The 72,089-nt window shown below is 31.6% G+C and overlaps 2 protein-coding genes across 2 annotated transcripts; both read left to right on the top strand.

Annotated features, from left to right (window-relative positions):
- The first annotated feature begins 261 nt into the window (after positions 1 to 261).
- LOC143224316 (matrix metalloproteinase-21-like) lies at positions 262 to 22,280 on the top strand. Its single transcript, XM_076452713.1, has 2 exons — positions 262 to 1,626; positions 22,001 to 22,280. Exons 1-2 carry the CDS (start codon positions 1,355 to 1,357, stop codon positions 22,020 to 22,022), a joined length of 294 nt encoding a protein of 97 aa, XP_076308828.1. The 5' UTR covers positions 262 to 1,354; the 3' UTR covers positions 22,023 to 22,280.
- Positions 22,281 to 40,023: 17,743 nt separating this feature from the next.
- On the top strand, positions 40,024 to 71,442 carry LOC143224039 (uncharacterized). Its single transcript, XM_076452502.1, has 9 exons — positions 40,024 to 40,128; positions 44,425 to 44,597; positions 46,191 to 46,328; positions 47,114 to 47,287; positions 50,530 to 50,597; positions 63,472 to 63,478; positions 63,869 to 63,976; positions 68,549 to 68,707; positions 70,892 to 71,442. The coding sequence occupies exons 2-9, from the start codon at positions 44,445 to 44,447 to the stop codon at positions 71,141 to 71,143; spliced, it is 1,059 nt and encodes a 352-aa protein (XP_076308617.1). The 5' UTR covers positions 40,024 to 40,128; positions 44,425 to 44,444; the 3' UTR covers positions 71,144 to 71,442.
- Positions 71,443 to 72,089: the final 647 nt, after the last annotated feature.

Raw genomic sequence — 72,089 nt, 5'->3', positions numbered from 1 at the left:
AATGTAACGATTACACCATATTTCTATTGTCAACAGTTACAGCGCTTGAACGTTGCAGTGAAAAAACCAGAGGCCTGTTTCGATCAATTGTAAAGGGGTGTTGTGTTACACCAGGCCTCATACAGCAAGGATCACATCTGTAAAGATTGAAGAGCTAGAAACTTTCACATCCTCCTTATTCTCCAGACCTTGTCCCATCTGTTCCAAAGTTTGCTGAACTATCTTGATGGAAAAGAGCTTGGAACACATGAAGATGTTAAAACTACCCTCTCTACATTCTTTTCCTCCAAATCCCAAGAATTTTATAGAAGTGGCATTCAGAAGCTTGTGAATCGTTGGCAGGAAGTAATTAATAATAATGTAACATACATTATTGATTAAATAACATTAAAAGTGTTTGAAATCCTTTCTCTTTTTCTGAACCTAAAATCGGACATTACTTAAGGGATGACCTGATATATTATCCAGCATTCCAGAATCGTCATTCCACTACATATTCTTGCCATTTTTGCCGTGGGAATGTTATAATGTTACAGTTAATCCCTCTGTTCGTTAGTGAAAGAGTTGGCGGTGGGTGATGATGACTAGCTGCCTTAGGGACAGCAGATACCCTTCGTGTAGCAATGTACTAAATTCAGACTAAACCGAACTTTAATTATTTCCTAAATAAACACCTATGTATCTCCTGTACATGACCTTCAGTTTAACTCTGAAACTACGGACTTCCTTTTTATACCGTTTACTACCGGCGGAGTCACGTATTTCACCTTATTGAGCAAATTTTTCAGTTAGTTATTTTAGGTTAAATATTTCGTTGTTTACATATTAATTAAACAGGCCTTTGAAATAGTGTTAAAAACATTGATTTTCCGTGTCGTATGTGCATTATATCTACGTGCAACGTATTCATGACGTCATATCTGCACCCTGAGAATGAGGAAAAATAAAGTTCTCCGTGTCGGGATACGGAGGCGAAACGGTAACATCGTGACCACTATCCAAATCTACATGAACAGAGGATAAAACTTTCGCGAAGTTGGGGGTTGTACATCGCGTAATAAAAAGGTTTTATCAGTATCATATAAGCAAGAATTTCATTATAGCATGATATGAAATATCAAACTTTTGTAAATTCTAACTTATAACACCGTACATTTTAAGAACGTATCATAACACAGGAGACATTGGACATTAAGAGGACCTAATCATCAGCTAGATAAGACGACAGGTCGTATACGTACCAAATTGAAGGTTTCTAATTTAAATTTCTATCTCCTATTGAATGGAAACGCATCGTTTTGATGAATAGGAAGGACAAGTTAATGATAAATATCATGTTCAAACTATCATTCTTATGTTGTTCTTAAAGGTTTACGCCTATGACGTGAACCGAGGACATGAAGGCTGCTGTTTACCAGGATATCCAAAAGATATCACCAAGGAATTTCCGCCAGAAACCCCCGAATCCAAACTTCCAGACAACTTGGATGCTGTGTATTATTCCTACGCTCACCGGTCTATGTTCTTCTTCAAAGGCAAACTGTTCTGGGAGAACAAGTCTTTCAGTCCGTTGGACAAGCATCGCAGAAACAAGATAGTTGGGCCTTGGTCCATCTCTTCGAAATGGTACGATATTTGTGAAGTAGACTAGTAACAATATCTGGAGTCAAAACTAGTTGTTTGGATGGTTACTAATGGTAGTCCAATGTAAAAATATAGGCATCTGTGGTTCACCCTAAGTATCATACCGTATTAACACACATGGCTATTTCAGTATTATTAGAGATGTTTTGCAGTCTTCCAAGAATAATCGTATTAGATTACGTAGAGATACCTGTATGAAACTGTCGTTTTAATTTTGATTTTGTATCAGACATAAGCACTGCCTAGTGCATCTTGGATATCGTGAAATAGTTAAAGATTTATTTTTATTGCTAATGATACCTGTATTTAAAATAAGAAAAAAATAGGACTATATATGGTGCCATCTAGTGTTAGAACTTTTAATGCTAATTGTTAAATGCAAAATTTTGAGGTTGTTTACGTGGTGCCCTCTAACGACGACCTTATGGTTTGATATAAGTTTGTTGAATGTAAGTATATTTTAGAAATTTAAAATGTTTTTCCTGGTTGTTTACATATGTATTTGAATCACAACGATAACAATGAAAAAACATAAACAACTATTTATCAATTTGCGTTACATTTTGATGTATGTGAACTGTTACCTAAACTCCGTGATGACGATAAAACCCACTTGTAGAAAAAAATATACATAAGACGGCTGGTATAGATAGAGAAAACTCTATTTAGAGGAGCGAACAACGTTTCGACCTTCTTCGGTCATCGTCAGGTTCACAGAGAAAGAAAGAAGTAACTGACTGTCAGCTGACCACATGTTTAAAGGCGGTTGTGTAACTGTGTAGGAATGCAGAGGGCGTGCTTATATGTTTGATTATATATTAATATATGTATAAAAGTGTTTCTTCAAACATGTTGTCAGCTATCGGTCAGTTACCTCCTTCTTTCTTTGTGAACCTGACGATGACCAAGGAGGTCAAACGTTGTTCGCTACCTAGTTTCTCTACCTACACCATATCTATATATATATATATATATATATGTTACCTAGACTATTATGATTTGTAGAGGATTTTAGATGCACTTTTCAGAAATTCGGAACTTTCGTCCAGAATCATTAAAGTAGTGACGAATGAGAGTAATACTACATTTTAAGAAATGTATACCTAACTTGTTTACTGTGTACACGCTTTCAATCTACTAGTTTATAAGTTCATCAGTGATGAAGTAATGCGACTCAGATTTTCGGATGCAAGCCCTTTCTGACTGTTATAATTCGTTTCAGACTCTGTACTATTCATCTACACCTTCAAAATTCAAATGTTTTTTAAATTATTATTCTGTTAAATATAAAGAAAGATATTTATAAACTTTCTCTTGACATGAATCTGTAAGTTTTCTCTTGAACTTGAAAATTGTGGTTTATTACCATTATTTTATTATGTTGCTAAAAGTTAAAAATCAAAAGTAAGTTTCAGAGAAATCTTAAAATAGATTCGCAGAAAATATTTTAATTTTAAAAACGTAATCTAGATAATTTTAGTTTTCGGTTTCAAAAACCCTTGTAATTTCTTCATAATGCTGTAAAAGGACGTTGAAATGTTTAGGTAGTTTTTAAAATTTAATTAAAACCTTGAATTTATTATCTCAAAACGCTTAATTGTAGATAATCTTTAAGCCTAACGCTACTTGAATATCGTGTCGCCCGTGTATCGAACTGCAGTCTATTTGCAAAGTACAGTTGCCATATTGATCAGTTTGTTTTGTGTCAAAGTACCTACTGTGCTAAATTATATAAAAATTAAGTAAAAATATTGAGAAAAATATTTAATGTTTAACTGAATTAAATGAAACATCAATCAGGAGTCTTGAGAATGGGTCTGATTTAGTTCTTCGTTTTACTAAAATATAAAATTACGTATATATTTTAATTTCCAATAGATTTGCTTACTGATTGCTATAATATTTCTAGAAAGTAAAAGTTATTTTGAGTGTTATGTGGGTAATGACTTAAGTTTTGATAGATTAGTTATAATTGTGAAATAATAACCTACAGTTTGTTGCATTACACACCTATAATTGTATGGTTTATTACATTACGTATTTATTAACTTCATTATTTTGGAAATAACTAATGATAGTTAAGTTGTTCAAGTAAAAAATAATCTGGTTACCTTTAATCACTGTTAATGTAGGAAATATGTTTCAAACTACTAAATAATAATAAACGTGCATATATAGTTACGGTATATTATAAAATCGCACCATCTATCGTTGTTAACACAAATCTATATTTTTCTGTTTTTTCCTTGTAGTGCGTGTTTTAGTTTCGTAGTTTAAGAGAGAGAGAAAAAAACCCGTTAACTACAGTTACCCAGTTTTTAGTTGTTGTTTTTTTTTCTAGTAAGTATGAATAACAATCTTAATTCGAAAGTGAAGGCCTATCGCAGTAAACCCCCGACGATATAGCAACACAGTGACAATATAAACACCATTATATGGCTGTGTGTTTACTAGTTTATTTAAAATCTTGTAATTTCTCATGGTACTTTCTCTTAATTCGAACAAACCGATTATGGTGTTTTATTGCCTTCGAATTATCATTCTTTCATTAATTTATTTGGTGAAAAAGAAAACCAGAATCTTCCATTAAAGAAAACAAACAAACAATAAAGCAATTGTTATAGGTACCAGGCGTAAAAGAAATGACGTATACAATACGGGCGCAATTTTTAAATTTAAGACATACCTTCATTCGTGTAGTGCCAAAAACATTTAACAATCCAATCTGTTTCAACAGTGTAAAACTAAATTGTTGGTTTACACAGATCATTGTAGTGTTGGTACGAAGGAGGTTAGAGGTTAATCTGCTTTAGAGCTAAATATACGAGTTTCGCGTTTTAATTAAATCTCGATGGGAAGAAAAATAACTGAATTGGCCTGAGGTTAGGTAACAAAATCCGTTCTGTACTTATAACCCTAAGTCATGGTGACCAGTGCCTTACATAGATTTAGTTGTGCTTGGGAGATTCGACTTTATTCAAAATTTAATATTAGCTTTTGTGTTTTCATACGATTAGTTTCGTTTGTTACGCGTGCAGGTAACTTGTCTCTAAAAGCTGTCGCCCTCTGGTGATTCACTGGTGAGCTGAAAGAGGTATACTGTTAGATTTCTGGGTTCGATTCTCGTTAGGATTATAACGTATTATAAAACGTATATAATTCAATATTTTAACAAGTAGTAATTTAACACTCCTACGAAAAGTGGGGCCTAATAGGCCCCAGAGCAACTTGAAAAGTTATTAATATTAGGCTAATAATTTTGTATTTAAATGAAATGAAATCAATTTTGTATTTAAATGAAATGGCAATTTCATTTAAATACAAATTTATAGCCTAATATTAATAACCTTTCAAGTTGCTCTGAACTATTAGGCCCCTTTCGTAGGAATGTTAATAATGCAGTCTGTTTTAACAAATAATTATTTTTTGCAATCTGTTATGAACGTTGTAAAATCTTTGTTGTAATCTAAAAACAAACAAACGGCTTTTCCCTGTTGAAGGCAGTAATAGACGTGGAACATTTTGGTGATGAATATACGCACATAAAAGTTAGTACAATGTCAAATATTTACTATAATCGTTTACATGCCTATGTATTAGAATAAGTAATGTGGATATGTCTACCTGTACAGTTTCTTTTTATAATAATTTTTAAAGTAATCCCGCTGGTATAAATGACCAAATTAGCAGATTTCTCTGTGGACTTTTAGTCAAATGTAAGCGACGTTAAAAAACAATGTTTAATGAACAAATTCGGTCCATTAACAACAAGTGAAAATACGAACGTGTTTCGCGCACAGTTAAAGCTAACACGATGTTTAATTATTGGAAATGAACTTGTAAACACATCTGTTACTGTGCGTTCTCGAACAGTCCTCAATTCCATCCATCCAAGTCATGCGCTCTAAACGTGTTTAACTATCAGTTTAGTATAATGTGAAATTACACTACAAGAAATTGTACAACCACGTCTGTACATTCAAAGTGTTTAATGGTGTCATGTTTTGGTTGCGTTTTAGTTTTTAATACGTACATTTATTTTTCTTGACGCTGCTGTTTGCCAGAAAACAGTAAGGTTTAAATGTTAAATGTGTACGTCATTTGTCTACGTTTTATAGTGACGTAACATAAAATGTTGAATATCTGGCACGTGATTCACGTTCCTTATAAAAGAACATATTTACCGTGTAGACGCTTGTTAAGATTGTTCTGTCTTTATTTGTATATGTTCAGCAAACTGAAACAACTTGTTACATCCACCCGTGCTTTGCGTTGTTGTTCAACGAACCTGCGTACTTTTAGTCCGTTAGAATGTAATGATTTACCATTTCACTGTTAATATGTCCAATAAACACAACTAAGGTTAGGCTGTTTTATGAAAGAAAACAGAAAAAACAACTCGAGCCATGCGCGCCTGCAGGATATATTACAGTGTGTGGGGGTACATGACATCAAAGATATAAGTAGGAAAACTCAAATGTTTTCTTTTTTATCCTTTAAACTTTGCTCAGATAATCGAGGGGGATAGCTGACCCCCTTGCTGACCCCCATGACTCCAGCTATGTTTTTATATTTCTCTCCAGAAAATAGGATTTAAATAACAATGCAAAACAAAATCAGTGATGTTGAGAAAACCCACTTGTAGAGAAAAATATATATATGTAACAACGGCTCCTCTACGTAAAATATTTTCTCAACCCAAACGAGCCGTTTTTACATATATATATTTTTTTAATGCAAAACAAAGTTACAAGTGGTTAGTATTTATGTGAATAAATAAGTTATGTTGATTCATTTATTCTTTACCTATCATTGAAGTGAAATGCTTCTATATTAAGGTAGGCCTAGCTCCCAGTTCCACCTGTTATTGTAAATAATAATAAATGTATATCTCTTACCAAACTTCGTTCAAGATACATAGGATCATTTTCACCATTTTAATTTTGCGTGTGTGTGTATACTGCCAAGCAATGACGTCTTTATTCTTCTGTTAATAATACAAAGTAATGAGCGACACTATTATTAATAATACAAAGTAATGAGAGACACTCTTATTAATAATACAAAGTAATGAGAGACACTCTTATTAATAATACAAAGTAATGAGAGACTCTCTTATTAATAATACAAAGTAATGAGAGACACTATTATTAATAATACAAAGTAATGAGCGACACTATTATTAATAATACAAAGTAATGAGAGACACTATTATTAATAATACAAAGTAATGAGAGACACTCTTATTAATAATACAAAGTAATGAGAGACACTCTTATTAATAATACAAAGTAATGAGAGACACTCTTATTAATAATACAAAGTAATGAGAGACACTCTTATTAATAATACAAAGTAATGAGAGACACTCTTATTAATAATACAAAGTAATGAGAGACACTCTTATTAATAATACAAAGTAATGAGAGACACTCTTATTAATAATACAAAGTAATGAGAGACACTCTTATTAATAATACAAAGTAATGAGAGACACTCTTATTAATAATACAAAGTAATGAGAGACACTATTATTAATAATACAAAGTAATGAGAGACACTATTATTAATAATACAAAGTAATGAGAGACACTCTTATTAATAATACAAAGTAATGAGAGACACTATTATTAATAATACAAAGTAATGAGAGACACTCTTATTAATAATACAAAGTAATGAGAGACACTCTTATTAATAATACAAAGTAATGAGAGACACTCTTATTAATAATACAAAGTAATGAGAGACACTCTTATTAATAATACAAAGTAATGAGAGACACTATTATTAATAATACAAAGTAATGAGAGACACTCTTATTAATAATACAAAGTAATGAGAGACACTATTATTAATGACTACGTTAGTTTTAAGACGTTTCTGTAATTTATTTTTTCATTCGTTTCTCATATAACTTGTTAACAATTATTAAAAGTCCGTAGACAACACAGTTTCAAACTGTGGCTAGTGTACATTAATGATACGAGTTTATATATTACACGTGTGTTCGTGTCCTATACATGTCCAGATAAGAACTCGGTAATGTGTATTATACAGATCTTTAGACGTAAGTTTTGTACAAGTATACAACTAGTATAATGTTTCTCTTAGTGTTTTTATACTACGTGCGTCAATGAAACTGCCCAATGACAAGGGAAACTGAAATGAAGTTGGTTATATTATGCTATCAGTATATCAATAGTTGAAACAATAACATTAAAAGCCCATACAACGTTAATAGTTCGTGAGACTGTATATTGTTATTATTTCATTATGACATATAAACAAGGCAATCATTGTTTAATTTCTGTGAAGAGTACGAGTGTATAAGACATCGTAACAAACAAACTTATTCCATCAAATTTATTTTTATCTAAATGGATACTCAACGTTTCGCTTTACAGCTTTCTCAGGAACGTTTCATTAAAACACAAACCGTAACCGACAGCACGTAGTTGTTTCTTTTAATATATTTGTATTGTTAGATACAATTTGTGTTTTAGTGGAACGTTCCTGAAAAAACTGTAAACTGAAATGTGGATTGTTCAAGTGAAGCAAAACGTGTTTGAGTTTATAAGGTCTGTTTCTTGTATTAAAAGGCATCAAATCAATTTCATTAGTCCAAAACTTGATATTGCATTATTTCTCGTATTTTATTAGTATGGAAAGCTAAATATAATGAAATTCGTTTCTCTGTTTTCAAATTCGGTTACCATGGAGTAAAACAGTTCGACCACGACTGAAAAACTTGTGTGTTATATAAAAATTGTGATAGACAAATACTTAAGTAATTATTTAGTAACATCTGTCACAAGAGCCAGCCCGTTATAAAAAAAACAACAACAAAAAAACACAACGAGTACTTGGTACAATCATATTGTTAACTTCAAAAGGGCTATCAGAATCATATATAATAAATCATTAGTTTTACGTACCGTGAAACTAACACAGTAAAGCCTAAAGGTGTACTATTATTAAAGTACACGCATGATGCATTCTTTACAAGATGATGGTTCTAGCGATTCTCGAATTAAAAATAACGTTTCTACAATGAATAGTAAATCTAAGAAGGATGGTATAATATGGTACCACCATAGTATAATCCATAGAGCTTTTATCATGTCATACTTCTATTAATATTTATTTGTTGTTTTAACGCCGAGCTTCATGCATCGAGGACTATCGAAATAACCCTATGTCACCTTGGTTCGGTACTTAAATATATTGAGCTGGATTGTGTGGCAGGTGTTAAATAAATATCGGTTTTTTCTGTGGCTCGTGCTTGTTGTACACTATATTAAAATAATGTGTATTAAATGAACGTTACGATACACTAGTTCACTAATAAGAGATTTGGATAACTATAACACGACTGTTGTATAAACACAAGTTCTGTGGGTTCATTTAATTAAACACTTTGTGTCGTGAAGTCACTTTTTATGATGGACATTTGTTTGAACTATTCACAAGTAGCACATGGTGTAAACTAATCATTCTTACTGTGAGCTAATTCTAAGATATTGTTTTTATTCAGTGCTTGACTTTTGTCTTTTATGTGTTTATAAAATGAGTTATATCATTATTATGTGTATATTTTACACAATTTAACATAAAAGTTGCCCGCATCAACTAACACGTTTATGTTATGTTTTGTTAGTCGAAAATTACTCTATTAAACCAGTAAAAACCAGTTGACTTGTGTTCTAGTGAAGCATAAATTATTCAATTATTAACAAGGTTTTTTTACAGCAAAGTTGAAGAGGTAAATTGAAGCGAACAGCCATCATTAGAGCGAATAGAAACAAAACGAAAGTTTTGTTTTTTGTTTTATAACTTCATGTTTGAAAAGTGCTTTACTCAACAAATATAAATGTTATTCTGTTAAAAAAATATTTTCATATAGACTTCTAAATGTAACTATATTTAATGACAGTTACGTGAAAGGTTTTCTAATTAACATTTTCAAAACTTCACCTCACATTACTTGCACACGTGGTCGTGTTTGTAATTTTTTGGGCAGTAGAACAAAATATTGTTTCAAAGAATGTAGTTGGGCATAATCCTTGTGAGGATTAGATAAGCTAACGAGTTAATACGACATTTACATAACACGAAATTATACCTAGCTAAACAACCTTGTGAGGTTGATCCAGCTATCAATTAATACTCGTCAGAGACTTCACATACAAACCATGATTTAATAGAGGAATATTTATAATATTTGAAAGTTAACTCTGTATCTAAACGTGTAACATGTGACAAAAGACCCGATAAATTGTGTTGGACAGTGAGTATAGTCAAACAAGTGATGTGGTCTTGCTTGCGTATGTTTTTTTTTAAGAATTTTGCTAGCAATTGTTATTATCATTATTTTTGTACTTATTCTTCTATAGAAATAAACGTTTTTTTCCAGAAAGATTCTTTGAAGTGATTCAAACTTACGAGATAATAAACATTAGAATTATCGAAGCTGACATTCCCATAAACGACAATCCCGACAAAACTTGGATTATTAAGGTGTGTTATCTTTAGAATTTCTTCACGACCCAACTATAAACCTTACAATGTACTTCACAGACTCGCACTTTATAAACTGTTAAAATATTTTCCACTGTCTTATTAAAGTACGTTAAATGCAAATTAACTGTACACCATGGAGTTCACATTAGACGTTGTGGATGAATAAAATATGTAACTCGCCATGTTGAGATGTTTATAGACAAAGGACAAGAACTGACTATGGTCAGATATTAGTGAATAAATGACAAGAAATGACTGTTGTAAGATATGAGTAGATAAGAACTGACTGATCATCTTGCAAAAGAAAAAGGACAATCACTGTAGTAGGTTGGTAGTAAACTAATGACAGTAATTAAATGTGGCAAGACAGTAGCAGTAGACTAAACGCAATAACTGAGTGTGGTAAGACAGTAGCAGTAGACTAAACACAATAACTGAGTGTGGTAAGACAGTAGCAGTAGACTAAACACAATAACTGAGTGTGGTAAGACAGTAGCAGTAGACTAAACACTATAACTGAGTGTGGTAAGACAGTAGCAGCAGACTAAACACAATAAGTGAGTGTGGAAAGACAGTAGCAGCAGACTAAACACAATAAGTGAGTGTGGAAAGACAGTAGCAGCAGACTAAACACAATAAGTGAGTGTGGAAAGACAGTAGCAGCAGACTAAACAAAATAAGTGAGTGTGGAAAGACAGTAGCAGCAGACTAAACAAAATAAGTGAGTGTGGAAAGACAGTAGCAGCAGACTAAACAAAATAAGTGAGTGTGGAAAGACAGTAGCAGCAGACTAAACAAAATAAGTGAGTGTGGAAAGACAGTAGCAGCAGACTAAACAAAATAAGTGAGTGTGGAAAGACAGTAGCAGCAGACTAAACACAATAAGTGAGTGTAGAAAGACAGTAGCAGCAGACTAAACACAATAACTGAGTGTGGTAAGACAGTAGCAGCAGACTAAACACAATAACTGAGTGTGGTAAGACAGTAGCAGCAGACTAAACACAATAACTGAGTGTGGTAAGACAGTAGCAGCAGACTAAACACAATAAGTGAGTGTGGAAAGACAGTAACAGCAGACTAAACAAAATAAGTGAGTGTGGAAAGACAGTAACAGCAGACTAAACAAAATAAGTGAGTGTGGAAAGACAGTAGCAGCAGACTAAACAAAATAAGTGAGTGTGGAAAGACAGTAGCAGCAGACTAAACAAAATAAGTGAGTGTGGAAAGACAGTAGCAGCAGACTAAACACAATAACTGAGTGTGGTAAGACAGTAGCAGCAGACTAAACACAATAACTGAGTGTGGTAAGACAGTAGCAGCAGACTAAACACAATAACTGAGTGTGGAAAGACAGTAGCAGCAGACTAAACACAATAACTGAGTGTGGAAAGACAGTAGCAGCAGACTAAACACAATAACTGAGTGTGGAAAGACAGTAGCAGCAGACTAAACACAATAACTGAGTGTGGAAAGACAGTAGCAGCAGACTAAACACAATAACTGAGTGTGGAAAGACAGTAGCAGCAGACTAAACACAATAACTGAGTGTGGAAAGACAGTAGCAGCAGACTAAACACAATAAGTGAGTGTGGTAAGACAGTAGCAGTAGGCTAAACACAATAACTGAGTGTGGTAAGACAGTAGCAGTAGGCTAAACACAATAACTGAGTGTGGTAAGACAGTAGCAGTAGGCTAAACACAATAACTGAGTGTGGTAAGACAGTAGCAGTAGGCTAAACACAATAACTGAGTGTGGTAAGACAGTAGCAGTAGGCTAAACACAATAACTGAGTGTGGTAAGACAGTAGCAGTAGACTAAACACAATAACTGAGTGTGGTAAGACAGTAACAGTAGACTAAACACAATAACTGAGTAAAACATAACACAATAGGCTAGTAATAACAAAAAAATAAATCAACAATGAATGAACTTTACTACATTAACAATAAATAAAATTCCTTATAAACTGGCAATAATCAGAAACACCTTCTCAACTTGAAATTCCTTTGTATTTTAAATTTGATTTACATCAAGAACAAATTGCACAGCAACTGGTGGAGAAACAGGTAAATTTTCTACGATTTATTCATTTAATACAAATGTTATATATGTATCGTACATCTGAAAACAGCCCTGCACATCTAACACAGATAAGCCAAACCCTTGATTCTGTAAACCTAATAAAGATAAATCAAACCTGTGATTCCCTACACCTGACAAGTAAAATAAACCTTTGATTCTATAGTCCTAATACAAACAAAGCAATCCAGTTATCCTGTAGGTCTAACACAGATAAATTAGACCATCAATGTGCAAGCTGATCAAACAATTACCATTCCTCTGATTTGGAAAACTACCTTAAAAATTAAAATAATTTTAACTTCTCCTTAAGAATTGAGAAACAGGATTTAACTTACTTGCAGGTGAAAATGTCATTGGTTTTCCACTGAGCTATCAAAGAGCACAAGTCGTTCCTGTCAGTTTTCTATCATAAAGCTAGGTGTATAATAAGTTACATTGTTACAAGCAGGATGAGTACCAATAGTTATGTACGAATTTTAAAACAAAGAAGCTATTTGATCAGTTCACCAGTGTGATGAATAGTGATAAACGTACCTAGTTTTCAGAAGATTTTGAAGTGATAATTTGTGGTATTAAATGCAACCATTCACTGACAAAGATCAAAACTTATCTCTAGGGGAAACTTTCAAAACTAACCAAACTTACTGCTGAAAACTGGTCGGAACGTATCTCTAGAAGAAACGTTTTTTTTTTTCAAAATTGATCAAGACTTACCTCTAGAAACTGATGAAATCCTATCTGTAAAGGAAACATTCCACTAGAAACTTGTTATAATTCTCCTTATTTGTACTTATCCATATGTATCGTAGTCTGAAAACAGCCCTGTGAGTCTGTACATCTAACACAGATAAGCCAAACCCTTGATTCTGTAAACCTAATAAAGATAAATCAATTGATACATATATACGTGCCTATATGTATAGGTTATATGAATGTGATTTAGAGTTGTAAACTTGTTTTTTTCCTTTAGTTAGCAAATTTTATTTTTTATTGTTGTATATATAACACATACCAGTTCTAGCTGTAAATGAAATGTGTAATATGGTTGTATTTTTTTAAATTTTGTTTCTTGGAAATGTTGAATACACAGCCCAATCACTTTACATCTGGTTTATAATTCCCACCAACATGTGATAAATCAAACATATTTGAGGCTAATGTTCTGCAGACTTTCATTACACAATGAAAGTTCTTTTAAGTCTTGTGCTTTAGGTCGTGGTTTATAAAAAAGAAATATGTCATACACCCATTCAACTTACTCAATGTGAATAGGGCAGAACATAAGGTGTTTTCATTGGTCCACTTGATACCCTCTTAACGGCAAACAACAGTTTATTTTGTCTTTACAAAAGACCTATTATTGGTTTATATATCTCTACAATTACTTGTATTGAAATTGTATATCAACCTTCAATAACTACAAATTCTAGTTCCAGTGTGTTTAACTTTTGATGATCAGTCAGTTGTTTCATAAATATCTAATAAATTGTGAATAACAGACTATTAGAAATGTACCATTTTAAAAACATCGATACGATTAAAGATCGTTCATAAATTTGCTTTGAAAATCCTGAAATTTACAGAACCAAACTTTAAGAAAAACAGGTTTCTTTAAGGTGACCTTTTGGCCAGATGTCCTAAGGAGCCTAGAAACCTAAGGTGTAACATTCAAGCTTTTATTTGTACTTCATCAGAAAAACAAACACATAACAACCACAAGAATTTATCTACATGATAATCTAAACACATAACAGCCACTAGAATTTATCTACTTGATAATCTAAACATATAACAACCACTAGAATATATCTACTTGATAATCTAAACACATAACAGCCACTAGAATTTATCAACTTGATAATCTAAACACATAACAACCACTAGAATTTATCTACTTGATAATCTAAACACATAACAACCACTAGAATATATCTACTTGATAATCTAAACACATAACAACCACTAGAATTTATCTACTTGATAATCTAAACACATAACAACCACTGGAATATATCTACTTGATAATCTAAACACATAACAACAATTAGAATTTATCTACTTAATAATCTAAACACATAACAACCACTAGAATTTATCTACTTGATAATCTAAACACATAACAGCCGCTAGAATTTATCTACTAAATAATCTAAACACATAACAGCCACTAGAATTTATCTACTTTATCTTCTGAAGAAGAAAGAAACAGCAGAATTTATGCAATAGATACTTTGAGTAATAAATCATTTAATGAAATAAATATATATACAATGTCTCTTGCTTTACTCACAATGTCTTACTTTACACAAAATATCTCTTGCTATACTCACAGTGTCTCTTACTTTACTCACAATGTCGCTTGCTTTACTCACAATGTCTCTTGCTATACTCACAATGTCTCTTGCTTTACTCACAATGTCTCTTGCTATACTCACAATGTCTCTTGCTATACTCACAATGTCTCTTACATCACTCACAATGTCTCTTACATCACTCACAATGTCTTACTTTACTCACAATGTCTCTTGCTTTACTCACAATGTCTCTTGCTATACTCACAATGTCTCTTGCTATACTCACAATGTCTCTTGCTATACTCACAATGTCTCTTGCTATACTCACAATGTCTCTTACTTTACTCACAATGTCTCTTACTATACTCACAATGTCTTACTTTACTCACAATGTCTCTTGCTATACTCACAATGTCTCTTGCTATACTCACAATGTCTCTTGCTTTTCTCACAATGTCTCTTGCTATACTCACAATGTCTCTTGCTATACTCACAATGTCTCTTGCTTTACTCACAATGTCTCTTACTTTACTCACAATGTCTCTTACTTTACTCATAATGTCTCTTGCTATACTCACAATGTCTTACTTTACTCACAATGTCTCTTACTTTACTCACAATGTCTCTTGCTATACTCACAATGTCTTACTTTACTCACAATGTCTCTTGCTTTTTTCACAATGTCTCTTACTTTACTCACAATGTCTCTTACTATACTTACAATGTCTCTTACTTTACTCACAATGTCTCTTACTTTACTAATTTAATACTTCTAATATTTCATCGTAAGGACATAGCATGTATAAACAAGTTCAGAACATTAAAACTTTGTCTTGTTTCTAATATGATGTGTTTCACTCAAACTAGTCGGCTGTAACCTATGATAGAAAATTACCTTATCTCACGTTAAAAATGTCGATTTTGTGTTTTTTTTCTCAGTGAGCCTGGAAAAGAAATCGTCGAGTATTTCCTCTTACTGTTCTAACTTTCACTGATAAATCATGTATAAACATCCTGCCAATATATAACGGATACCGTAAATTTTTAATTGAGAAGTGAAACAAAATATTCGTAAAAAAAAGTAACATTCAACAAATCACCCACAGCCGTCAAACACGTCATATGTCTTATTTAGACCAGGACATTAGGTCCTTATATAAACAATTTAATCACTAGTAAGAAAGTGTTGTCCGTGAAATAAGATAGCTCTGATATTCAAACCATCTTTGAGGCTCTGTCAATATTTTTAAATCACCCACAAATGCAAAAATAGGGAAAGACAGTCTTTCTTACAAAAACGCTTGTGAGGCCACAAATATCCTCAAAAGTAAGTGCCCTCTTTCGGTTCGTGGAAATGTCTTTTCATAACATAACGTAATCCAGCTCCTCCAACTCCAGCAATCCGGAGCTACAGACAGAAAACTGAACATCAGGATTGTGGTGTCACAGTTCTAAACAGTAAGTAGTGTCAGACCAGACCTGGAACTTCTGATAAAAGAAAGTTTATTCACATAAATGACTTTAAAATGTATCACGATCATCTCTCTACTGGAAAGGTTTGATTTTTTTTTTTAAATCGAGTTTATAAGACATCATTTATTTTATATTGGCTGTACTTTAACCATAAAACTGCGACTTTAATTTTATTTTACGTACATTTGTCCTATCCTAGTTTTTGCTTTTGATACAGCAGTAACATACACTGTGCAATCGTTGACTTCGCTTCGTTCGTTTAGAACAAACTTCTAACAAGCTTTGAGTTAAATAATTCACGCTACAGAAGTCGAATGTTCCTAAGAAAGGTGTTGAGCACATAAAACAACTAGTATGATTCTGTGGAGCTTTAACTCGTTTTATTTATTTGTAAAATCTTCAAATAAGATTAAATTAGTCAATTAAAACGTTAGCCTAAGCCTGATGATGATACATACGTCACGTTATGTATTGAAGGCCTTAAAAGAACGCTGTTGATACTATGTAACACTAGTTAAAAGTGATTGGCTTCACTCGGGTTATTAGTTGGTATTTCACTCGTCAACTTTGTGTATGTATATGTGTGTTTTAAACCTATTTTAGATATGAAATACAGCCAACAATCCGTCCAAAAATATTTTGTTTTCCCAGAAACCTACAGAAGTTATCAGTTTTGTTGTAAAATAAAAATATCTGTGCTATAACTTAATAATTATTTATATTCATCTGAGAATCTCACATGGCATGTTATATCACAGATTTCTAACACAGCTTTTCCCAAGCATTTTATCCTTCCAGTGTCTCACGATATACAATGAGGAAAGCATAGACATTGTAGGTTGAGACAACAACCTTGAATGATTGTTCCTTCACCTTGTTGATGCTGTTGGTAAAACGGAGTCGAAGCTGGAGCAACTTTGATAAATTAATTTTTGGTAAAAGAACCAAACCAGTTTTTGCTAGTTTGACACCAAACGACCAGTTTATTCATCTATTACATTATTTGCACGACTGATTTATCACTCTTATCTCTAAGATCTATAAACAATCATTACTACACGTTTAAAATGGATAATATGTTAATACAGAAATTTCCTTTAACTATAATCAACAATCTATGAAGTAATAGTTGTTAAGTGTTAAATTAATGTTGAATACTTTTATTAAACTATTGAAGTTGTTGTGTTAAAAGTATTAATCACATGATCAACATGACTAAATTTCGTTACGTGTTTACCGATTAACGCTTCGTTTCAGTATGGTCTTAAACTCTTGACCAGCTAGTATTTAGGCTAATTTCATAGTGTTCACATTTTCCCTATTAAATGCTAAAAAAGTTTTTTATTTTTATTTTCCCTTTTCTTATTTTCATCTTTCGAAGCTCTACTCAAATAAGTGGTCAAGTCTAACAACGTAAAATGTATATTTTTTTCTTTATGTTCATTGGCCTTAAGATTTTGGCCACCAGTGTATGTATATCTGCCCATTACAAACACACACACAAATATATATTCAAAAAGAGGAAATTTCACAATATTTTGATCTATAATACTATTATCACTCAATATTCTTGAATCTAATATGTTTAAATAGCCGTAATTCACCATTTTGTTTGTTTGTTTATTGAATTTCACACAAAGCTACACGAGAGCTATCTGCGCTAGCCGTCCTTAATTTAGCAGTGTACGACAAGAGAGAAGGCAGCTAACTAGTCATTAACACCCAGCCCCAACTCTTGGACTACTCTTTTACCGAATAGTGGGATTGACCGTCACATTGTAACGACCCCCACAGCTGAAAGAGCAAACATGTTTGGTGCGACGGGGACTCGAACCCGCAGCCCTCATATTACGAGTCGAGTAGCTTAACCACCTGACCATGACCAGCTTCACCATTTTGTTCGGCCCACGTTTTGTCTAACGTAATCGGTGACTTCATTTTGTTTGATGGAACTATATAACAATATATAGTTAGTTATTTGAAGACACGGAGCGTGTTACTTTTCATGTATTTTGCACCAATAACTTTATATAAAACTCTTTTCTAGAGTACTGATGCTCTGCCCACCACGTGTATTGAAACAATGTTTCTAGCAGTATAACGTACCACTATATCACCAAGACGCTCAATCAATTTAAAATGATTACAGAGAATCTTGATGGTTTAAAACACACAGAATGACGATGAGATTTTTCAAGAACCATCATCAAAATGGATTTTTTTTTTAAATTTTGATAAGAAAATTAAGGAATTGTTTAGAAAATAGAAGTGGTTTTGAAATATACAGACAGTATGATATGGAGAAACCGAGATAATTTATTTTAAATATACAGACAGTATGAAAGAGAAATCGAGAGAACTTATTGTAAATATAAAAGATCGGAATGGTGTAAATAGAAGGAAAATATTACATCATTTATCTAAAGGTTTTTTTCTGAAAGGTACGTATTACGAGTGTTAAATTTTCCTTTTTCCCCCTATTCTTATAATTATGGAAGTTATTGCTATATAAAATGTTAATGGTTGTTCTACAGATATAAATAATTGAATTATATTATGCGTAATAATAGAGAATTACTGTATTCAAAGAAACCAATGTTCATGTAGAAGAGCATTCTTTATTAAGGAATAATTGGGATTATAACATATTTCATTCCTATACTACACAACAGTACAGATATGACGTACTGGTTTAGCAGCCTATAGACCAGAAGGAGGGCCATCACCACCCACTGCCAACTCTTCGGCTACTCTTTTACCGACGAATAATGGAATAGATTGTAACATTATAAAGCCTCCACAGCCGAAAGTGCAATCATGTGACACGTATTCGAACCCGTGACCTTCAGATAACTAGTCGAGTGCCTTAACCACCAGTCATGCCGGACCAGAACTTGAGGGACAAACGTTGCTCCTTAAGATCAAACACCAAGTTATAGTTATCATCAAACACTTATTCTATCATCTTATGTTGACGATATAAATATTTATATTAGACAGGAGTCAAAATTTCGTGTTATTCAAAATACGATAAAGGAATTTGAAGCTTATTCGGAATCAAAATTTAACAAAGAAAAATCCTTTGGTTCATGGTTTGGTGCTTGGAAAACATGAACAGAAAATTAACTAGGACAAACATGGTCGAATCAAGGAATAAAAGTATTTGGAATGTTTTCAGGAAATTCTTTGGTGTGGAAAAAGAAATGTGGTAAACTTATCACAGTGTGGAAACTTTTTAAAACTTTTTATATTTAAAAGAAAAAATATTAATTATTAATCAAATTATTATTAGTATTATATGGCAGATACTTCAGATATTAGAACCACCTAAGAATTTGATAACTAATTTTCGAAACATTGAATTGAAATAGTAAATCACATGAGATGATTGGAATAAAGACATCCTTTCCTTCAGCATGACCAGTCATGATTTTAGCCTAAATGACATTTGACATCAAATTCTGGGTAGTCCATTTGTTCCAATATTGATAGATTGTTAGATGGGTTTTTTCAGCAGTATTTGGCAGGTAATCTTCACATATCGTTCATTAAGTAAGTGGGAATTAAACAAAAAAGTGTTACTTGTCTATAGACATTCAGAAAACAGAATTCTGGGGCTTAATGGCTACAAGACAAAACTATAGGACAAAAAAATTGTTCAGAATTATTTCGAGCCAAATCTAAAAAATAGTACTCAGGTCCACACCCTTATGATTCCCTTACTATGCGTACAAAGATTCAGATCTCTGGATGCTTTCCTTTTGAGACAATGGCAGTAAAACTCACAGACAGACAGCTCTTTTTATTATAGATAATGTTTCACTTTATTGATTTGTTTTTCGAAAAATTATTAGAAAACAACTCATAAAACGCGTTAAACGTGCATTATTTATAATATTTTATATCGACTTGAAATAAAACGTCTTATGTTTCATGTTGTCCCGCCTGTTGATTACTGGTTTAAAATATTTTTATAAAGTACCTGATGAAACACAATATATAGACGTACCACCAATCAAAGATATAATCAACTACTTTAACAAACCTTCAAACAAGATATAAAATCGAGCCAACCAAATACATCATCAACTGCTTTAACAAACCTTCAAATTAAATATAAAAGTCAGCCAACCAAAGACATCATCAACTACTTTAATAAATCTCAAACAAGAGGTAAAAGTCAACCAACCAAAAATATCATCAACTACATTAACAAACATCAAAGAAGAGATAAAAGTCGACAAAGCAAAGACATCATCAACTACTTTAATAGATCTCAAACAAGAGGTAAAAGTCAACCAAGCAAAGATATCATCAACCACTTTTACAAACCTTCAAACAAAAAATAAAAGTCAACCAAACAAAGATATCATCAAATATTTCAACAAACCTTTAAACAAGATATAATAGTCAACCAGTCACATTTAATATCAATTATTTTATCAAGCCTTATAGCTGTTGGTGGAGAATATGTATTATTTCAAGGATTGGTACGTTGGTAAATAGGTTAGGTACATCTAAGCCTATCTCACTCCTCTGAGATTTTTGTGGCTCATTTTGTAATCTCTACAAATTTGACAGCGTTCGTAAAATGTGAGGATGTTTTCTTCTTACATTTAAACGACATCTAAGAGGTAGAAAGGTGAAACTTTGCATTTAACTATGAGATGGAAAGGTGTTAGTTATATACTTCATGAACCTTAATAAAGGTATTGTTTATATACTTCATGAACCTTAATAAAGGTGTTGTTTATATACTTCATGAACCTTAATAAAGGTGTTGTTTACGTATCTGATTAGCCTTAATAAAGAAGTTGTTTACATACTTGAACCTTAAGAAAGACATTGTTTATATATCTGATTAGCCTTAACAAAAGTGTAATTTATATACTTTTTGAACCTCTATAAAAGTGATGTTTAAACATCTCACGAACTTTATTTAATAATGTTGTTCAGCTAAACAATGAACCTTAATAATGGTCATGCTATGAAAGTTGCCATTGGTAATACTTGTCTATACTATAGCCAGACAAAACAATGATAGAGAAAACAGTAGGTGGTTACCCGTACTGTACTCGTCATTGGTAATACTTGTCTATACTATAGCCAGACAAAACAATGATAGAGAAAACAGTAGGTGGTTACCCGTACTGTACTCGTCATTGGTAATACTTGTCTATACTATAGCCAGACAAAACAATGATAGAGAAAACAGTAGGTGGTTACCCGTACTGTACTCGTCATTGGTAATACTTGTCTATACTATAGCCAGACAAAACAATGATAGAGAAAACAGTAGGTGGTTACCCGTACTGTACTCGTCATTGAGGTGGCAGATGAACTTGGGTCATTACTTTAAAAAACAACAACTAATATTTGAAATATAAGAAAATGTTACCTAATTGTACAGTAAGGATCAAACAAGACTAGTATACCCTATATTAATGTTCTTTACTCCAAATACTGCTCTGTTAATTTGAGCCCCTGATGATGAACCAGTCAAGAGACCAGGTCTTAGGAATTCATATAGGTGATGTAGGAATTCATATAGGTGAAGTACATGCAAGCGCTCGTATAATACTTAGTTCTACTTTTAGACTTCATCCATTACCTTCTTATACCGGATTACAAATTAATGAGGGGGCTATATACTTAATTACAGGGCGTTGTAAAGTTAATCAGAGGGGCTATAGATTTAATTAGAGGGCGTTAAAAATTAATTACAGTGGTAAGTACATGCATAATTTACATATTAAATGAAAAGATATTGTTCTGTAAGAAACTAGAACCTACTTTAACCCGACCTTATGTGAAACCTAGTCTAAATGACCGGGTCAGAAACCCCAGTTCTCAAATGTAGATATCCCGAACTTGAAATTACTGTTTATAAATAACACAACATCCTTCACTTCTGTAAACGTTTAACCGAACTATGGGGATTTACTACGATAGCTCTAACGATCTCACAATTAAACTTATTCAGGCTTCAACTTTGGACCATCTGATACAAAGTCCGGAGGCTAATCACTATGTCAAACCACTCTCAACTTTGGACCACCTGATACAAAGTCCGGAAGCTAATCACTATGTCAAACCACTCTCAACTTTGGACCATCTGACACAAAGTCCGGAGGCTAATCACTATGTCAAACCACTCTCAACTTTGGACCATCTGATACAAAGTCCGGAGGCTAATCACTATGTCAAACCACTCTCAACTTTGGACCATCTGATACAAAGTCCGGAGGCTAATCACTATGTCAAACCACTCTTCAATATTTATGAATCCCATAAGTAAGACATAATGTGTTTTATTAACTTAACATTATTTTAACAAACGTTAGTGTTTAGAATCATTATATCTGTTTATTATCATGATTAATTATTTAATTAATATATTCTTATTATCACGATTATTTTACACTGTTAGCTCAATATAGTGATTTGAGACTAATCTAAGTTTCATAAGCTCATTGAACCTCGTGGTTCCCCGGAAGTACAGCGCTAAAATCCGAGTTCGATTCCTACGTGAACACAATAGATAGCCCAACGTAGCATTCCTAAAAACAACATACAAATCGAATCTTGTGAGATATGATGATAATTAAAACAAACGATACCATTAAGAGTGAAAGTATCTAACTGACAGTACAATGTACTGTAGAACAATAGACTATAGACCAATATACTGTAGAACAATAGACTATAGACCAATATACTGTAGAACAATGGGCTGTAGAACAATAGACTATAGACCAATATACTGAAGAACAATGTACTGTAGAGCAATAGACTATAAACCAATATACTGTAGAACAATGTACTGTAGAACAATAGACTATAGACCAACATACTGTAGAACAATGGGCTGCAGAACAATAAGCTATAGACCAATATACTGTAGAACAATGGGCTGTAGAACAATAGACTATAGACCAATATACTGTAGAACAATAGACAGACTATAGACCAATATACTGTAGAACAATGTACTGTAGAACAATAGACTATAGACCAATATACTGAAGAACAATGTACTGTAGAGCAATAGACTATAGAACAATAGACTATAGACCAATATACTGTAGAACAATGGGCTTTAGAACAACTAACCGTAGAACAATAGACTGTAGGAAAATGAGCCGTAGAGCAATGGACTGTTTAACAAGGGAGTATATAATAATCATCTGTCGAACAATGGACTGTAGAATAATGGGCTGTAGAACAATGGACTGTATAACAAGGGACTATGTAATAATTATCTGTCGAACAATGGACTGTAGAATAATGGGCTGTATAACAAGGGACTATATAATAATTATCTGTCGAACAATGGACTGTATAACAAAGGACTATATAATAATTATCTGTAGAACAATGGACTGTATAACAAGGGACTATATAATAATTATCCGTCGAACAATGGACTGTATAACAAGGGACTATATAATAATTATCTGTCGAACAATGGACTGTAGAACAATGGACGGTAGAACAAGAAACTTTAAAAGAATGTGTTGTAATATTTATAAATAAGAACACAAGAATAGTACCTTTGAATAAGTGTATTTATGACTTAATCACACTTTAGTTATAACCTTTGTAGCCTTGCACTGATTGAAAATTGATACTAATTTAACTGAGCATAAAGCTACTCATCTCAACACGAGATGGCGTTGGTTACTGGTGGAAATATTCAAGTTTTCTGTTTCTTGCTGCCGCAGCGTAACGCCTTTGTTTTGTTGATAACATACTATAAACCGAAAAGGAAACTTAAAGTTCTTCTGAAAAAAGATGATTAAATTTCAAGCCAGCATTAAGATAAATTGTATCTAATTCTAGGGTTTCATGGATACGAAGTAACTAAATTTATTTTACTAGTTTTATCATTTTTAATTATAGTGTTTTGGTATCCTTAAATTCTGGGTGTATGTTCATATACAGCTTTGATGTCTTCTTTCTTTGTGAGCCTGCCATGGCCAAGTTGTTAGGGTGCTCGACTCATAATCTGAGGGTCGCGGGTTCGGAATCTGCAACACCAAACATGTTCACTCTTTCAGCTATGGAAGCATTACAATGTGACGGTATATCACACTATTTGTGGGGAAAAAGAGTAGCTCAAGAGTTGGCGGTGGATGGCAACAACTAGCTGCCTTCCGTCTCGTCTTGCACTGCTGATGGTTAGCACAAATAGCTCTTGTGTAGTTTTGTGCAAAATTTAAAAAAAACGAAACAAATGTTCTCTCTTTGTGATATTCTAAACTACTTTGGGCGCATATATTCACCTGCGTACATATTTTTATGAGATATTTCATAATAATGAAACTAGATTTTTACTCCTTTTAACTATTATAATTAACTTCACGATCGTCTGGTATTACTATATAACTATGGCGTCATTACTTGTCAATAACAAGTTCTAATCGATCGTGTTAAGTTCATGTATTTCTTTCGTTCTATGTTATTCGGTTTATTTTTTTTAGATTGCTTTACGTTATCCACTGGTGGATACAAGAGAAAATTCGCTTGAATATCACAAAGAAGTCAGCTATATCATATTCTCTATAATTGTGTTTGTTCTTTAGTTGCCAAGGGAACAAGCCTATTAGAGGTTTATTTCGTATTTTACTTGAGGAATAAACTGTTTAACGTTTTCATTCTATTGTTATTACGAAATATAATAAAATAGAATTTTTATTTGTATCAGAATTGAAGTAAACGTGCTTTAAATGTCTTTGGTTCTGGTTCATAGAGTAGTAAATAATGGTGCATTAATAGTTCTCAACTATATTCTCTTCAAACAACAACTTGAAAATTTATATTTTAAGTATTTAAATCAATAAACGCTTTGAAACTCACATTAACAGCTCAAGTTTACTTTCTTCAACTTCGGGAAGTAGGTTATACATTTCAAAATACAAAATTCTTTGTACTCTAGTTCTGCGCTCTTTTTAAAATGAAAATTTGGATGAAAGGAGTTCGTTTTCGTCGGCTAGACAACTGTTTGGCAATATCTGAATCTGAAACAAAGGATTCTCTCTTAGACAACGGTTTGGCAATATCTGAACCTGAAACAAAGGTTTGTCTCTTAGACAACGGTGTGGCAATATCTGAACCTGAAACAAAGGTTTGCCTCTCAGACAACGGTGTGCCAATATCTGAACCGAAACAAAGGTTTGTCTCTTAGATAACGGTTTGGCAATATCTGAACCTGAAACAAAGGTTTGTCTCTTAGACAACGGTTTGGCAATATCTCAACCTGAAACCAAGGTTTGTCTCTTAAACAACGGTGTGCCAATATCTGAACCGAAACAAAGATTTGTCTCTTAGACAACGGTGTGCCAATATCTGAACCGAAACAAAGGTTTGTCTCTTAGATAACGGTTTGGCAATATCTGAACCTGAAACAAAGATTTGTCTCTTAGACAACGGTTTGGCAATATCTAAAACTGAAACAAAGGTTATCTCTTAGACAACGGTGTGGCAATATCTGAACCTGAAACAAAGGTTTGTCTCTTAAACAACGGTTTGGCAATATCTGAACATGAAACAAAGGTTTGCCTCTTAGACAACGGTTTGGCAATATCTGAACCTGAAACAAAGGTTTGTCTCTCAGACAACGGTTTGGCAATATCTGAACCTGAAACAAAAGTTTGTCTCTTAGACAACGGTTTGGCAATATCTGAACCTGAAACAAAGGTTTGTCTCTCAGACAACGGTTTGGCAATATCTGAACCTGAAACAAAAGTTTGTCTCTTAGACAACGGTTTGGCAATATCTGAACCTGAAACAAAGGTTTGTCTCTCAGACAACGGTGTGCCAATATCTGAACCGAAACAAAGGTTTGTCTTTTAGATAACGGTTTGGCAATATCTGAACCGAAACAAAGGTTTGTCTCTTAGACAACGGTTTGGAAATATCTGAACCTGAAACAAAGGTTTGTCTCTTAGACAACGGTTTGGCAATATCTAAACCTGAAACAAAGGTTATCTCTTAGACAACGGTGTGGCAATATCTGAACATGAAACAAAGGTTTGCCTCTTAGACAACGGTTTGGCAATATCTGAACCTGAAACAAAGGTTTGTCTCTCAGACAACGGTTTGGCAATATCTGAACCTGAAACAAAAGTTTGTCTCTTAGACAACGGTTTGGCAATATCTGAACCTGAAACAAAGGTTTGTCTCTCAGACAACGGTTTGGCAATATCTGAACCTGAAACAAAAGTTTGTCTCTTAGACAACGGTTTGGCAATATCTGAACCTGAAACAAAGGTTTGTCTCTCAGACAACGGTGTGCCAATATCTGAACCGAAACAAAGGTTTGTCTTTTAGATAACGGTTTGGCAATATCTGAACCGAAACAAAGGTTTGTCTCTTAGACAACGGTTTGGAAATATCTGAACCTGAAACAAAGGTTTGTCTCTCAGACAACGGTGTGCCAATATCTGAACCGAAACAAAGGTTTGTCTCTTAGATAACGGTTTGGCAATATCTGAACCTGAAACAAAGGTTTGTCTCTTAGACAACGTTTTGGCAATATCTGAACCTGAAACCAAGGTTTGTCTCTTAGACAACGGTTTGGCAATATCTGAACCTGAAACAAAGGTTTGTCTCTTAGACAACGGTGTGGCAATATCTGAACCTGAAACAAAGGTTTGTCTCTTAGACAACGGTGTGCCAATATCTGAACCGAAACAAAGGTCTAATTCACAGCCATTTTGTTTTTATTAACGTTAACCCATGTGAATTCTAATGCAGTATATCCTTTCTCACACATGAATACCTTCTGGATCCATCTTCCATGATTTACTATATCCCCTTGATCCATTAAGTTTCTCTTGACTTACTAAGGCTCCCTCGATCCACTAATTTTCTATTGACTTAATAGGTTCCCTTGATTCCCTAGGTTTCTACTAACTTACTAACACACCTGTGATCCCCTGAGTTTATTCTTATTCATTAAAACCCCCATAATCCACTATGTCTCTCCTCCTGCACCAGGATGTTCTTGGTCCACTAAGTCTTACTTAGTGTATTACTTTAAGTATTGTTCCCTGGATAACTTGGCCGACAACAGGTCTTTTATGGGTATCTCGTATTTAAGATGGGTATTTCTGGATGTATACAATGATTTATATTTTCTGGTTAATTAGGATGAGCGGTCTTTTCTGGGTGGCGATGATTTACTTGGTCTTTTTAGGATAATGTGAACTTCGACGAGCTTTACTTTGTAACTAGGGAAAGACTGATCCTTTCTGGACAACTTGTACTTAAGTTTCTCTTTTCAAGATCTAAAATGATTGGTCTTTTCCAGATACTTATGATTTATTTGGTCTTCTCTGAGTAACTAAAAGTTATGATTGACTTTTCTAAAATAATTTTAATTTAAGGGTAACTTCAACTAAGATTATTTTTATGGATAACTATGATTTTGTTGTTATTTTATGGATAACTGGAATTTATGTTGTTGTTTTTTTCTGGATAAATTGATTTTAACTTGATTGTCTCTTCTGCATAACTATGCTTTTCTGGGTCTTTTCAGGATGCCTTAAGATTAGGTTGGTCTTTTCTCAATAATTTGCATTCAGACTTGGTTTTCCTTAGGCAGGGATACTCATAGTGCTTAAGCCCGGCTCTCTTTAGTGAGGTTAAATATTTAAGGCCCTCTTACATAATAAAAATCAAGTGAGAATAACTAACGTTCTAAGAATACGTTCCCACAATAATATAGTTCCATAAATACATTTTACTTTCAAATAATTCCCTCAGTTTAAGCCTTTCACTCTAAAACTAAAACCCAGGTGTGACTAAGTGTCTAGAGTGTCAAACTGTGAATAAGGGCATTCACGATTTGCATCTTGTTTTTGCAAAAACACTCCCTTACGTTGGACCAGTAGGTGCGCTGTATAATAGTGGTGTTCAAATCCAGCATTTGATTAGAGAAGATAATAAAAAAAATCGGAATAGATCACTGTTCAGGAGGTGCCTTTTCTCCAACCAACTAGTTAAAAATTAATGACAAATGTGCCCAGTTATTCCACGTTTAGGTTTATATAAAAATCTGAAACGAAACAACAAGAAGTTAAAATAAAAGAAAAACTTTTCAGACAGCGGCGAGGATCATAAGACACATTTGTTACTTTAATCTTACATTTTTTCTAACTGTTTCGTGAACCACTGTAAAGCCTCTACAGAGTCCCAAGGGTTTGGAATTTACTATTTGTAAAAGTCTGTTCGAAGCCTAAAGTTTGTCAGACGAACGTAGTTATGAAACACATTGAAGACGTTTCTGAACGCTAACACGACTCATTCTAATAAATATTGGACAGTTTGGGGTTAAACGGAGGACATGCTGTGGGGAGAGGAAGGAGCAGTCTTTAAAATAAACAGGATTGACATAAAGGGGGTTTGGTTGTTTCGGACATTCCCATGAAACCACACAACGGCTGTCTATCAACACTAGCTGTCCGTGATTTTGGACACATCGACTAGGGTAAAGACAAATGGTCAAAAACATTAATCGCCAGGTCTCTGACTACTCTTGTGCGATCTAATAATGGGATTTCACCGTCACTCTCATAACTCACCTACAGCCTTCAAGTGTGTCATTGAGGCGCAAACCTTTGGTCCCATAGTTCGGGCCACTAGCCTTTGGTCACTCCCAGTTAAACATAAACTCAGAAAATAAGCTACAAGCATTATGGTACATAGAGTAAAAAAAATAAAACTATGTTACTCAATGAGACATCATTGTTGTTTAGTGAAAAGCTACAAAATGAGGTACTTACACTCTGTGGACTCGAACTTAGGATTTTAGCGTTGTACCTCCATAAAATTATCGCAGACTCACTGAAGGAGACGCATTCTAGAACTGAAAACGTTCGAGTTGCGTATCAGCTGCTTTCTTGCCAACAATAAGGAGATTATGTTTTATGTTATCTAACTTTAATAATAAGCAACACCAAAACATTAAGTGTTTGTGTGTGCTTTTCTTACAGCAAAGCCACATCGGGCTATCTGCTGAGCCCACTGAGGGGAATCGAACTCCTGATTTTAGCGTTGTAAATCCGGAGACTTACCGCTGTACTAGCGGGGGGCGAAACATTAAGTAACTGACCCCATTTAAAAGCATCCAAGTTATTGAAAGATAAAATTATTTTAAAAGGAGAAATACACTTTATTTTATAATGTACATTATATCATTGACAGAAATGCAAAACTTTAATAATTACTGCTAATGTCAGTTTTAATATTTACGGTTCACAGCGGTTTTAACAACTCTTACAATTAGCACTAATAAACTACAACTGTTAGCGGGTTTAATAATCCTTAACTAACACTGGTTTTATTGATACAACTGATATCGATTTTAGTACTACCAACTAATACTAGTTTTATTACTACAACTGATTTCGGTTTTAACAACACTTACAACTGACACTAGTTTTATTACCACAACTGATTTTGGTTTTAATAACACTTACAACTAAGTTAGTTTTATTGCTACAACTGATTTTGGTTTTAATAATACTTACAACTGACACTAGTTTTATAACTACAACTGATTTCGGTTTTAATAATACTTACAACTAACACTAGTTTTATTACTACAACTGATATCGATTTTAATAGTACCAACTAGCATTCATTTTATTAGTACAACTGATTTCGGTTTTAATATCACTTACAACTGAGCTAGTTTTATCACTACAGCTAATACCAATTTTAATAATACTTACAACTAACAGTAATTCTATTACTACAACTGATATCAGTTTTAACATCATTCACAAACAAGATATCTTCGGAGAGCTACTTCTGAAGATTTGTTTTAATCAAAGTCAGCTGGTATCCTGAAGCACATGAAATAATATACAACTAGAAAAAACTGTAAATTATAAACAACTGAGACAAGTTGAAAAGAAGTAAGTTAAACTCCAAATATTAGATAATTGAGACAAACTTTAAATAATAATCAACAAATATAAATTATAAATAACTGATATAACTTGTAAAGAAAGCGAAAGAGACGTTAACGTTTGAAATTTAATTAATTCGTATAATTTCGTATAGTTTCATTGTTGTTAGGCACAAAACTATGTGGTTGGATATCTGTACCCTACTCGCCACAGGATTCGAAACTCGAATCCTATCGCCTTTCGTCATATGAGCAAAAAATCCACTAAAATTCTCTAAGAAATCAGATTAATGTATAATAATATATAAGAAATTTAACAATTATTGGGTGGTTTGAGTTTCATAATAACTTGTTTTCATAAGTGTAAATAAAAAAACCAGAGGATAATTTAACGTAGGAAATTCTAAATGTATGATTACAACACCAATTGAAAATAATGAAATCCAACATACATACAGAATTCCCTTGCTAGGTATGTATATATGTTATTTCATTTTGTCATTTTCAAACTCGTTTTGTCACTTAAGTGTAATGCTTCTTTCTAGCATAACACATAATACAACAGTTATTTGACTAGGCTTTCTTTAGGGTCCATTTTTCACTGGACAATGTTGAAAAACAAGTTCTTATAGAAGTAAGATTTATACAGTTATTGAAAATATAACTATTGAAGAACCTTGTGTCAAACATCTAACACTTAGACTATATTCTATCATATTTTTAAACCTTGATAAAGATGATTACTTGTTAACACGTGTTCTACTTTACCAGATTATATTGTAGATAGAATAAAAAGGTAAAACATAAACAAACTGTAAGAAGGTTTTCTCTTCTGCTGCCTTTTTACTGTGATAACATTTCAGCTGTTGACTTTGTTTACCATCCTTTATAAAAACACAAATATGAAACCCATCACCGAAATGTACACCACCTCTGTAGATTAGTGAAGACAGGTGGAGATATTAATGTGATAACATTTACATTACTACAGTAAACCTAGCTATAGCAGACTAATAATAATAGTTATTTTATATTAGACTCCTTCCATAGATCATAAATGTAAATTTTTGTTATAATGTGGTGTTATATGAAGAAGTGTGAAACATATATAAGGAGTTGAATTAAAATGAATTCCTTTACCTACATCTCACCATGTCCATAATTATCTGTTTTTATAAATAGATCCCTAGCATCTCACCATGTCCATAATTATCTGTTTTTATAAATAGATCCCTAGCATCTCACCATGTCCATAATTATCTGTTTTTATAAATAGATCCCTAGCATCTCACCATGTCCATAATTATCTGTTTTTATAAATAGATCCCTAGCATCTCACCATGTCCATAATTATCTGTTTTTATAAATAGATCCCTAGCATCTCACCATGTCCATAATTATGTTTTTATAAATAGATCCCTAGCATCTCACCATGTCCATAATTATCTGTTTTTTTATAAATAGATCCCTAGCATCTCACCATGTCCATAATTATCTGTTTTTATAAATAGATCCCTAGCATCTCACCATGTCCATAATTATCTGTTTTTTTATAAATAGATCCCTAGCATCTCACCATGTCCATAATTATCTGTTTTTTATAAATAGATCCCTAGCATCTCACCATGTCCATAATTATCTGTTTTTATAAATAGATCCCTAGCATCTCACCATGTTCATAATTATATGTTTTTATAAATAAATCCCTAGCATCTCACCATGTCCATAAGTATCTGTTTTTATAAATAGATCCCTAGCATCTCACCATGTCCATAAGTATCTGTTTTTATAAATAGATCCGTAGCACCTCACCATGTCCATAATTATCTGTTTTTACAAATAGATCCCTAGCATCTCACCATGTCCATAATTATCTGTTTTTACAAATAGATCCCTAGCATCTCACCGTGTCCATAATTATCTGTTTTTATAAATAGATCCCTAGCATCTCACCATGTCCATAATTATGTTTTTATAAATAGATCCCTAGCATCTCACCATGTCCATAATTATCTGTTTTTATAAATAGATCACTAGCATCTCACCATGTCCATAATTATCTGTTTTTATAAATAGATCCCTAGCATCTCACCATGTCCATAATTATCTGTTTTTATAAATAGATCCCTAGCATCTCACCATGTCCATAATTATCTGTTTTTATAAATAGATCCCTAGCATCTCACCATGTCCATAATTATGTTTTTATAAATAGATCCCTAGCATCTCACCATGTCCATAATTATCTGTTTTTATAAATAGATCCCTAGCATCTCACCATGTCCATAATTATCTGTTTTTTATAAATAGATCCCTAGCATCTCACCATGTCCATAATTATCTGTTTTTATAAATAGATCCCTAGCATCTCACCATGTCCATAATTATGTTTTTATAAATAGATCCCTAGCATCTCACCATGTCAATAATTATCTGTTTTTATAAATAGATCCCTAGCATCTCACCATGTCAATAATTATCTGTTTTTATAAATAGATCCCTAGCATCTCACTATGTCCATAATTATCTGTTTTTATAAATAGATCCCTAGCATCTCACCATGTCCATAATTATCTGTTTTTTATAAATAGATCCCTAGCATCTCACCATGTCCATAATTATCTGTTTTTATAAATAGATCCCTAGCATCTCACCATGTCCATAATTATCTGTTTTTATAAATAGATCCCTAGCATCTCACCATGTCCATAATTACGTTTTTATAAATAGATCCCTAGCATCTCACCATGTCAATAATTATCTGTTTTTATAAATAGATCCCTAGCATCTCACCATGTCAATAATTATCTGTTTTTATAAATAGATCCCTAGCATCTCACTATGTCCATAATTATCTGTTTTTATAAATAGATCCCTAGCATCTCACCATGTCCATAATTATCTGTTTTTATAAATAGATCCCTAGCATCTCACCATGTCCATAATTATCTGTTTTTATAAATAGATCCCTAGCATCTCACCATGTCCATAATTATCTGTTTTTATAAATAGATCCCTAGCATCTCACCATGTCCATAATTATCTGTTTTTATAAATAGATCCCTAGCATCTCACCATGTCCATAATTATGTTTTTATAAATAGATCCCTAGCATCTCACCATGTCAATAATTATCTGTTTTTATAAATAGATCCCTAGCATCTCACCATGTCAATAATTATCTGTTTTTATAAATAGATCCCTAGCATCTCACTATGTCCATAATTATCTGTTTTATAAATAGATCCCTAGCATCTCACCATGTTCATAATTATATGTTTTTATAAATAAATCCCTAGCATCTCACCATGTCCATAAGTATCTGTTTTTATAAATAGATCCCTAGCATCTCACCATGTCCATAAGTATCTGTTTTTATAAATAGATCCGTAGCACCTCACCATGTCCATAATTATCTGTTTTTACAAATAGATCCCTAGCATCTCACCGTGTCCATAATTATCTGTTTTTATAAATAGATCCCTAGCATCTCACCATGTCCATAATTATCTGTTTTTATAAACTGACCTTTAATTGTTGCTCACAGATTTAGCTCTGTAATTTATAAGTCATTTAAACGTACAACTACCACCACTCCAACCATCTGAATGTTACTTAAAGAAACACACTCACCTGTTATGTAATCCCACTTGACTTCTCTTTCAGGAAATGAGTTGATTTGAGCATAATACATTTCAAATCCACCCTATTATAATCACCTGCATGTGGTGGAAACTAAATATAGTGATAAAAACAATATTCACCCTATGTATTTACCTCTGAAGCAAAACTGAAATAAAGGGGAATAAGTAATTTCATGTTTAGTTATTTTAATTGAATAAAGCAATTCACTCTTACCCTTTCAGTTGTACCAAATATCTTGGTTGTTATACATAATAAAATAACACAACTTGAATATCTACAATAGATACATGTGTAATGAAGATTACATGCTTGAAAAAAACAATTTTATCACAAGCTCCAAATGGACATATCCAAAATGTGTCTTCATACCTGTGTTTAGGGTATGATCAAATCAAAGTATTTACTTCTCAGATTCATTTTACACCCTAATCTTTTTAGTTACTCAAAAATCTATACTTATTGTCTTGAAAATAAACAACTGTAAAAGAGAACACATGATTATCAACATGCTATTATGGATATTTTTGTATACGAAAAGGTAATGAGACAATCAGCTAACAACAAATTTTCAAAACACGTTTTCTAATTAATCACAATAAAGGCTTAACTCATACTTACGGTTTTTGTGTTATCGCTTTAAAATTAAATTTTTATGCTAACACCATGCTAGTTTTAACACCTTATCAGTGTTTACTTCCTTAGTTTGTTGAGAAACATTTAACACAAATTCAACATATTATTCATGTTTGGAAAGCTGTCCATCGTTTATTAGTTAGAATTTTTCATATATTTGTGTAAGATGCGTGCTAAGAGAAATTTTCCGCAGAACCCTGGTAACATCTAGTTGGTCACTTAAAAAGCCTGGCCTTATTTTGAACTGGACTTCTATTAACACTCCTACGAAAAGTGGGGCCTAATAGGCCCCAGAGCAACTTAAAAGGTTATTAATATTAGGCTAATAATTTTGTATTTAAATGAAATTGCCATTAACTGAACCTATCCCTTTATATTTTAAGGAGCAATAATATTTTGACTTTTCAGATATTTGCGAAATAATATTTAAAAAAAAATTTTAAAACATCAAAAAACATAAAAATGACTTTATTTATTTCCTGAATAATTCTAGAACAGGCCTGGGCAACCGAAAAAAGAAAATTATAGTAAAAATATATTAATTTTACAACTTTTTTCAAAAGATGGATAGTTAGGATAATAACTCTACTCCAACAATAATTTTAGACGGTCCTGATTATTGCCTAGTTTGCCCACGCCTGTTCTAGAACATTCTAGAAACTTTACAGAAGTATTTAGAATAATCTAGAATATTCTAGAAACTTTACAGAAGTATTTAGAATAATCTAGAATATTCTAGAAGAATCCACAAATCCTATATATATAGGAGCTGAAATCTTCAAACCGTGTCAAAAATGATATCTCTTGATGAAGCTGTACATTTACTGACAAAACCATCCGACGATGAAAGTGAACATGATAATGTCGAAGACTACTCTGAAAGTTGTGATGATGATCCTTCTGAAGCCGAAAATGATGAACAAATCGCGCCGTACCCTTCTGAAAGTGAAGAAAGTAATCAAGAAGATCTTACTCAATGCCAGTGAACGAACTTTTGTCCAAAGATAAGAATTTTAGTTATTCAACAACACCTTCAAGGATCAACAGGAGAACCGCAGCTCTCAATATATTCAATGGGAACCCAGGCATTACAAGGCAAGCTGCTCCAAGAGTCTCTACACCATTCGAAACATTCAAAATTTTCATTTCTGATAATATGATGGAACAGATCATTCACTCAACAAACATCGTCATGAAAGAACCAATTTTTGAAGAAGACCTCTGGAAATGGATCGCAGCTAATCTTTTCACTGGAATAAGCAAATCCAAAAATGTATCGATAGACGAAATGTTTTCAACCGAATTCGGTTTGCCATTTTTGCGAAAACTGATTACACAAGACAAATTCAAAAAAATGTGCTCAAAATTCAGATTTGACATCCACTCTCAAAGAAATAGAGAAATCAAAGATGCCGCCATCTCTGGAGTCTGGAATTTTTTCATTGAAAATTGCAAAAACAGTTACAACCCAAGCGAATACCTGACAGTAGATGAACAACTATGTAACTTCAAAGGAAGAGTTGGCTTCAGAACATACATTCCAACAAAGCCAGGCAAATACGGAATAAATATTTGGTGCCTAATAGATGCAAAGACAAATTACCTCCTCAACGCTCAAATTTATACTGGAAAGGTTGGAAATACGACAGAAACAAATCAAGGAGAAAGAATAGTCAGAGAACTGAGTCAGCCATTTCTTGGAAAAGGAAGGACAATAACGACAGATAATTTCTTCACAACAATGACACTTGCCAAGTACCTACGAGCAAAAAGAACAGGACTTGTTAAAACCATACGGAAATCAAGAACCTTCCTGCCTCCTGAAATAAATGCAAAATCTAGAGAATTATCACCAAAGTTTTTCTACCATGACGACATCACCCTTCTCAGGCACTCAGACAAACCAGGAAAATATGTGCTACTACTGAGTTCTCAGCATCAGTCTGGTGAAGTAGAAGAGAATGGAAAGCCCGAAATCGTCAATCTTTACAACGCAACGAAGGCAGGTGTCGACACTCTCGATCAACTGGTGAGATATTATACAACAAAGAGGCGATCAAAGCGCTGGTCAGTCTGCATATTCTATAACATTCTAGATCTTGCTGCGTACAATGCTTTCGTTCTATACTCGACAAAACATCCAGAATTTCTTCGTCAACATAAATCAAGAGCCAGAAGAGAATTTATACGGCAATTGGTGCTTGAAATCAAAGACATTTACTGCAAAGATAATGACAAAACAACCTCATGTGAACCGCCTGCAAAGAGGGCAAAAAGAGGATGATGCCATTTGTGCGGCAGATCAAAAGATAGACAGTCAAAAATTGTTTGCTCAAATTGTAAAAAAAATGTTTGTCAGAGCCATTCTAAAGTTGTTTGTAATGAATGTTGCTAAATCACTGTGTTTCTATTGGAAAAATATATGGGGCCTGATAGGCCCCAAAATCACTTTAGTGGATGTAAATATTTTTTTCGTAGGAGTGTTAACAGTCCGTTTTATATCATAAATTGTTGTTCTCATAGTGACCGTTTTATAAAATACAGAACTTAATTTTCGACCTGTTAATTTTTAATTTTTTTTCCAATCACATCAGTAATAACTAATCTGTTATATGTATATTTACAATAACAGTTATGAATGCTAAAATGAGCGATTCTTTTTTCTGGTTAAAAATATTTTGTGAATTGAGGTTTGAAATTAATCACACATCATTCAAAGTTAACAAATGTTCCACCAAAGTCAGAGTAACAAGAAACATAATAAAATTCAAATCTTGCTCGATGGAACTCAGTATTCGTGCTGGTGTGTTTGTCTTATAGTCATGTCACATCGACTTATCTGCTATGCCCACCGAGGGGAATCGAATTCCTGATTTTAGCGTTGTAAATCTGTAGACTTACCGCTATATCAGAGAGGAACGAACTCAGTATTGCTATAGATGCCTGAGAAATCGTGATAAGTTGCAGGTTGTTATTCTTGTTTTAGTGCAGAGTTCTGAAATGCATTATCTGCGCTTTGTTCATCGTAGGGAATCGAACTCTTGATTTTTAGCTTTATAAGTTTGTAAACTTACCGCTGACTCACCTGTTGACTAAAGCTGAAGATACAAAATAAGTTACTGTAGTGATAGATAACAAGAGAAGGTAATACAACACATTCTGGAACTGTGAGGTTCATAAAGTCAAACTTTTACAAAAATATATTCAAGGAATGAACAAAATCTAACAAGAAACAAAAGTTGTACAATTACTCACATGGAAAGTTAGAAATAGATTTGAAAGTAAATAAAATAAATAGTTGTGGAATGTACTTTAAAATACATGAATATAAATCAAAATTAAACACTAATATGTATAAGCAGTCTGGTGGTTGAGCTAAATATTAAATGAAAATCTCAGAGGTTACACTAATAGATTTTATCATTCATGTGTAGACAGTTGTCTCACAGGAGATATAAAACTCCTGTATTGACTTTACTAGTGGCTGTGTAGTGTTGTACTGGATTATCATCTTTTATTTTCTAACTGCATCGTATGGTATTTTGTTTTCCACCACTCTCATTACCTCTGGATGTAGATGAAGACCTTCCATAATTGCCTCTTGTCTTATCTGTGTGCTTGATTTAGTAAGAGTGCTTCTTCTATGAACACATCAGCGACTTCATATAGATTTATCGTCCAAGATGATAGTCTTAATATGTAGTTATTTTGTTTTCTGTCATCCGTCTTGGGACTGACCACTTTTACTTTTTATAGAGTACCACTTTTGAATCAGTCGAAAATATTACTTTTATAGCACTGTCTGTTTGAGGCTGGCTGCCTTCAGCAATCCAAACGAAGACTTACTTTACGTCTTCCAGCTCCATCGTTCTGTCCACTATAGGTTTTGAACAGGTACTAACAAACGTTCTTTGCTTCAGCCTCTGCTCATAAGTGAAACATAAGATATATTTTGAATTTGCTCAAAGACAAACAACAGAATAACTCAAACCCCCTCTTTATTGTACAAAACACGTCATATATTTGGCCTGAGAAATATTCTGCTTGTTTTGTTGAACGCAAAGCATACAATGGACTTTATGTTTTCTGTCCATCGCTGAGAATTAATCTCTGGTGCTAGCGTTGCAAGTCTATACATTTACCGCTGGCCCACTTGGAAATTTTAAGAAAAGACCTGTCATTTACAGCTTAATATCAACATGTAACTTTATCGTCATCCCTTTATTTCCATCACAAGCCTTCTTCTTTGGCTCAAGGCATTAGTTCGTAAAAAATGTAAAATTTATTATAGATTTAAGAATAAAAATAAATTAAACACTTTGTAGACTAGTAAGAAGTATGGATGAACCATTAGGCTTCACTAGTTAGTTTTTAAATACCCTTAACTGTTTTTTCACTCTTGGTAGGCTTAAGAATTTGTTTTAAATTTTTGCGCAAAGCTACTCAAGGGCTATCTGTGCTAGCCATCCCTAATTTAGCAGTGTAAGACTAGAGGGAAGGCAGCTAGTCATCACCACCCACCGCCAACTCTTGGGCTACTCTTTTACCAACGAATAGTGGAATTGACCGTCACATTATAACGCCCCCACGGCTGGGAGGGCGAGCATGTTTGGCGCGATGGGGATGCGAACCCGCGACCCTCGGATTACGAGTCGCACGCCTTAACACGCTTGGCCATGCCGGGCCAACTACAGAGAGAAGGCAGCTAGTCATCACCATCCACTGTCAACGCTTGGGCTACTCTTTTACCAACGAATAATGGGATTACCCGTAACATTATAACGCCCTCAACAGCTAAAAGGGCGAGCATGTTTGGTGCGACCTGGATTCGAACTCGTGACCCTCGGATTACGAGTCGAACGCCTTAACACACTTATAAAACGAACCCACTCATATAACTGCATCGAACTTTGAAAGCAATTTAAAAGTTGCTTTAGATTATTGTCAGTTTGAAAAGAATGCTTTAGAGTTTTATAAGTAAAAGTTATGAATTATTCGTTGTTAAGTTTGAAACCACAGATTTTGATTGGTCCTAGGAAGATCACAATGCCAGACAATCAACGCGAGGTTATTAAGTTTGTATTGTTTCGTAAGCCATATAAGATATTGTCATATATGATGCTGCCGTAATCATAAGAGGCACACATATCAACTGTCATTTCTAGTCTTTGTATATAGTCTCGTGCAATTCAATTCATAGTAAATAAGATATTCTTTAAATATATATGAAAACGGTGTACAAATCAGTAAATAGTAGTTGGGAATAAGTTAATAGGATTAAACAGAAATATGATAAAAATAGGATAAAATACAAATATAGAATATTTGTCATTACTAGGCTTTCAAGGATCTCGAACTGGTTATTTAGAGACGATATTTCGTTCTCTTATATAATACAAAGTTACTTTGGAAACCCTAGCTGGGCCACTATAATAAGTTGACTTATTTAAATTGATTTTAATGTAACGTTTAGAAAGTCTTTTCATTCATACTATTACTCCGATGATGCAATACGTTTATGATGTGAATTTACAAAAAAGATCCCAGAACAATATCTGAGCCTTTAGTGCTCCTTGTATGAGGTCGATGCAGTGTCACGAAAGACGCAACACACAAAACGCACTCTTGACGCTACACGTTGTCGACGTATGAAAATGGTTGTAGGTACTCGACAAAGGACAGCAACAAGAAGTTATATATGCTCCAAACTGTGTGTTTAGGTCTCAGTTAATCAGGTATGCGTGTCACAGTAATCCTTATTTTGCTCCTGACAAACGATAGATCTATAGAGACTACAGATGACCAACAAGGACACGATATCGTCCTTTCATCACTGGTCAAAACAATAGTGGCCATCTTACAGCATTTAGAAGCGACTCATCTTGACGTCATCACAGGAGACAAGGCTTTAACAGGTTAATTTTATTATTAGTAGCCATGTACACCACTGTCACCTCAGAATCATTAGAGAAACACAATAAAACTAATTAAGTAATACTGTGTTACCTTATCAACTTTAAAACAGAAAGATTAGATGTTTTGAAATTGATCAGTTAAGATACAGTATCATCTACTTGGCTTAGAACAACTCCGTATTTTCTTTTCGTTTTTTCACGACATCTTTGTTGCTTTATTATATACAATAAATAATCAACTATTTCCCACATCATTATTTACCCTATTTCTCTATGATACAGCAGTTCGAAATTGTGTTCCATTAATTGTACTACATCAGTGTTAACACATCTTTATTTATTTACTTGGTAATAGTGCAATAATTTGTATTCCATTAGTGATAATACAACATTATTTGTTTATTTGGCAATTGTTCAGCAATTTGTATTTCATTAGTGATAACACTATGTAACACAAATTTTGTTCCTGGATAGTACGTGTTATTTCTTAATTGCTTATGTTGTAAAAGTAGAGCAAATGGTCATTATTCCATTGAAACTTTGCTTTTGACCTGGATAATGAAATTTAGAAATTAACCTATTTTATATGTAAAAAACTGGCAAATTTGCACATTTTCATTTACATAAGGTTTGAATAAAACAACATATCAATCAAGATTTACATGTATTTATACTAAAGTTATACAAAAATGAACAGAAATGTTTATAAGTAGGTAGTTTTTCTAGATTTGTGACTGTAATGTGAATTACTTTCACGTATCAACCCCCAAATATAGTCTCTCATCATGTTTTCCTTATACGCTCCTTGGTAGCGGCGTTCAAAGTCCAGTATATCTTAGCGGAAACGCTTGCCTTGCTACTCTGAGTATGCTCCCATATTTTCCTTGAATTTATTAAGATAAGCGTCCTTAGGACATTAACTTTCAGGGACATCCTGCAGCCTATTTTGCCGTAGTTCTTCACTAGAGCTTCAACCAGTTCCACATAATTTTCGGCCTTGTGATTGCCCAAGAAGCCCCAAACCACTGCGACAAAGCTGCCCCAAGCTTTTTTTCTGCCTGCTGAACTTCTTGTGGAATTCTGTGCAGGCCAGGATCTTCTTTATTTGTGGTCTAACAAAAACACCAACTTTGACCTTTGCCTCAGACAGCTTAGAAAAGAAGTCTTGAAGGTACTTGAAGACTGCAGATTCCTTATCAACAGCTGTGACAAATTGTTTCATAAGACCTAATTTTATGTGCAATGGTGGGAACAACACCTTCTGGATGTCCACTAGTGGCTCATACTTGACATTGTGCCTCCCCACAGAGAACTCGGTCCGTTGTGGCTAGTACTCCCTGTTGTAGTGAGCTGCGATGTCCCTTCTGTCCCAAAGGCAAAGATAACAGGGAAACTTGGTAACGCCTCCTTGGAGATCCATCAGGAATGCCACCATTTTGAAGTCTCCGATAACCTACCAGCGATACTCATCATACTACAAGGCTTCAAGGAAGGTCTTGACACTGTTGTATTCATCTTTGAGGTGCACCGAATGTTAAAAGGTCTAAAATTTATATAATATAAAATTTTACTATTCAAGCAAGCAAAAATTGTCTGTCTTATCTTCTCGAGTGTTTTTGCAGTGCTCGCAGGTAAAATGAGGTGCCCAGGGTTTGTTTTGATCCACGACAGGCATGCCGAAATATGCCTTGTAGGCTTCATACATTTAAGCAGATGCAGCCACAGAGTACTTTTTCGCTCTTGTCTTGATAAATTGGCCACTTACATAGCAGAATGCATCTGGAGAATTCTTGCAGCATCTTGATGCCGTTTTTCATAAAATCAGATAGGTCTATGTGTTCACTTAGGCAGCTAGAACTAAACTGAAGTGGTGAGGCCTTGTATATATATTACTCTAGAAAGTTCTAGAAAACTCTTAAAGGTTCTTGAAAATTCTCGTAAGTTCAACAACACTGTAGAAAGTTCTTGAAAATTTTTGTAAGTTCGAGAAAATTCTCTATCAGCTACTCAACAATGAATATACCTCAAATGTTCTGGAAAATGGGTAAATTTGAAAATTTCATTACCCAGGTCACAAAAGCAAAGTTTGAAGAGAAAAATAGGTCTTTTCCATTTACTTTAGGCATAAGCAATTGGGAAATAACACTTTCTCTCCAGAAACAAGAAAAAGTAAAAATTTTGTTACATAGTGTAATACATCTTTATTTGTTTATTTGGTAATGGTTCAATAATTTGTATTCCATTAGTTGTTATACATCTTTATTTGTTTATTTCGTAATGGTTCAATAATTTGTATTCCATTAGTTGTTATACATCTTTATTTGTTTATTTCGTAACGGTTCAATAGTATGTATTCCATTAGTTGTAATATATCTTTATTTGTTTATTTGGTAATGGTTCAATAATTTGTATTCCATTAGTTGTAATACAGCTTTATTTGCTTATTTGGTAATGGTTCAGTAATTTGTATTCCATTAGTTGTAATACATCTTTATTTGTTTATTTGGGTTGGTTCAGTAATTTGTATTCCATTAGTTGTAATACATCTTTATTTGTTTATTTGGTAATGGTTCAGTAACTTGTATTCCATTAGTTGTAATACATCTTTATTTGTTTATTTGGTAATGGTTCAGTAACTTGTATTCCATTAGTTGTAATACATCTTTATTTGTTTATTTTGTAATGGTTCAGGAATTTGTATTCCATTAGTTGTAATACATCTTTATTTGTTTATTTGGTAATGGTTCAGTAATTTGTATTCCATTAGTTGTAATACATCTTTATTTGTTTATTTGGGTTGGTTCAATAATTTGTATTCCATTAGTTGTAATACATCTTTATTTGTTTATTTGGTAATGGTTCAGTAATTTGTATTCTATTAGTTGTAATACATCTTTATTTGTTTATTTGGTAATGGTTCAGTAATTTGTATTCCATTAGTTGTAATACATCTTTATTTCTTTATTTGGTAATGGTTCAGTAACTTGTATTCCATTAGTTGTAATACATCTTTATTTGTTTATTTGGTAATGGTTCAGTAACTTGTATTCCATTAGTTGTAATACATCTCTATTTGTTTATTTGGTAAACTAATGACATATATTTACAACAGATCTTGCAGTGCTCACATATCAATATTGTTGTCATTATTATTTTGTAATGATGAATGTTAACAACAAACACTAATGATAAGAACAAACACCAATGTTAACAGCAAACACTGATGTTAACAACGAAGTTTTTTTTCGAGTTTTATTCACAATTGTTTGCAAGTCTTCAATATTTCAACAAAAGTGTTTAACTCTATTAGCGAAATTAAAAGTTGTGACACTGTAAACTTGAAAAAAACAGTATTTATGAAATATGGTCTCGAAATTTCACAATACAAGAGTCAATATGAGTTTAAAGTTAGAAACCACCTAGCGGCAATAGAACCTTTACGTAATGCATGTTATGTGCTGTAAGTTACCACCATTATATATCTAATAAAGCTGTATTCCAAGTAGTTGAATGTAAATTCCTTACTAATTTATACTTACCATTTACAGCCATTTACTAAATTACACAGTATAAATCTTAACTATTGTTAGCTAACAAAATAAAACAAGTAATGGAATATATATAAAAACTAACTGTTATTAGCTAACAAAGTAAAACTGTTCAACAAGTGACGGAATATGAAAACTAACTATTGTTAGCTAACAAAATAAAACCGTTCAACAAGTGACGGAATATAAAAACTATTGTTAGCTAACAAAATAAAACCGTTCAACAAATAACGGAAATTTTAAAATTTTAATTGTAAGGCTAATAGACTTTATACATCTATATAAACTTACTAGTTTTTTTAGAGTGACTTACAAACCAGAATTCATCCAGTATTTTATTAGCTTTCTGCGAGTATGACATCTGGTAATTTATTTTAACAACCAATCCTATAGGCCAGATAATTTATTTTAACAACCAATCCTATAGGCCAGATATTGTGGAGACTTACTATGATCCGACAATATTTTACTTTTCCCACATAAATCCTACATTTTTTTAGAGGAGTGACAATTCAAACCTCTTAAGATCCTATAGTGTGTATCTTGTCCCATTCAATTCATAAGGTTTACAATAGGAGCGAGGATTTTGCTGTGACTGTATGATTTTACAGGACATTTTTTTATATTGAAATCTAAAGAACGCATTATACGAACTTAATTACAATGTAAAATCTGAATACTTAAGTTTAATTTCAAGTATTAATGAGAATAAATTTTCTCTATCTTTTTTACTAAAATGTTTGTTTAGGAACATTGATACGTCGTTTTATGACATCCGGAATATCAGCTCGCTTAAAGTCAACGGATAATGCAAACGAATTAGCTCCAATTGACCACACTGCCCTCACGCGAGCTTCTGATAGAACCATAATGTATGTACCACCTGATGACAAGGAATATTTTGTCTCTGATGCTGTTAAGGTGAGTTGGGTAATTTTATCATTTATTCTTTGTTACGAATATTATCAATTCATTTATATTACGTCATTAAATGAAAATACAATTTATTATGTTATTATTTTAGCAAGTAGATTTAAGAAACGTGTAGGCTTAGCTATATATTTTATTTTCAAATATTGCTGTCCCTCGGTAAAACAGCGGTTAATCTAAGGGCTTACATTGCTTAAATCTGAGGTTCTATTTTTTGTGGGGGATACGGCAGGTAGACCAATATGGTTCTCTTTTAAAGCAATCAAATATTTTTAACTTTGTCTTATATCGAATAATTTGTGGCATCAAATAATGTTTGAGGTCTCACAAAGAGATTTACTTTGTTTCCAGTAATAAGTTGTCGATTATGCTATTTGGCCTGGCAAATGCGCAGCTGTAGAATTGAGGTATTATATCATTAAAATTTTTGGTTCGATTCCTATGATAGACACATCACAGATAGCTTATTATGCAGCTTTTTCTTTAAATAAGCAAACGAGTTATTTGCTATTTTATCAAGCAGAGCTCGGGTGTTTTTTGTAATTATTTTACATTATGTCACTAGTATACTTACATTTGTATGGCTTTCAATGAAATCCACATTTTTCTGCTCAAATATATTGATAATAAAGCCGCGTTTTTATGAAAATCTTAAACTTGCAAATCGATTATTTCAACTAAAATTACGGTGCTATTTTTTTCGAGTGATTCAGTCTCCACTGTTTTCAGTGTCACTTGTGTTATATTAACAATTAGTTATTTATCATTTATAACAAATCTGTTACTGGTTTATAAATCACACCATCAATAGTTGAGCATTCAGGTAATTTACTTTAAATCAGACAATCGTCAGGTTAAAATTGCTTTCTTAAACTAAGCTATTTTAATATTAAGATTTTATGCATTAGTGTGTTATATTGAAGAGTTTTAAAATATGTAGTAAACGTTACAGTTCTTGAGTAATTACCATAAGTAAGTTTTATAAGTTTGAAAAACTTCGTCAACATGACACTTATTTTTCTACTGACATTGCTTAACAACAGTCAACTGTAAGAGGTTGAGGACGCTATAATATAATTATTTCGGAGCATCACTACGTTTAGTCCATACTTTAACTGATAACCACGCATCTTGACACTAGCCTTTCAGCGTAGTTTCCATTGCAAAACGTTACACTGTGAAACTTTCATGTTCAAAGCACACCTCCCATCCCTACTGTTTTCCATAATCCATCTAGGATATGAAGATTACAGATCACACAGAAATCTGTAAGCGTTGCATCTGACGACTGGGCAAATATGTCTTCATATGGAGAAGTTTGAGTGCCCGTTTCATTCTTTAGTAGGCTGAAAGAATGTGTTGTGGGAGCAACTCCTATATACACAACTTGATTCATTATTCCATACATAATTTTAGCATCTTAAGCCTGCAAACTTTCCTCTGAGCGACTGGAGAAGGGGGGCTAAAAGGTCATATGTTGTTTAAACTTTAATTTCAAATAAGATTAAGTTTGTAAATAAGTAAACTTATACGGAATATCTTTTAAAGTGTTAGACTGACCAGTTAATATTTTACTTTTCTAAGCTCAAAACCGTTTCCGCTATTAGTACGAGAAATAAAGTACTGATTCTTCTTAAAAAGAGACACCTAGCGGATCTTATCAAGCCCCATCTAACCGAAGGAGATAAAGTGGCTTTTGTGTCTCCATACGCCAGTAAACAGGTCTATATTTTTAATAATTACTATTATTAAACAACAAAGTAAAACTAAAATATGATGCACCATATTCTTAATATTCATAACGTGTTTAATATTGTACAAGTTGTTCACAACCTTGGTATATCAACATCTGTGGTATGTTTGTTAGTTGGACTCCTCTTTTTAATGCTTGTCGTACATTTGGAAAACTTTGTGTTAAACTTTAATTTATGAACATCTAATTAGGCTTTTTACTTTTATATCTCCTAAAGCTAATATATTTATTTACAAATTTAAATGTTAATGTCTGTAATGTATGTATTCAGACCTCACACTAATCTAGAGCAAATGTTAATGTCTATAATATATGTATTCAGATCGCATAGTAATATAAATTAAATGTTAATGTTTATAATATATGTATTCAGATCGCATAGTAATATAAATTAAATGTTAGTGTTTATAATATACGCATATAGATCACACACTAATATAAAATAAATGTTAATATTTATAATATACGTATTTAGATCACATACTAATATAAATTAAATGTTAATGTCTATAGTGTGTATTTAGATCACATGCTAATCTAGATCAAATGTTAATGTCTATATACATTTAGATTCCATCCTAATAGAAATTAAATAATATCTGTATTTAGTTCATATACTCGTTTATATTAAACCAGTACATGTTTTCTATATCCAAGTGTCCAACTCTAAATGAAATGTACATCTTTCTGGATAATGCGAATTGAAATCAGACATAGTATCAAAAACTAACTTATAGTTTCTGTATTTTTGCAGAAACTAGGATGCTACAGAGTGACAAGTGTCCGTTGGACAGCTTTTGGAAACCCCCTGTTCTTTACGTGTTGTTCCTTTTGTGAAGAGTCAGGCTTACAATTGAAGAAGCTCACCATTTATCCCACAGACATCACGAACTTTGAAGGACGAATCCTTCGAGTTACTAACACTCTAGTAATGTGTGGAACTTACATAACTATTAGTTAAGACTTGTTTATTCGCTACATCAGACCTTTAACTTTATTTAACACTTGAAGAGTTGAGATGTATGATATACCTTCACGCCATACCAATGCCTTTTTCGTTTTAAAAATTGTACACCATGGCAATTTTTATGTCGTTTTTAAAATTTCTAGATTCTCATTTATAATACATTGCTTTAGCAATTCTTTACGGTTGTTCTAAAAGATTTTTATTTTAGTTTTTACAATTACGTGTCGAAGTAATTATCTGTCATTGTGTTTAATTTTTTTAGAATCTCGTTTCCTGGTTACTCGCCATAGCAACTTCTTACGCCTTTTTAGAACGTCTAAACTAGATACCGTTTTGTCGTTGTATACGAAGAATATTCATTACGTCTCTTAAAATACGTGTAAATTCTAATTTTAATTGTATTTTCTCAACAATGATTGAAACAGAACAGGAGCAGTTATGATGTTTTTTGCTGGTCCTTCCTAAACTGCAATGAAATAATATAAAGGTACACGAGAAATTTCTCGAAGGAAATTTCTTTTCTCCTCTGACGTATTAAAATCTCATATCACTAATTTTAAAACTACAAATATTTAGAAATTATCTTGCACAATTATTAACTTCAAAAATAATTATATCGCAAGTATTGACAGTATATTCCAGGAGATGTCGCAACTGTATGTGTGTGTATGATTCTTTACGTGACTTCGAGTTGGAAGGAGAATTTGTAGCCGGGTTTAAGGTGGTTTTCTCTTTGCTGTCATCAGTTAAACCATCGTATATTGTGTGAAAAACTGAGCGAATGTTTTGTTCGATTTATCTTGATGCTTAATTTTGTGTCTCGTATCGCTGATCTGACTACTATCAGACCAATCGTATTGATACTTACAGATACTTCCAACGTTGTCACAATGAACTTTCCTTAGATGACCTTCGATTTTAGTACTTGGTTTCTCAATAAAAATAATTTTACTGTTTAAATTCTATTCTGCTTTAACATGTTTTAGTTACGTAACCATGTGCATTTTTTATTTCCTTTGTGGAGTTTATGTTGTTTTCGATTTCAGTTTTATTTTGTTATTGAGCATGTATTTACATCTGGGTAAGGTTCTAGTTTATACAGATATGGTTTAGAGAAGTTACACTGGTTAATAGATATTCGGATGTTTAACCTCGTTGATGCTGTACATTGATACTATTATAGCTTCCGAGGCTTATATTATACTGATTTGTTACTCGCTGGTTTACATATGTCAATAATGTATTTTGTGGATCTAAAGACAGCAACCATCAATAATCACTTCTACAGCACATAAGCTACGTCAGCCCTAACATCAACTTTACTTACAAAGAAGGGAATGAAACTAGGTTTTAAATTACATGAACAACAGAAAGGAACTCCAACAGTTTTAACACAAAAATCTTCCATAAATCTGACAGTGCTAACAACCACATAAAATCCAATTCATTTCACTAAACACAAGAAAAAACTGTCATATTATCATACATTTACAACACAATATTTAACACGTGTATGAGAGCAATAACATACAGAATAAACTGGAGTCAATATCCAGTTGTTACATGTTATAATTTCTCCAGGACGAGTCTCCGATTTATTATATTACGAATCACGATTTCAAATAGCCGGAAATTTTAATTTTAATTTAGAAGCTGATTAGATGTTAATAATTATTAAATTTGTTATATTTGCTAAGAAGATATATACATACAAGTTTCTATTTCAAAACAAATATATTTTAATATACAAAAGACAATACAATTTATCATAATAGCTATTACTAATAGTTAATACAAATAATCGTTTATATACAACAATTTTACAAACTTACAAATATACCGAGTCTTACACCTTGTTTAAAACTAAATATTTTATTGATGGTTCAGTTCCACGACGAGCAACGTGATTCTGAGTTGATATTATCACACCTCGCTTAAGCTAGCACTCCCTTTTCTTGGTTGGCATCACGCGATTTACAAGCTCACTTCTTACCGATGAAGATATCCGATATCCTCGTAGAAATGCTAACGTTCGAAGTTAATTCTCTGAAGCTGAACGGTTCGTAATGTTCAAAATTTATAAACGTTCCTTCAAATTCTGTAGTTTTCCGATTAATAAAAAGAGCGTTAATCATTATAGCTTCAGAGGCATATATTATACTGATATAATAATAGTTGTTTCTTGGCACGTCGGTTTCATACACCAATCACGCTAGGTTCTCGAATGTTCAAAAGCAAGTAAACCACATATTGTTGATTCCTACTCTCGAGAATCTACATATTTAGAGAACAGACTGAACTTGTGCAATATACATCCAACAATATGCATCACATGCATCAAACTGGAACACACGTACGTATTAAAATAAACGTATAACGTTAAATCCTTTTACACATATACATTTATTAACGTTGTCACTAGAACCATAGTCAAATATACTGGAATTTAGCCAAAGTTGATGACACAAAGAGAAAAAAAAATGAAAACAACATAAATTTCACGAAGGAAACAAAACGTACAAACTGAGATACACTAAAAGATGTCTTACCATACCATAGTTATGTAACTAAAAATGTCATAAACATTTGTAAACATATATCAGGTAAACACAAACTAAACAATAAACTTATTTTTATTCAAAAACTAAACACTAAAAATCAAAGTTCAGCTAACGAAACGTTATGGTGATAACTTCGATGATGGAAGTATCTACAAGTATCAATCCCATAGCATGGAAATAGGCGAAACGGGACGCAACGTAAGTATTTAGATGAAATAACGTGTATAATAAACCAATATTCATATAAAACTTACAACTTTAAAATATTATTCAACACAAAAATCACAAATGGAAGAAAAACATTAATTATTTTGAACTAAAATCTAACTTAAATCAAAACTCATTGAATAAAAATGAAATGCTCACCTATTATTTCACACAATAGACAACAGTTACTGATGGTCACGAGTGGTCGAAACGCTGAAATTAAGTTCAACAAAATATAAAAATAAACGACCCACTCAAAAGCTGTATCTCTGTACCACTGATTAAATTATACAATAAACACATATTTTTCTTTTTCTTCTCCTCACGATAAAATGTTATCTTTGTTTTAGTCGTAAACAGTTTTGTCATCTTTTTATTACAGCCGGAAAGAAACGTTCGTGAAAGTTTTCATGAGAACTGTTTTTTTCTTGATAGTATCGAAACGGCAAGTACGACAAGTTCTTTCAGCTGTTAGAAGAAATTACCAACAGAACCAATTTAAGGTAAACAATAAACATACTATAACTATAATTGTAGTGTAACATCATGTTTAATATATAAACGTACTATAACTATAGCTGTAGTGTAACATCATGTTTAATATATAAACATACTATAACTATAGCTGTAGTGTAGCGTCATGTTTAATATATAAACGTACTATAACTATAGCTGTAGTGTAACATCATGTTTAATATATAAACATACTATAACTGTAGCTGTGGTGTAGTATCATGTTTAATATATAAACATACTATAACTATAGCTGTAGTGTAGTATCATGTTTAATATATAAACATACTATAACTGTAGCTGTGGTGTAGTATCATGTTTAATATATAAACATACTATAACTATAGCTGTAGTGTAGTATCATGTTTAATATATAAACATACTATAACTATAGCTGTAGTGTAGTATCATGTTTAATATATAAACATACTATAACTATAGCTGTAGTGTAGCATCATGTTTAATATATAAACATACTATAACTATAGCTGTAGTGTAGCATCATGTTTAATATATAAACATACTATAACTATAGCTGTAGTGTAGCATCATGTTTAATATATAAACATACTATAACTATAGCTGTAGTGTAGCATCATGTTTAATATATAAACATACTATAACTATAGCTGTGGTGTAGTATCATGTTTAATATATAAACATACTATAACTATAGCTGTGGTGTAGTATCATGTTTAATATATAAACATACTATAACTATAGCTGTGGTGTAGTATCATGGTTAATATATAAACATACTATAACTATAGCTGTGGTGTAGTATCATGTTTAATATATAAACATACTATAACTATAGCTGTGGTGTAGTATCATGTTTAATATATAAACATACTATAACTATAGCTGTATTGTAGTATCATGTTTAATATATAAACATACTATAACTATAGCTGTAGTGTAGCATCATGTTTAATATATAAACATACTATAACTATAGCTGTAGTGTAGCATCATGTTTAATATATAAACATACTATAACTATAGCTGTAGTGTAGCATCATGTTTAATATATAAACACACTATAACTATAGCTGTAGTGTAGAATCATGTTTAATATATAAACATACTATAACTATAGCTGTGGTGTAGTATCATGTTTAATATATAAACATACTATGACTATAGCTGTGTTGTAGTATCATGTTTAATATATAAACATACTATAACTATAGCTGTAGTGTAGTATCATGTTTAATATATAAACATACTATAACTATAGCTGTGGTGTAGTATCATGTTTAATATATAAACATACTATAACTATACCTGTAGTGTAGTATCATGTTTAATATATAAACATACTATAACTATAGCTGTAGTGTAGCATCATGTTTAATATATAAACATACTATAACAATACCTGTAGTGTAGCATCATGTTTAATATATAAACATACTATAACTATAGCTGTAGTGTAGCATCATGTTTAATATATAAACATACTATAACTATAGCTATGGTGTAACACCATGTTTAATACATAAACATACTATAACTATATCTGTAGTGTAGTATCATGTTTAATATATAAACATACTATAACTATAGCTGTAGTGTAGCATCATGTTTAATATATAAACATACTATAACTATAGCTGTAGTGTAGCATCATGTTTAATATATAAACATACTATAACTATAGCTGTAGTGTAGCATCATGTTTAATATATAAACATACTATAACTATAGCTGTGGTGTAGTATCATGTTTAATATACAAACATACTATAACTATAGCTGTAGTGTAGTATCATGTTTAATATACAAACATACTATAACTATAGCTATAGTGTAGCATCATGTTTAATATATAAACATACTATAACTATAGCTGTGGTGTAGTATCATGTTTAATATACAAACATACTATAACTATAGCTGTAGTGTAGCATCATGTTTAATATATAAACATACTATAACTATAGCTGTGGTGTAGTATCATGTTTAATATATAAACATACTATAACTATAGCTGTAGTGTAGCATCATGTTTAATATATAAACATACTATAACTATAGCTGTAGTGTAGTATCATGTTTAATATATAAACATACTATAACTACAGCTATGGTGTAGTATCATGTTTAATATATAAACATACTATAATTATAGCTGTGGTGTAGTATCATGTTTAATATATAAACATACTATAACTATAGCTGTAGTGTAGTATCATGTTTAATATATAAACATACTATAACTATAGCTGTGGTGTAGTATCATGTTTAATATATAAACATACTATAACCATAGCTGTAGTGTAGTATCATGTTTAATATATAAACATACTATAACTATAGCTGTAGTGTAGTATCATATTTAATATATAAACATACTATAACTATAGCTGTGGTGTTGTATCATGTTTAATATATAAACATACTATAACTATAGCTGTAGTGTAGTATCATCTTTAATATATAAACATACTATAACTATAGCTGTAGTGTAGTATCATATTTAATATATAAACATACTATAACTATAGCTGTGGTGTAGTATCATGTTTAATATATAAACATACTATAACTATAGCTGTAGTGTAGTATCATATTTAATATATAAACATACTATAACTATAGCTGTGGTGTAGTATCATGTTTAATATATAAACATACTATAACTATAGCTGTAGTGTAGTATCATGTTTAATATATAAACATACTATAACTATAGCTGTGGTGTAGTATCATGTTTAATATATAAACATACTATAACTATAGCTGTGGTGTAGTATCATGTTTAATATATAAACATACTATAACTATAGCTGTGGTGTAGTATCATGTTTAATATATAAACATACTATAACTATAGCTGTAGTGTACTATCATGTTTAATATATAAACATACTATAACAATAGCTGTGGTGTAGTATCATGTTTAATATATAAACATACTATAACCATAGCTGTAGTGTAGTATCATGTTTAATATATAAACATACTATAACTATAGCTGTAGTGTAGTATCATATTTAATATATAAACATACTATAACTATGGCTGTGGTGTTGTATCATGTTTAATATATAAACATACTATAACTATAGCTGTAGTGTAGTATCATGTTTAATATATAAACATACTATAACTATAGCTGTAGTGTAGTATCATATTTAATATATAAACATACTATAACTATAGCTGTGGTGTAGTATCATGTTTAATATATAAACATACTATAACTATAGCTGTAGTGTAGTATCATATTTAATATATAAACATACTATAACTATAGCTGTGGTGTAGTATCATGTTTAATATATAAACATACTATAACTATAGCTGTAGTGTAGTATCATATTTAATATATAAACATACTATAACTATAGCTGTAGTGTAGTATCATGTTTAATATATAAACATACTATAACTATAGCTGTGGTGTAGCATCATGTTTAACATATAAACATACTATAACTATAGCTGTGGTGTAGTATCATGTTTAATATATAAACATACTATAACTATAGCTGTAGTGTAGCGTCATGTTTAATATATAAACATACTATAACTATAGCTGTAGTGTAGCGTCATGTTTAATATATAAACATACTATAACTATAGCTGTAGTGTAGTATCATGTTTAATATATAAACATACTATAACTATAGCTGTAGTGTAGTATCATGTTTAATATATAAACATACCATAACTATAGCTGTGGTGTGTAGCATCATGTTTAACATATAAACATACTATAACTATAGCTGTGGTGTAGTATCATGTTTAATATATAAACATACTATAACTATAGCTGTAGTGTAGCGTCATGTTTAATATATAAACATACTATAACTATAGCTGTGGTGTAGTGTCATGTTTAATATATAAACATACTATAACTATAGCTGTAGTGTAGTATCATGTTTAATATATAAACATACTATAACTATAGCTGTAGTGTAGCATCATGTTTAATATATAAACATACTATAACAATACCTGTAGTGTAGCATCATGTTTAATATATAAACATACTATAACTATAGCTGTAGTGTAGCATCATGTTTAATATATAAACATACTATAACTATAGCTATGGTGTAACACCATGTTTAATACATAAACATACTATAACTATATCTGTAGTGTAGTATCATGTTTAATATATAAACATACTATAACTATAGCTGTAGTGTAGCATCATGTTTAATATATAAACATACTATAACTATAGCTGTAGTGTAGCATCATGTTTCATATATAAACATACTATAACTATAGCTGTAGTGTAGCATCATGTTTAATATATAAACATACTATAACTACAGCTATGGTGTAGTATCATGTTTAATATATAAACATACTATAATTATAGCTGTGGTGTAGTATCATGTTTAATATATAAACATACTATAACTATAGCTGTAGTGTAGTATCATGTTTAATATATAAACATACTATAACTATAGCTGTGGTGTAGTATCATGTTTAATATATAAACATACTATAACCATAGCTGTAGTGTAGTATCATGTTTAATATATAAACATACTATAACCATAGCTGTAGTGTAGTATCATGTTTAATATATAAACATACTATAACTATAGCTGTAGTGTAGTATCATATTTAATATATAAACATACTATAACTATAGCTGTGGTGTTGTATCATGTTTAATATATAAACATACTATAACTATAGCTGTAGTGTAGTATCATCTTTAATATATAAACATACTATAACTATAGCTGTAGTGTAGTATCATATTTAATATATAAACATACTATAACTATAGCTGTGGTGTAGTATCATGTTTAATATATAAACATACTATAACTATAGCTGTAGTGTAGTATCATATTTAATATATAAACATACTATAACTATAGCTGTGGTGTAGTATCATGTTTAATATATAAACATACTATAACTATAGCTGTAGTGTAGTATCATGTTTAATATATAAACATACTATAACTATAGCTGTGGTGTAGTATCATGTTTAATATATAAACATACTATAACTATAGCTGTGGTGTAGTATCATGTTTAATATATAAACATACTATAACTATAGCTGTGGTGTAGTATCATGTTTAATATATAAACATACTATAACTATAGCTGTAGTGTACTATCATGTTTAATATATAAACATACTATAACAATAGCTGTGGTGTAGTATCATGTTTAATATATAAACATACTATAACCATAGCTGTAGTGTAGCATCATGTTTAATATATAAACATACTATAACTATAGCTGTAGTGTAGTATCATATTTAATACATAAACATACTATAACTATGGCTGTGGTGTTGTATCATGTTTAATATATAAACATACTATAACTATAGCTGTAGTGTAGTATCATGTTTAATATATAAACATACTATAACTATAGCTGTAGTGTAGTATCATATTTAATATATAAACATACTATAACTATAGCTGTGGTGTAGTATCATGTTTAATATATAAACATACTATAACTATAGCTGTAGTGTAGTATCATATTTAATATATAAACATACTATAACTATAGCTGTGGTGTAGTATCATGTTTAATATATAAACATACTATAACTATAGCTGTAGTGTAGTATCATATTTAATATATAAACATACTATAACTATAGCTGTAGTGTAGTATCATGTTTAATATATAAACATACTATAACTATAGCTGTAGTGTAGTATCATGTTTAATATATAAACATACTATAACTATAGCTGTGGTGTAGCATCATGTTTAACATATAAACATACTATAACTATAGCTGTGGTGTAGTATCATGTTTAATATATAAACATACTATAACTATAGCTGTAGTGTAGCGTCATGTTTAATATATAAACATACTATAACTATAGCTGTAGTGTAGTCATGTTTAATATATAAACATACCATAACTATAGCTGTGGTGTAGTGTCATGTTTAATATATAAACATACTATAACTATAGCTGTAGTGTAGTATCATGTTTAATATATAAACATACTATAACTATAGCTGTAGTGTAGTATCATGTTTAATATATAAACATACTATAACTATAGCTGTGGTGTAGCATCATGTTTAATATATAAACATACTATAACTATAGCTGTAGTGTAGTATCATGTTTAATATATAAACATACTATAACTATAGCTGTGGTGTAGTATCATGTTTAATATATAAACATACTATAACTATAGCTGTAGTGTAACATTGTGTTTAATATAAACATACTATAACTATAGCTGTAGTGTAACATTGTGTTTAATATAAACATACTATAACTATAGCTGTAGTGTAGTATCATGTTTAATATATAAACATACTATAACTATAGCTGTAGTGTAACATTGTGTTTAATATAAACATACTATAACTATAGCTGTAGTGTAGTATCATGTTTAATATATAAACATACTATAACTATAGCTATAGTGTAGTATCATGTTTAATATATAAACATACTATAACTATAGCTGTGGTGTAGCATCATGTTTAATATATAAACATACTATAACTATAGCTGTGGTGTAGCATCATGTTTAATATATAAACATACTATAACTATAGCTGTAGTGTAGTATCATGTTTAATATATAAACATATTACAACTATAGCTGTGGTGTAGTATCATGTTTAATATATAAACATACTATAACTATAGCTGTAGTGTAACATTGTGTTTAATATATAAACATACTATAACTATAGCTGTAGTGTAACATTGTGTTTAATATATAAACATACTATAACTATAGCTGTGGTGTAGCATCATGTTTAATATATAAACATACCATAACTATAGCTGTGGTGTAGCATCATGTTTAATATATAAACATACTATAACTATAGCTGTAGTGTAGTATCATGTTTAATATATAAACATACTATAACTATAGCTGTAGTGTAGCATCATGTTTAATATATAAACATACTATAACTATAGCTGTAGTGTAGCATCATGTTTAATATATAAACATACTATAACTATAGCTGTAGTGTAGCATCATGTTTAATATATAAACACACTATAACTATAGCTGTAGTGTAGAATCATGTTTAATATATAAACATACTATAACTATAGCTGTGGTGTAGTATCATGTTTAATATATAAACATACTATGACTATAGCTGTGTTGTAGTATCATGTTTAATATATAAACATACTATAACTATAGCTGTAGCGTAGTATCATGTTTAATATATAAACATACTATAACTATAGCTGTGGTGTAGTATCATGTTTAATATATAAACATACTATAACTATACCTGTAGTGTAGTATCATGTTTAATATATAAACATACTATAACTATAGCTGTAGTGTAGCATCATGTTTAATATATAAACATACTATAACAATACCTGTAGTGTAGCATCATGTTTAATATATAAACATACTATAACTATAGCTGTAGTGTAGCATCATGTTTAATATATAAACATACTATAACTATAGCTATGGTGTAACACCATGTTTAATACATAAACATACTATAACTATAGCTGTAGTGTAGTATCATGTTTAATATATAAACATACTATAAATATAGCTGTAGTGTAGCATCATGTTTAATATATAAACATACTATAACTATAGCTGTAGTGTAGCATCATGTTTCATATATAAACATACTATAACTATAGCTGTAGTGTAGCATCATGTTTAATATATAAACATACCATAACTATAGCTGTGGTAGTAGTATCATGTTTTAATATACAAACATACTATAACTATAGCTGTAGTGTAGTATCATGTTTAATATACAAACATACTATAACTATAGCTATAGTGTAGCATCATGTTTAATATATAAACATACTATAACTATAGCTGTGGTGTAGTATCATGTTTAATATACAAACATACTATAACTATAGCTGTAGTGTAGCATCATGTTTAATATATAAACATACTATAACTATAGCTGTGGTGTAGTATCATGTTTAATATACAAACATACTATAACTATAGCTGTAGTGTAGTATCATGTTTAATATACAAACATACTATAACTATAGCTATAGTGTAGCATCATGTTTAATATATAAACATACTATAACTATAGCTGTGGTGTAGTATCATGTTTAATATACAAACATACTATAACTATAGCTGTGGTGTAGTATCATGTTTAATATATAAACATACTATAACCATAGCTGTAGTGTAGTATCATGTTTAATATATAAACATACTATAACTATAGCTGTAGTGTAGTATCATATTTAATATATAAACATACTATAACTATAGCTGTGGTGTTGTATCATGTTTAATATATAAACATACTATAACTATAGCTGTAGTGTAGTATCATCTTTAATATATAAACATACTATAACTATAGCTGTAGTGTAGTATCATATTTAATATATAAACATACTATAACTATAGCTGTGGTGTAGTATCATGTTTAATATATAAACATACTATAACTATAGCTGTAGTGTAGTATCATATTTAATATATAAACATACTATAACTATAGCTGTGGTGTAGTATCATGTTTAATATATAAACATACTATAACTATAGCTGTAGTGTAGTATCATGTTTAATATATAAACATACTATAACTATAGCTGTGGTGTAGTATCATGTTTAATATATAAACATACTATAACTATAGCTGTGGTGTAGTATCATGTTTAATATATAAAGATACTATAACTATAGCTGTGGTGTAGTATCATGTTTAATATATAAACATACTATAACTATAGCTGTAGTGTACTATCATGTTTAACATATAAACATACTATAACAATAGCTGTGGTGTAGTATCATGTTTAATATATAAACATACTATAACCATAGCTGTAGTGTAGTATCATGTTTAATATATAAACATACTATAACTATAGCTGTAGTGTAGTATCATATTTAATATATAAACATACCATAACCATGTGGCTGTGGTGTTGTATCATGTTTAATATATAAACATACTATAACTATAGCTGTAGTGTAGTATCATGTTTAATATATAAACATACTATAACTATAGCTGTGGTGTAGTATCATATTTAATATATAAACATACTATAACTATAGCTGTGGTGTAGTATCATGTTTAATATATAAACATACTATAACTATAGCTGTAGTGTAGTATCATATTTAATATATAAACATACTATAACTATAGCTGTGGTGTAGTATCATGTTTAATATATAAACATACTATAACTATAGCTGTAGTGTAGCATCATATTTAATATATAAACATACTATAACTATAGCTGTAGTGTAGCATCATGTTTAATATATAAACATACCATAACTATAGCTGTGGTTGTAGCATCATGTTTAACATATAAAACATACTATAACTATAGCTGTGGGTGTAGTATCATGTTTAATATATAAACATACTATAACTATAGCTGTAGTGTAGCGTCATGTTTAATATATAAACATACTATAACTATAGCTGTAGTGTAGCGTCATGTTTAATATATAAACATACTATAACTATAGCTGTGGTGTAGTGTCATGTTTAATATATAAACATACTATAACTATAGCTGTAGTGTAGTATGATGTTTAATATATAAACATACTATAACTATAGCTGTAGTGTAGTATCATGTTTAATATATAAACATACTATAACTATAGCTGTGGTGTAGCATCATGTTTAATATATAAACATACTATAACTATAGCTGTAGTGTAGTATCATGTTTAATATATAAACATACTATAACTATAGCTGTGGTGTAGTATCATGTTTAATATATAAACATACTATAACTATAGCTGTAGTGTAACATTGTGTTTAATATAAACATACTATAACTATAGCTGTAGTGTAACATTGTGTTTAATATAAACATACTATAACTATAGCTGTAGTGTAGTATCATGTTTAATATATAAACATACTATAACTATAGCTGTAGTGTAACATTGTGTTTAATATAAACATACTATAACTATAGCTGTAGTGTAGTATCATGTTTAATATATAAACATACTATAACTATAGCTATAGTGTAGTATCATGTTTAATATATAAACATACTATAACTATAGCTGTGGTGTAGCATCATGTTTAATATATAAACATACTATAACTATAGCTGTGGTGTAGCATCATGTTTAATATATAAACATACTATAACTATAGCTGTAGTGTAGTATCATGTTTAATATATAAACATATTACAACTATAGCTGTGGTGTAGTATCATCTTTAATATATAAACATACTATAACTATAGCTGTAGTGTAACATTGTGTTTAATATATAAACATACTATAACTATAGCTGTAGTGTAACATTGTGTTTAATATATAAACATACTATAACTATAGCTGTGGTGTAGCATCATGTTTAATATATAAACATACCATAACTATAGCTGTGGTGTAGCATCATGTTTAATATATAAACATACTATAACTATAGCTGTAGTGTAGTATCATGTTTAATATATAAACATACTATAACTATAGCTGTGGTGTAACATTGTGTTTAATATATAAACATACTATAACTATAGCTGTGGTGTAGCATCATGTTTAATATATAAACATACTATAACTATAGCTGTGGTGTAGCATCATGTTTAATATATAAACATACTATAGCTGTAGTGTAACATTGTATTTAATATATAAACATACTATAACTATAGCTGTAGTGTAGTATCATGTTTAATATATAAACATACTATAACTATAGCTGTAGTGTAGTATCATCTTTAATATATAAACATACTATAACTATAGCTGTAGTGTAGTATCATATTTAATATATAAACATACTATAACTATAGCTGTGGTGTAGTATCATGTTTAATATATAAACATACTATAACTATAGCTGTAGTGTAGTATCATATTTAATATATAAACATACTATAACTATAGCTGTAGTGTAGTATCATGTTTAATATATAATCATACTATAACTATAGCTGTAGTGTAGTATCATATTTAATATATAAACATACTATAACTATAGCTGTGGTGTTGTATCATGTTTAATATATAAACATACTATAACTATAGCTGTAGTGTAGTATCATCTTTAATATATAAACATACTATAACTATAGCTGTAGTGTAGTATCATATTTAATATATAAACATACTATAACTATAGCTGTGGTGTAGTATCATGTTTAATATATAAACATACTATAACTATAGCTGTAGTGTAGTATCATATTTAATATATAAACATACTATAACTATAGCTGTGGTGTAGTATCATGTTTAATATATAAACATACTATAACTATAGCTGTAGTGTAGTATCATATTTAATATATAAACATACTATAACTATAGCTGTAGTGTAGTATCATGTTTAATATATAAACATACTATAACTATAGCTGTGGTGTAGCATCATGTTTAATATATAAACATACTATAACTATAGCTGTGGTGTAGCATCATGTTTAATATATAAACATACTATAACTATAGCTGTAGTGTAGTATCATGTTTAATATATAAACATACTATAACTATAGCTGTGGTGTAGTATCATGTTTAATATATAAACATACTATAACTATAGCTGTAGTGTAACATTGTGTTTAATATAAACATACTATAACTATAGCTGTAGGGTAACATTGTGTTTAATATATAAACATACTATAACTATAGCTATAGTGTAGTATCATGTTTAATATATAAACATACTATAACTATAGCTGTGGTGTAGCATCATGTTTAATATATAAACATATTATAACTATAGCTGTGGTGTAGCATCATGTTTAATACATAAACATACTATAACTATAGCTGTAGTGTAGTATCATGTTTAATATATAAACATATTATAACTATAGCTGTGGTGTAGTATCATGTTTAATATATAAACATACTATAACCATAGCTGTAGTGTAACATTGTGTTTAATATATAAACATACTATAACTATAGCTGTAGTGTAACATTGTGTTTAATATATAAACATACTATAACTATAGCTGTGGTGTAGCATCATGTTTAATATATAAACATACCATAACTATAGCTGTGGTGTAGCATCATGTTTAATATATAAACATACTATAACTATAGCTGTAGTGTAGTATCATGTTTAATATATAAACATACTATAACTATAGCTGTGGTGTAACATTGTGTTTAATATATAAACATACTATAACTATAGCTGTGGTGTAGCATCATGTTTAATATATAAACATACTATAACTATAGCTGTGGTGTAGCATCATGTTTAATATATAAACATACTATAACTATAGCTGTAGTGTAACATTGTATTTAATATATAAACATACTATAACTATAGCTGTAGTGTAGTATCATGTTTAATATATAAACATACTATAACTATAGCTGTAGTGTAACATTGTATTTAATATATAAACATACTATAACTATAGCTGTAGTGTAGTATCATGTTTAATATATAAACATACTATAACTATAGCTGTAGTATACATAATGTTTAATATATAAACATACTATAACTATAGCTGTAGTGTAGTATCATGTTTAATATATAAACGTACTATAACTATAGCTGTAGTGTAGTATCATGTTTAATATATAAAGATACTATAACTATAGCTGTAGTGTAGTATCATGTTTAATATATAAACATACTATAACTATAGCTGTAGTGTAGTATCATGTTTAATATATAAACATACTATAACTATAGCTGTAGTGTAGTATCATGTTTAATATATAAACATACTATAACTATAGCTATATATCCTGTGTATATCTGTTTGTTGTTGTTTCGATTTAAAATACTAAAACTAATTAATAAACCACAAGATCAGAGAATTTATTTTTAAAGTATGCGGCAACTGGAATAAAACACCTGTGTTTTTGTGTTCTTTTAAACCCTCCTCATATGTGTATTTTATCCTTAGGAATTCTGTAAATGTGTGACAGAGAAAACCTTCTGTTCGTGTTTCCAGAATGTCCTGTCTTCGTGGGTAGCCTTAATTGCAAAATAAATAATACTTTTAAGTGTCATTAGTGTTAAAATGATGTATTTTGCACATACAAGTGTTCAGCTAAGTGTGAAACGTATTTAGCATCATATCACCTTGAAATATTGCGAGACCATACTACACGAATGTCCAGTTTATTTTGAAAGGCATTTAATAATTTTTAATACGCGCATGTGCACAACAAACACATGGTTATCCAGTCATTTACTGATAGTAGAATTCTATCCATCTCTAAGCATATTCGTACCAGCGTGGTACTAATTAACATAATGAAGTGTGAGCTGTCTTTTGCGACTAACAATTCTTATTTTAGTTTGGTTGTGTGCTTCGTAGACCGCACGTGACACAACGATCAGACTGGGCATTTGGAAGCTTGGAAAACGGCAACTGGACAGGAATGGTTGGAGAGTTAAACAGAAAGGTACAGAGTTTGTTTCATGCTGTCATAAAAATGACAGTCCCACAATAATCCATATCAGGCTTAAGTAATCATTATTTATAGATAACAGAAAGAAGTTAAACATAATCCAGATGAGGCTTAAGTAATCATTATTTATAGACAACAGAAGGTTAAAAATAATCCATATGAGGCTTAAGCAATCATCATTTATAGACAACAGAAGGTTAAACATCATCCATATGAGGCTTAAGTAATCATTATTTATAGACAACAGAAGGTTAAACATAATCCATATGAGGCTTAAGTAATCATTATTTATAGACAACAGAAGGTTAAACATAATTTATAGACAACAGAAGGTTAAACATAATTTATAGACAACAGAAGGTTAAACATAATCCACATGAGGCTTAAGTAATCACCATTTATAGACAACAGAAGGTTAAACATAATCCATATGAGGCTTAAGTAATCATTATTTATAGACAACAGAAAGTTAAACATAATCCATATGAGGCTTAAGTAATCATTATTTATAGACAACAGAAAGTTAAACATAATCCATATGAGGCTTAAGTAATCATTATTTATAGACAACAGAAAGTTAAACATAATCCATATGAGGCTTAAGTAATCATTATTTATAGACAACAGAAAGTTAAACATAATCCATATGAGGCTTAAGTAATCATTATTTATAGACAACAGAAGGTTAAACATAATCCACATGAGGCTTAAGTAATCATTATTTATAGACAACAGAAGGTTAAACATAATCCATATGAGGCTTAATTAATCATTATTTATAGACAACAGAAGGTTAAACATAATCCATATGAGGCTTAAGTAATCATTATTTATAGACAACAGAAGGTTAAACATAATCCATATGAGGCTTAAGTAATCATTATTTATAGACAACAGAAGGTTAAATATAATCCATATGAGGCTTAAGTAATCATTATTTATAGACAACAGAAGGTTAAACATAATCCATATGAGGCTTAAGTAATCATTATTTATAGACAACAGAAGGTTTAACCTTTACCTCTTCTTTCTCGCGCCATGCGTGACCTAGTGGCTACCGTGCTGTACTGTGAATCTGTTGCTTGTGTCCCATTAAAGCAACATCGAGCTCCAAACCTTGGGTTCTTTGGTGTGTTATAAGAATAACCCAAGAGATGGCGGTGGATATTTTTGGTTAACTGTATCCTTTTTTGTCATGATTATCACAAACAGCGCAGATAGCCCTTGTGTATCTTTGTGCAAATATCTGAAATAAGCAATCAAAATAGTTTTTTTTTCTTTTTTTACGGGGGAGGAGTTTATTAAGTCTTTGTTCTGTAGGATACTTAAGGGTAAGAGAACTCCTGAAAATAATGTCATAATTATTCACCTGCCACACGAAACAACATCTTATTTATTAAAATGGGTTAAGAATTAGTTTCATTGACAATATACCACTAATTACAACCTTTGCAACAGAAGTTTCGTTGACAATATACCACTAATTACAACCTTTGCAACAGAAGTTTCGTTGACAATATACCACTAATTACAACCTTTGTAACATAAGTTTCGTTGACAATATACCACTAATTACAACCTTTGTAACATAAGTTTCGTTGACAATATACCACTAATTACAACCTTTGCAACAGAAGTTTCGTTGACAATATACCACTAGTTACAATCTTTGTAACATAAGTTTCGTTGACAATATACCACTAGTTACAATCTTTATAACGTAAGTTTCATTTACAATATACCACTAGTTACAATCTTTATAACGTAAGTTTCATTCACAATATACCACTAATTACAACCTTTGTAACATAAGTTTCGTTGACAATATACCACTAATTACAACCTTTGCAACAGAAGTTTCGTTGACAATATACCACTAATTACAACCTTTGCAACAGAAGTTTCGTTGACAATATACCACTAGTTACAATTTTTATAACGTAAGTTTCGTTCACAACATACCACTAGTTATAATCTTTGTAACGTAAGTTTCGTTCACAATATACCACTAATTACAACCTTTGTGACGTAACTACTTCGTACTGCACAGGTTTGAGGCAGTCTGTAGTTCAGTAAGAAATTTTCATTTGAAGCCAACATGCAACACTAACATTCAATATGGTAATATTTAAAACTGTAAGATATAAAACTAACATTCAACGTTGAAATATTCAACATTGAAACATGTAAGTCCGTAACACAATTATGTTAATGTAGATCCCAAAATTAAACAGATCACGTAAGTTGCGAATCAGATAAATGATCTAATTCGAAGCCAAAATGGGTTGATTTGGTTTCGTATAGTCTCCCTAACCATGCATTATTTTGAAATGATAAGCTAAATGAAGCACAACTAGTTAACAACATCCACCGTCAACTCTTGACTATTAGTCCTGTAACATAAGGACGGGCGGGTTCGAATCCCTGTCACACGAAACATTCTTACCCTTTAAGGTGTGGTGGCGTGATAATGTTCGGTCAATCCCACTATTTGTAGGTAAAAGAATATATCAAAAGATGGCGATGGGTGATGACGACTAGCTGCCTTCCCTTCTAGTCTTACACTGTAAAATTAGGGACGGCTAACACATATAGCCCGCGTGTAGCTTTACGCGAAATTAAAAAACAAACCCTTCTAGTCTTAAACCAAAGACGGCAATTAGAAAAAACAAAAACGTTATCATAATTAAATTCCCGATTTCACTAAAAAGCACGTAAACCAGCATCCGTATCTGTGTGTGCAGTGTTCACGACCACCTTCGCACGTTACAATTTGTTTGTATACAATTAGTATACATGTATCTAGGACTTTCATATTTACCAGTTCATTCACACCTCTGATTAGTATACATGTATCTCGGACTTTCATATTTACCAGTTGATTCACACCTCTGATTAGTATACATGTATCTAGGACTTTCATATTTACCAGTTGATTCACACCTCTGATTAATATACATGTATCTAGGACTTTCATATTTACCAGTTGATTCACACCTCTGATTAGTATACATGTATCTAGGACTTTCATATTTACCAGTTGATTCACACCTCTGATTAGTATACTTGTATCTAGGACTTTCATATTTACCAGTTGATTCACACCTCTGATTAGTATACATGTATCTAGGACTTTCATATTTACCAGTTGATTCACACCTCTGATTAGTATACATGTATCTAGGACTTTCATATTTACCAGTTGATTCACACTCCTGATTAGTGTACATGTATCTAGGACTATCATATTTACCAGTTGATTCACACTCCTGATTAGTATACATGTATCTAGGACTTACATATTTACAAGTTGATTCACACCTCTGATTAGTATACATGTATCTAGGACTTTCATATTTACCAGTTGATTCACACCTCTGATTAGTATACTTGTATCTAGGACTTTCATATTTACAAGTTGATTCACACTCCTGATTAGTATATATGTATCTAGCACTTTCATATTTACCAGTTGATTCACACTCCTGATTAGTATACATGTATCTAGGACTTGCATATTTACCAGTTGATTCACACTCCTGATTAGTGTACATGTATCTAGGACTATCATATTTACCAGTTGATTCACACCTCTGATTAGTATATATGTATCTAGGACTTTCATATTTACCAGTTGATTCACACCTCTGATTAGTATATATGTATCTAGGACTTTCATATTTACCAGTTGATTCACACTCCTGATTAGTATACATGTATCTAGGACTTTCATGTTTACCAGTTGATTCACACTCCTGATTAGTATATATGTATCTAGGACTTGCATATTTACCAGTTGATTCACACTCCTGATTAGTATATAACTTGCATATTTACCAGTTGATTCACACTCCTGATTAGTATACATGTATCTAGGACTTTCATATTTACCAGTTGATTCACACCTCTGATTAGTGTACATGTATCTAGGACTTTCATATTTACCAGTTGATTCACACCTCTGATTAGTATACATGTATCTAGGACTTGCATATTTACCAGTTGATTCACACTCCTGATTAGTATATATGTATCTAGGACTTTCATATTTACCAGTTGATTCACACTCCTTATTAGTATATATGTATCTAGGACTTTCATATTTACCAGTTGATTCTCACCTCTGATTAGTATACATGTATCTAGGACTTTCATATTTACCAGTTGATTCTCACCTCTGATTAGTATACATGTATCTTGGACTTTGATATTTACCAGTTGATTCACATCTCTGATTAGTATATATGTATCTAGGACTTTCATATTTACAAGTTGATTCACACCTCTGATTAGTATACATGTATCTAGGACTTTCATATTTACCAGTTGATTCACACCCCTGATTAGTATGCATGTGTCTAAAACTTGCATATTTACCAGTTGATTCACACCCCTGATTAGTATGCATGTGTCTAAAACTTGCATATTTACCAGTTGATTCACATCCCTGATTAGTATGCATGTGTCTAAAACTTGCATATTTACCAGTTGATTCACACCCCTGATTAGTATACATGTATCTAGCGTTGGATATTTACCAGCTGCGAACTCCTTTATATTTTATAGGAAAAAGATTTGGCCATTGGACCTCTGGAATGGACCGAAGACAGAGAAAAGGCCATTGATTTTACTCACATATTCCACGTGAGTTCGCTGACTTTCATAACTCGTGCTCCGTACTCCTCTGTCGATGCTGGGGTAATATTGGGGCTCTTCACCTCGGAGGTAAGGAGGAATTATACATGCACATTTCGTTACATGGGTGTTTTTATCGAAACTGTTTGACACATGCACGTTTCGATATGCTAAGATTTTCGTATGCATATTTCAATATTCTTGGATTCTTATACGCACATTTCGATACATGGGTATTTTTATCGGAACATTTTGACACGTGATGATTTTCATATGTATATTTCACTATCCAGGGATTTGTATATGCATATTTTGACACAAGAGGATTTCATATGCATTTTAGCCGTCTTGGGATTTTTGCCACACTGATCTACTATACTTGAATAAAATATTCATTCATGTATTTCTTTATGCTATTGTATCACAGCTGGCCCGATATGTACAGGTGAGTTAAGGCGTTCGACTCGTAATCTGAGGGTCACAGGTTCGAATCCCGATCGCATCAAACATGTTCGCCCTTTCAGCGGTGGGGGCGTTATAATGTTTCGGTCATTCCCACTATTCGTTAGTAAAAGAGTAGCCCAAGAGTTGGCAGTGTGTGGTGATGACTAGCTACCTTCCCTCTAGCCTTAGACTACAAAATTAGGGACGGCTAGCGCAGGTAGCGCTCGGGTAGCTTTGCGCGAAATTCGAAACAAACAAACAAGTATCACAGTATGTATAATTAATGTTTTCGGGTGACGTATACATTCACACTCTAGTTTTGATAACAATAAAAATAAAAAATACAAAACTGGAATCACTTTTAAAATGTGGTCATTGAAACGCTGGTTTGGGTTATTACCATTCAACTGATGTCATTAAGAAAAAATATTGAGTTACCAGCCTCACACTTCGGAATATTTGTTTGTTCGTTTGCCTTGCTGTTAAGCAAAAGGCTTCAAAATGAGATATATGTGATGTACCCCACACAATATCGACATCTGGTTTTTAAAAAGGTTTAGGTCTATAGGCCTTCAGATAAGGTAGATCAGCTGTTTCAAAAGTTAACTATTTTAATCAATTTCAGTTGTCATTAAAGCTTTCTAATACAACAGTTATGATTTTCTTGTTTAATAGTACATGTAATATTTGTGTCATGAATATGACTTATACCTACTAGCTGGGGTATCCGTACCCTGGTCGGAAGTTATGTAAATTCATGATTAATGAAAGCTTATCTTAGGATGAAAACTTGTTTCCTTTATATATCATTTTTGAAAAAGCCCAAAACGCCCATAAAAACAGCAAAACACAAAATGTGAAACCTTACATTTGCATATATCTTCTCATAGATTCAACAAACCTTCATACCAAATTAGGTGAAGATGCATCAACAGGGCGAAGTTGTGGTAAAAAAAACACCTCAAAATGCAAAACTGAAAATTTGTGTGCATTTTCCCATGTACCTGTGGAGCCTCCATACCAAGTTTGGTGAAGATCCATCCACACCCTGCGTAGTATTTACATGGATATACAACAAACAGTACTATTATATTGATATAGATGGCGCAAGCGCATTAGATCCAAGTATGCCGTATTCATTACGTCATACATGCACCCTGAGAATGGAGAAAAATAAAGTTCTTCGTCACGGGAAATGGAGACGTAAAAGGAAAATCGTAGCCCCTATTGCAAATCTACATACATACTGCATACAAATTTCACAAAGTTAAGAGTTACAAGTGGTATAATAAGAACTTTTTTCCAGTATCATTCAAGCAAGAGTTCATTATAGTATGATTAGCACAACTATTATCTTAATATATATACAGCTAATGATTTATGCTTTATTGTTGTTAATCAGTAATATGGAAGTCTTAAAAACTAATTATTCATGCATTATTACTGTTAATCGGTGATATGTAGATCTATAAACTAATTATGTAGTCCACTGTAGCAGTCCCCTGGTGGGTCAGAGATGAGTACACAGATGTAAAATATTAAAATCCGGGTTCAATTCTTGTCTTTTCTAAGCAAAAAATAATAGTTATCCTCGCAAAGAAAATTAATTTTCAGTGTTTATTTAAGTAATCATTGTATATTGTAAATGTACAAATGCATTCAGTCTGTCTTTACTTCTCGCAAGCTCAATTAATTAGAAAATATAAATTTATTTAATAGTAAATATCTTGACATATGTTCCTTTTTAAGCGGACCCATCTCGTTACTTATAGGAGAAATCACTGCTATCTAAAAATACCACAATCTTAGAATTGTTACGTTCTTTTGTAGGTATGGGTGGCTATTCTGGTTAGTCTCGTCTTCAGCGCTCTTGCCTACACGGCCTTGAATCACATTATTGCATCAGTCGACCCAAGAAACAGCCAAGTATCTGTCTCTCAGATGACATCCAAGTCGTGTTGGACAATATTTGGTGCATTCCTACTACAAGGTGAAAACTGGAAAACATTTAGTTTAAATAAAACGTTCTTTAGGTCCCGAATTAATAACATTGGCGCATTTAAAATTCATTGTTACGCTTAAAAATCATAAACTAATATTTATACGATATTTGCAGGTTGAATAGTTAATTTTTCAAACTATTACAACAATGCTCAGTTTTTGCTGACCTGAAAATGTGCTCACACACCTTACTGTCTAAATGCGCATGTGTACGCACTTTTTTTTTGTACGGATGTAAAACAAAAATCAGATGCAAGTATACTTTAGTTGACATTTTGTACAACAACACATTAAAAGCCTGTCAAAGTTTTCTAAAAGGTCTAACGTTAGATCGTGGAGTAACATTATAAGTTTATTTATTGATACTTTTAAGTGTGGCAACGTTCAACCCTAACTAAACTTTACCAAAAAAGTTATTTTGTCAATTTTTCTCTATCGAATATACTAAATAAAGGGTTAGTTAATATTAGGCCTAAGACAAGTGGATTTCTAGACTTTAGTGTCTGCGATTAGATTTGTTTGAGAAATCCTGTTTTTAAAGACGTACTATAGCAACAAAGATACTAATTTGTTAGTTATTATTTTTATTATCACTCCAAGTGTACATCATGGAGCAGTTACTGTGATAATTAATTACATTTCAAAGATTCAAATATAATAAACCAAAAAATAAAACAGAATTTGTTGAATTTTTTTAGGATATTTTGTTAATTATGAGTTAAACATAATTTTTTGGTGTATAATTTTTTAAATTTCTCTCAACTGTAACATGGTCATCTCTTCAAATATAGAAAAGTAAGTCAAGTTTAAAAGTGTTTAAAACCATTCTTCCTAAAAGACGTGACGTATACAGAGGACCATTACGTTATTTGCCAGCAATATCGAAACTTCAACACCTCGTTACAGTCCATATCATCATGTGCTTGGGTCTTAGCACAGCCCACTGGTTAACGTGCTCGGCTAATGTTCTTATTTCGTAACATCCTACAGCCCATTTTGCTGTAGTTCTTCACCAGAGCCTCGACCA

The sequence above is a fragment of the Tachypleus tridentatus genome, chromosome 8, assembly GCF_004210375.1.
Source record: "Tachypleus tridentatus isolate NWPU-2018 chromosome 8, ASM421037v1, whole genome shotgun sequence".
Taxonomy (NCBI): domain Eukaryota; kingdom Metazoa; phylum Arthropoda; class Merostomata; order Xiphosura; family Limulidae; genus Tachypleus; species Tachypleus tridentatus.
Note: the sequence above shows the minus strand (reverse complement) of the source record. Positions and strands in the feature narration are given on the sequence as shown.

What these genes read in the sequence shown, in the direction of transcription:
- LOC143224039 (XM_076452502.1), top strand. Translation starts at nt 44,445, where the DNA reads ATGACATCCGGAATATCAGCTCGCTTAAAGTCAACGGATAATGCAAAC. An exon ending in TTGTCTCTGATGCTGTTAAG is followed by an intron (nt 44,598 to 46,190) that starts GTGAGTTGGGTA and finishes TACTTTTCTAAG; the next exon opens with CTCAAAACCGTTTCCGCTAT. An exon ending in TTCGAGTTACTAACACTCTA is followed by an intron (nt 47,288 to 50,529) that starts GTAATGTGTGGA and finishes TTTTCTTGATAG; the next exon opens with TATCGAAACGGCAAGTACGA.
- LOC143224316 (XM_076452713.1), top strand. Translation starts at nt 1,355, where the DNA reads ATGTTGTTCTTAAAGGTTTACGCCTATGACGTGAACCGAGGACATGAA. An exon ending in TGGTCCATCTCTTCGAAATG is followed by an intron (nt 1,627 to 22,000) that starts GTACGATATTTG and finishes AAACTTATTCAG; the next exon opens with GCTTCAACTTTGGACCATCT.